Consider the following 68,122-nt stretch of genomic DNA (forward strand, 5'->3'; position numbering starts at 1 on the left):
CACAGACACCAATATGATGGATACAAAATGTCCGTCTATTTGGCTGCGTCACACGCTTATATAGCTCTTGCGGTTCCTGTTCCTGCCACGCCTATGGGGAGGAGTCTATCTTTCCGTCACATCCCGTAATCTTCCGGTCGCCGATCCCTGTCTATTCCCCTACATCTCCCCCTCCCCATGCTACTAAAATTCTACAAAGCTACTTGCGTAAGCGGATACATATTGCGCTCAGGTCTATATTCATGTAATGCTCGCAGGCGCTCTTTGATTTGTCTTATAACACAGCATAACAATGGTAGCCCACAAGTAACCATGGTTACTACACACAACAAGATCCCCCCAATTATTACTATCCAGTTCCAGTTCATATCTCTCTTTTGCCGCCCTTTCCCAGTGTCGCTCTCGTTGCAATATTGCTTGCGATCTTGTCAAGGAGCTCATTTCTTTTCCCAATGGTACGGCTAGCATGAGGATCCATGTCAGCAGACCCTGCAAAGAGACAACTCAGAGAGGGATTATTCATTGTACATCCTTGCACAGTTCTGCTTTCACACACTTTGCAGGCACCCATTCTATGCGCCCTTCATTCTCAACCGCGGCGTAGCCCCTCCCCAGGCATCTCAGTTTCCATCCTCTCTCCCATTGCTCACTGCCTGGGAACCTTACTCGTACCTGCGGATAGCGCTCGCCTGCTTGAGCCTTGCCAAAGTGCTTCTCCACTGCTGTAACTTGCTCCTGCCCGCGTATAAAATGATTAAGCGAATATAATGCACGCATTAAAATAGTTTGCTGAGCTGCTATGGGTATAGTTCCCTTATACCCCTCCCCCTCCCCAAGCTGTATTATTTTTGCTTTCAAGGTGCGATGAGCGCGTTCTACTATAGCCTGCCCTGTGCTATTGTAAGCAATGCCGTGTTTTAATACAATATTCCAAGCTTTACACCATTCTTGGGTACTTCGAGCCTGAAAGCATGGTCCATTATCTGTTTTTATCTCGGTAGGCTTTCCAAGCCACGCCATCACCGTGGTCCAATGCGCAGTCAAGTGCGTTGCGGTCTGCTTCCGATGTTGAGTGGCCATGATGACTCCACTACATGTATCAATTGTAATTGCCAGGTGCCTTCCGGGGGCCAACTGTGGACATTCAGTAAAGTCAGTCTGCCAGATGGCATTTGCTTCCAGTCCTCGAGGGTTGACTCCTGCCTCCCACAATGGCGAGTGCTGACAGTAAGGACAGGTGGCTACTACTTCTCTTGCTGCTCTTATTGAGATGCCACACTCCTTTGCCAAGGCTTTAGCACCCAGGTGCAGTTGTTCATGTAGTTTCTTTGCCTCCGCCAAGGTCCAGACTCCCGCGGCTGCCTCATCAGCCATGCGATTCCCCTCAATTAGTGGTCCAGGCCCCGTCTGATGACTGCGAATGTGAATTACTGTCACCGTTGCTCCTCGCTGCGATAAAGCAATCTCTAGCATCAAGGCAATTTCCGTGTGTGGTACACCCTGTCGTTTCATGGGCATGACTAATTTATACACATATAAGGAGTCTGTGCACACATTTATATGCCGATCTATATCCTTTCGCAGGGCCATCTCTAGCGCTTTCGCCTCCAGCCACTGCACACTTTTACCCTGCTCCTCATACGTCTGTCGCATCCAACTATTTTCTTCTTTCCACACTACCGCCGCTCTGTTCGTCTTTGAGGAAGCGTCTGTGAAATATGTTGGTCCTGGGTGAGGGGTATCCAAAACTCTACTATCCACACTCAAATCCACCACTTTGGCTGTTTCGGCCCACCTCTGTACCGTGCCTGTGACGATTTTCCCTGGGTATGAGTATACTGCCAATTGTCTATCCTCTTCACTCTCTACCACCTTCTGCCATTTCTCCCCATTCCACGGCATTGTCAGCTTATCTGGCTCTTTCCCAAAAATTACCTTGCTTTCCCGTCGCAGCCGCCAAATCATTCCCGCAGCTACCTTGACTTTTGTGGAGAATGCATCCTTGGGAACCTTCTGATATACCCATCGCAGTGGTTTTTCTTCCCCTGCTCGTATTTGATATAGCAATCCTAACCCTCCACTGGCGGTCAGAATCCAACCTTCAATTAATTCCTCCTGGGGGTCCCACCGCCATACTCCTTCCTTTTGCATTCGACGTTCTATCATCTGCAACTGCTGGACTGCCTCAGCGTCTAAACTCCTGGGCTCCCATGGGTCGGTCCCTTTCAGCAACGCATAGAAAGGTTGCATCTCCTCACTGGTGACGCGCACGAATGTCCGCAACCACTGCAGTGCTCCTACCAGCTTCTGGACATCGTGTAAATTTTTAACCTTAGGTGTAAGTTTAATAGGCTGAGCTTGTATGGAATCCCCTTGTATTCTAGCACCCAGAAATCCACACACTGGTCCTCGCTGTACCTTTGCCTCAGCTACCTTGAGGCCCTGTCCCGCAAGGCCCCTTTGGGTGTCTGAAAAGACCTGTTCACACAACGCCTCGGTGGGCGCAGCTATGAGGATGTCATCCATGTAGTAGTGGATCATGTAGATTCTCTCCTGATACTGCTGCCTTACTTGCCGCAATGCAGAAGCCACATACCTCTGGCAGATCGCTGGAGAATTTTTCATCCCCTGCGGAAGTACTGTCCACTGCCATCTACTACCTGGTTCTGTGCGGTTCACTGCAGGCAGAGTAAAGGCAAATCTCTTTCTATCATCTGGATGTAGCGGAATGCTGAAGAAGCAGTCTTTGATATCTAAAATAATGACTCGCCATCCTTTCGGGACAGCACTCAGATCTGGTAGGCCAGGTTGGAGAGGCCCCATGTCCTCCATTTGCTGATTTACTGCTCTAAGATCATGCAGCATCCTCCATTGGTTTTTATCTTTCTTTTTTATAGCAAATATAGGGGTGTTCCACGGGCTCATCGAGGGCTCTAGGTGCCCTGCTTCATGCTCTCGTTTTACTATAGCTCTTACAGCCTCTGTTTTCTCTGTTGTCAGGGGCCACTGCTCCACCCAGACGGGCTGTTCGGTTTTCCACACTAACTTGTGCTGATGAAGCCCCTCTGAGGCAGTGGCCCTTATGCTAAATTTTTCAAGCCGATCCCCATCTGGGCAAGGGCGTCTCGCCCTAACAAGGGGCTTGCTACCCCATCTGCTACTAGTATGGTCACTACGGCCGTGAGGAGCTTCCCTGCGTCCTTGTCCATGACTTTGAGTTTCACAGGGCAAGTACTTGTTCTCGTCTGTTGTTCTCCTCCTACCCCTATTATACGTTTTCCCATGGCAAGGGGCCAAGTTGGTGGCCACCGTTCGAGTGGCATTATTGTGACATCTGCCCCGGTATCCACTAACATTCCCAGGCATATCCGTGCCGGATAACTCGGTTCTTGCAGGGTAATCATCACTGCTGCCATGGGTCTCTCGTCACAGCCTATGACCAAGGCCACGCGGGGGCTGTAACCTGCAAATCTTGCCCCCCTGCATGACGGTTCACTCCCCCTTGGCTCGCTATGGTGGGCCAAGCTCCTGGCGTTGGCACCGTGATGGGGGTCATTTGACTCATAGGAGGCGCGAATCCCCCTCGCTTCGCCCTCCCTTGGCCGTTTCCCGGCCTCGTAGTTGGACAATCTCTTGCCAGGTGTCCTGGCTTCCCACACACCCAGCACCTCCCTACTGGGCGCGCTCCTCCTCCATTACATCCTCCCCTTTCCGCTAACGGGCACCCAGCTCTAAAGTGCCCTCGCCGGCCACACAAGTGACTCTCGGCCCCACCCCGGCCGCTTGCACCATCACCCTTTCTTCGCTTCCACAGTCAGTGTTCTGGCAGACGTGCGCTCCCGCATCGCCATGCTGGTTCAACGCCTCCTGGCGCAAGACATGCCTGATGGTTTCACCCAATGGCGCCCCTACCGCCAGGGTGCGGAGGATATCTTGTGTTTGCGGATTTGCTTGATTTCGGAGGCAATCCATAAGGACTGCCTCCTTGGCTGCTGGTGGCAATTCTGATTCTATAATAGCCTTTTGCAACCTATCACAAAACGTTGTAAATGGCTCTGCTAGGCCTTGCTGTATCTTTTACCAAGGTTCTGCTTTTTTCTCATACCTGCCCACTTCACTATACGCTTTGCGGGAACTCTCCGTTACCGCTTGCAGCTCCCTGCCCCTTAATTCTGCTGCTTGCAACTGCGGGGTTTCCAGTCCTTGACTTCTGCCAGTGAGCCGGTCAAGGGTGGTCCCCCTCAGCGGGTGGCCCGGAACTGCCGCCGCTTGCTGTACAAGGGCATGGCAAGCACTGTGCATTGCCTCCTTCCAAAGTATGTACATTGTGGGAGCCAATATTGCTTTCGCCAACTGCTTAGCATCAGAGGGGGTCAATGGCGCTGCATGCGCAGCGTCCAGCAGCAATCCTACTCCTTCGTCTTTCAGCCCCTTTTCTTTAATTTCTCGCCATAAACTTCGCACTAGCTTGGCATCTATCGGCGTCCACTCCACTCCTCCTCCTGGAGCTAATCGGACAGGGAAGATCCCGGGCATCTCTATCCTTACTCCATCGAGGCTACAATCTCTGGCTATCAGCCGCCAGTTAGGTAACTCGACTGACTGTCGCTGGGGTGCACCCTTCGTTAAGAGTCCTGTCTGCCGCCGAGTTACTTCCCCTAGTGCGCGCATAGCCTGCTGCAGCTGCCGCAGCACGTCCTCCGGAGACCCCTCCGGAGCTGCAGCGCCCCGGACCTCCCCTTTTGGCGGTCCCTCTCCTCCCTCCTGCTGACTGGTCCTCCGAGTCCCTGCTGTTTTGTGCCTCTTTTTTGCGCGCCGCAGGCAAGCTGCTCTCTCTTCCCACATACGGGCATCGGTTTCTCCCCCAACTTCTGGTTCGCTGCTACTCGAGGTTGTTCTATACTCCCCCTGCCCTCCCCTCCGGGCACCCCAATCCCCCTCCTCGTCCGACTCCCATCTCAAGGGTTGCCCCGGGAGCCAGTCTCGAGGGTCGGGCAGAGGGCGGTGCCGCTGCCGGCGCTGCTTCCGGCGCTGCTCATCTTCCTCCTTCCGCTCCGTCACTCCCGCTGCGTCCGCTGCCACGTCACTCTCCGCGCGCGGGCTCCCGCGCCCGTGCCAAATCGTCCCAGGGGTATGCGGGGGGGGGCACTCTAAAGGCCCCGCTGGCTCAACAGGGAGCACCGCCGCTTCCCGATCCACCTCCTTGGGAGCCTCAGACTGAGTCGCTGGCCAGGCTACTCCGTCCGAACTCTCCCCTTCTTTCCCACCCCCCGCGATGCTTGCCCCTGTCTGCGTCCCCACCGCCCCTCCTGGGTCTCTTTCCGGGCTACTGTCGCCTGTAGCACCGTGCAGGCACCGCCGCGCCTGCCGCCACGCCTCCTGATCATCCCGAGCTTTCAATAGTAATCGGTGTATCTTTCCCCAGAGCTGTATGTACTGGGTTTTTCCCATCATAGCCCTTTCGGCTAACTCCTCTTTAATTCTCACCCAATTATCTTTATTAAATATGTCTGCGGGACTCCGTATGAGCCCCTGCGTAATCATCCATCGGATGGCCTTTGAGGTAGGCGTCTTCGATATCGAAGTACCATATTCCTTCCCCAATCCCTTCAGTACCTTTACGACTGAATCCATGGCGCGCCCGCCGACCTGCGGCTCCCCGTCCCGCCCCTGCCTGCCCCAAGCTCTCTTTTCCCCCCGGCGAACCTGCCAAGCCTCCCCGCTAATCACGTCGGGGTCACCACTTGTAGCTGTACGCTTCTACGGGAGAACTTATCTTGGGCCGCATACCTCCGGGACACAGGGCTCTACCCACCCTGGGGACAGTGATGCACAGACATCAATATGACAGATGCAAAACGTCCGTCTATTTGGCTGCGTCACACGCTTATATAGCTCTTGCGGTTCCTGCTCCTGCCACTCCTATGGGGAGGAGTCTATCTTTCCGTCACATCCCGTAATCTTCCGGTCACCGATCCCTGTCTATTCCCCTACACTCCTGTTTGTTTCCTAGACTGTGTGCATTCGTGTAGATACACTTGAGGTGATTACTCTTCTGTCTCGCATCTTGGGAGACAGTGAAGGGACATTTGTCTCTGCACTGGTTGGCCTGACTTACCCCCCCATTGGACATGCTGCTATGAGCATTTCTGCAACGGATCCTGCCCCCCAAGTCCTTCAGTTTAAAGGCTACCTCACCAAGTTAGCCAGCCTACTGCTGGAGATTCCCTTACCCCTGTTGGGAAGGTGGGTTCCATCCCTCCCTAGCATGTTGTCGTCATTGAAGAACACCCCATTGTCATAAAAGCCAAACCCCCCACGGTGGCACCAGCCACGTAGCCAGGAGTTGATATACATTATGCGCCTGTTTCTGGCTGCTCCCTTCCCTCGAACTGGCAAAATGGAAGAGAAGATCACTTGGGCGCCAATGTTTTTCACTTGCTCCCCCAGGGCCCGAAAGTATTCCTTGATTTTAACCACGTAATGGCTCTTGGTGTCATTCATGCCTACATGAAATAGTAGCAGTGGACAGTAGTCCATTCTCTTGAGGAGTTGTGGCACCCTCTCGGCCAAATCTAGAACCTTGGCTCCTGGGAGGCAGCACACCTCTTGTGACTCCCTGTTGGGTCGGCAGGTGGGTGCCTCAGTACCCTTCAACTGAGAATCACCCACCACGAGCATGTGTTGTTTCTTTTTATGATGTCCACTCTATGTTGCTGGTACAGTTTCCCCTTGCAGGGGACTTTGCAGACCTTGCTCATGGGTGTTCTCCGTCCTTAAGGCTTCCTATCTGTTTCTGATTGTGATGGTGGAGGGTGCAGGCTGATGTGGAATCCTGCTTCTGAGAGTCACCAGGGCCCATGGTCCCTCATTCTCGGTGGTGTCTGCCACAGGAACAAGGTCAAGTGCTTCTGGGTAAGGATGAGGGGGAAGGCCAAGAAGGCAGTGTCACGATCCACTGTTGGGTTGAACAGTTTGGCAACGGTTCAACCCCCTTGCTTTCCAACCGACCTCAGATAATTCTGGGAGGTTGGGAGCCGGGCAGGACTCTCTTGTCCTTGTCTCCTTCTATGGTAAGGTGACCCGCTTAGCGGATGGGGGGGAAGGCTGTGGACGTTGTCTACTTTGACTTTAGTAAGGCCTTTGACACTGTCTCCCACAGCATTCTCCTGGAGAAGTTGGCCACTCACGGCTTGGACAAGTGCACTCTGTGCTGGGTTAAACACTGGCTGGCTGGCCGAGCCCGGAGAGTGGTGGTGAATGAGCTAAATCCAGTTGGCGGCCTACATGAGTGGTGTTCCCCAGAGCTCAGTGTTGGGGTCAGTCCTGTTCAATATCTTCTCTGATGATCTGGATGAGGGCATTGAGGACACCCTCAGTAAGTCTGCAGATGACACCAAGCTGGGCAGGAGTGTCGATCTGCTGGAGGGCAGGAAGGCTCTGCAGAGGGACCTGGGCAGGCTGGATCATGGGCCGAGGCCAGTTAGTTGTGTGAGGTTTAACGAGGCCCAGTGCCGGGTCCTGCCCTTGGGTCGCACCAACCCCAGGCAGCGCCCCAGGCCTGGGGCAGAGGGGCTGGGAAGGGCCCGGCGGAGAAGGCCCTGGGGGTGCTGGCTGACAGCCGGCTGGGCATGAGCCAGCAGTGCCCGGGTGGCCAAGGAGGCCACCAGCCCCCGGGCTTGTGTCAGCACTGGTGTGGCCAGCAGGAGCCGGGCAGGGATGGGGCCCCTGTGCTCGGCCCTGGGGAGGCCCCACCTCGAATGCTGGGCTCAGGTTTGGGCCCCTCGGGACAAGAAGGGCCTGGAGGGGCTGGAGCATGTCCAGAGAAGGGCAGCGGGGCTGGGGCAGGGTCTGGAGCACAAGTGTGCTGGGGGGCGGCTGGGGGAGCTGGGGGGGTTTAGCCTGGAGAAGGGGGGGCTGAGGGGAGCCCTTCTCGCTCTCTGCAGCTGTCTGAGAGGGGCTGGAGTGAGGGGGGGGCTGGTCTCTGCTCCCAAGTCACCAGTGACAGGGCGAGAGGGAACGGCCTCAAGCTGCGTCAGGGGAGGTTTAGGTTGGGTGTGAGGGAAAATGCCTTCCCTGCCAGAGGGGTCAGGCCCTGGCACAGGCTGCCCAGGGAGGTGGGGGAGTCACCGTCCCTGGGGATATTTAAAAGAAGGGCAGACGTGCTGCTGGAGGATATGGTTCAGCGGTGGACTTGGCAGTGATAGGTTAGCAGTTGGACTTGATGATCTTAAGGATCTTTTCCAACCTTAACGATTCTATGATTCTATGAAGAGGGGTCAGCAGAAACACTGCATCCGCTTCTGCAGGCCACCGTGATGGCAGCGCTGGTCCCCCAACAGCAATGGGTGCTGTCGCTACTGCAGGTCTGAGCAGTGCGGGGCCCAGAACCCCATGGGCAGCCACCCCATCTGAAATGTTAAAAATTAAATGTTTTCTTTATTCCTGGTGCTGTGGTTCATTCACCAATCCCACGGCTAGGGGTGCAAGATACATCCTGTAAAGGAGCCCCACAGGGGGCAAAATCCCAAGGGTTGTGGACCCCCAAAAGCCAGCAGGAGCCAAAGACCCAGCAGGGAGCAGAGAAGCCTGGGGCAGAGGGAATGTAGCATCTATCTGAGACAGCCATTGTGCCCCCATGTTCTCCTCCATGGGGGGTCCTGCTGCCTACCCTGTGGCCCCCACAGGTGGGCTGGCCATGGCCCAGGGGAGACTAACAAAAATTAGTGACTAACAACAAAGACTCTGATGAGTGGTTACTTCTTCAACCCTTAGGAAAAAACCATTGACCAAGTCTAAGACTAAGACTGGGCTTAGCCACGCCTAACTCCTCTTGGAGGAGTTTAGAAAGCAAAGGGGTCCTGTGTGAGCCTCGTGACTCAACGGTAGGGTCTCCCCCCAGCCACTCCTCAGACTCTTACTATTAACACAACACTGGGGTCACGCAGCCGGGGGCTGGGCCGAGCAGGGAGGGACCCGCGCTGGCTTCGGGCACCATCTGGGCTCAGCATCCAGGGGATCTTCTGCAACTTCAAAGCTCTGGCTGCTGCTGCTCTTGGCTGGAGGGCCAGCGGTGGCAGGCCTTCTCCTCCTCCTCTTCCTCCTTGTCCCCCCCGGGAAGGCCCCCCAGGGTCCCTCGTCCTGCAGAGCATGGGCTTCCACCAGCTGTCACCCCTGATCTGCAGGGGGACGTCCCGGCCCCTCCTGAGCCCCTCGCATCTGCCCACACCAGCCGAGGAAGGGTGCGGGGGGCAGCAGGTGTGGCAGATGATGCTCTGCCAGCCCATGCTGTCACAAAGGGGGCTCTGCCCACCTGCCGGACTATAAAAGGAGGGGGTCGGGGCCCCGCCGGAGCAGGCAGCAGGCGGTGGGCACCGCAGTCTGGCATCGTCTCGGCAGACTGCAGCCTCAGCCTCTACCACACCGGCAGTGTTGGGGTTCTGTCCCTGGGGCCCCAGGATGTCACACTGCGGATCTGCATCGCAGGCTTCTGCTGGTGACTCGCAGAGTCACAACTGCACCGGAGCCGGTGCCATGGGGCGCTCCAACGGCCCCATCCCGGCTGAGCTGCTCCCGATCCTGATGCTGGTGCTGCAGCTCAGCACGGTCGCGGCATTGCTGTGGGCCAAGTGGCAATGGGTAGGTGACCGCTGCGCTGTGCTGTGCTGTGCCGTGGCGTGGGGTGGGGTGGGGTGGGGTGGGGCGGCCTGTTGTGACCTCATGTGGCACGGAGAGGCATGGGGGGCTGCAGCGTGGGGCCGGGAGCTGCTCCCATCTCACCCAGCTTCTGCGTATCCTGCAGAGATCCTGGAAGAATTCGATGCGCCGGAGGAGCGCGGCAAGAGCGCGGCCGCAGGAAGAGAGCGGTGAGCGGCCCCGGCACCGAGCGCCCTGCAAACGGCCGACACCCCACGGCAGCCCTGACCCGCGGCTGTGCCGGGGGCTGCTGTCGCTCACTCCGTCTCCTCCTTTAGCAGGTGCATCGGTGGTGCATGGACGAGTGGAGAATCCCACATTGACCCTGGAGATGTGGTGAGTGCTGGGGGAGACCCTCAGACCCTGACCCACACCCCCACCCCATGCCCTGCCCCTGCCCGTGCTGGGGAGCCCTGCTCGCCGGCCGAGGAGGGGGTGATGCCCGTGGGTCCTGCGGGAGGGGCCGGGCTGCAGCAGGGTCTCTTCCCTCTCCTCCTCTGCAGGGCGAGAGCGGACGCCTGGAGCAGGGATCGCCTGTCCCCGTGTGCCCCGCTGGCCTCCATGGACTCCCTGGCCTCCCAGTCACGGAGCAGCTCCATTTCCACGGGCTCCCTCTGCTCCTTCCCGGAGCCCTGGCCCGGTGCGATGGCGGAGCTGGCAGCGCCCACCCGCTCAAGATCCCCGTCTCCGAAGGCTGTCAAGGGGCCGGTGAGGGAGCCGGGGCCAGCCCCTCGCCAGGAGCCTCCAGTGGAGGTGCCAGCGGTGACCGAGCAAGAGCAGGCTCCCAAGGACTGCAAGGACAAGGTGCCAACTTCCAGCAGCAGCCCAGTCACGGCCCTGGTCAGCGAAGAGCTCATCCTAGAACTTATCCGAGCCTTCCGGGACACCACGGCAAAGACCGAGCAGCGCTGTGAGCTGCTGCGGGCGCTCCTGACTCAGCCGCGATGGACGGCGGATGACAGCAGAGGCACCTCCCGCGGGACCCCTCCTGAGGAAACCTCCCACCCCCCCGCCAGTATGGAAGTGCAAGACCAGCCAGAGCTGCTGGAGGCCAGAGCGTGGCCCCAGTGCGCTGGGGAGGAGCTGCCAAGTGCAGACGTGGACACGAACGACTCTGTAGATGGGGACATGGACAAGGTCATGGAAGAAGATAGGAGCAGCCCCATGGACCTGGGGACCAGGACCGTGAGAGAAGTGAAGAGGATCTGCTCTATGGTGTTGGGCAAAAGCAGCCCCACAAGGCTGGGCAGGAGCATGGTGGAACTGGACAGGAGTAGCCCCAAGGGGCTGCATGTTGCCGGCTCCATGGGGCCAGGAAGGAGAAGCTCCATGGGGCTGCGCAGAAGGAGCCGCAGGGAGCCAGAAAGAGTGAGCCCACTGGAATGGAGGGGGAGCAGCTCCATGCGGCCAGGCAGGAGCAGCTCCACTGCTCGGGACAGGAGCCCCCCTGCGGAGCCCAGTCCCTGGCGGCAATGGGTGCCCACAGGCAGGGCGCACGGCCAAGCTTCCCCATGGCTGTGCCCGGTAGCGCAGTGCCTTCGGGAGGGCTGTACCCGGCTCTGGTGCTCCCTGAAGGCCTGGTGGAGATGCCACTTCGAGCCCCATTACACCCGCATCCGCAAGCCCTCGTGGTGGCAGAGCTGGTACTCCAGCAGCAGCGACAGCAGCGACTAATGAGGGTCCGAGCAGTGCGGGGCCCGGAAGCCCCGGGGCCGCCACCCCATCTGAAATATTAAAAATTAAATGTTTCCGCTACTCCTGGTGCTGTGGTTCATTCACCAGTCCTGCAGCTGCGGGTGCGAGATGCATGCTGCAAGGGAGCCCCCCCACAGGGGCAAAATCCCCGGAATGCAGACCCCCCAGAAGCCAGCAGGAGCCCCAAAGCCCCAGCAGGGAGCAGAGAAGCCTGGGGCAGAGGGGATGCGGTGTCTAAAATGGGGTGGCCATGGCACCCCCGTGTGAAGCTGGTGAAGCGTTTTGTCGTGGTTTAATCCTGGCCTGCAAGTGAGCACTACACAGCCACCCACTACCACAGGGTAGGGTAACAGTGAGAAAGAATATCTTGGGTTGAGATAAAAACAGTTTAATAATAAAAGGACAATTTAAAAAATTTTGGAAGGGAATAAAACTGAGAAGAAAATAATTGCTAAGAAATAAAAGTGATGCGAAAGAAAACAACTGCTCACCACCAACCTCCCAACCACTCCATGCCCACCAGTCCCCAGCACCGTCCACCCCCCACCCCACCAACTGCCCCCCAATTTTATTGCTGAACACAATGTGATATGGTCTGCCAGATCCCTTAGGTCAGTTGGGGTCAGCTGTCCCAGCTCTTGTCCCCTCCCAACTCCTTCTGACTGCCACGCTCAGCTGCCTCCAAAAGCCCTGGCTGCGGCTCATCCAGACTCCACTGGTGTCCCGGGGCTGCCGGCACGGCCCGGGGCCGGTGGCACCGTGGCAGGGCGAGCTGGGCACAGGCGGCCGCCACGCGGGGCCCTGCAGCGGGGCCGTGCCCATGGCCCCAGCCCCTCCTGCTGCCCCGTCCTATCCCGCCATCTCCATCAAGCTGCTGGCTCCCATTCCCGACCCCTTCTCCTCGCCGGCGTGCAGTGGCAGCAGTGGCGTCGCAGCTCAGGGGGCCCCGGCGGCCGCCAGGGCCGTGGCTGCCAGGAGGAGCCCCCAGAGGTGCGGGTGGTCCCCAGGGATGCTCCAGCCTGGGGGTGCTGGAGAGGGGGAGAGTCAGGGACAGCCGGGGGGCTCAGGGGGGCCCTGACTGGGGTGGTCCTCCCAGGCAGATCACCTGTGCTGAAGGCACAGGGCCAGCTCTTGAATCTCGTCTTTGGTGGTGTTGGGTTGGTGGTTGGACTTGATGATCTTAGAGGCCTTTTCCAATCCTAATGATTTAATGATTCTCTGCCAAAGAAACCAACTCTGTCTGCTCCTCGTCTGACCCAACCGTGCCGTGCCACGGTGTGCCAAGCTGTGCTGCGCCATGCCATGCCGTGCTGTGCTGTGCCACGCCGTGCCATGCTGCCAAGGGTCCCCATTGCAAACCCCAGGGCAGAGCGGCTGAGAGACCCCCAGGGACGCACGCCCAAAGGCAGGCTCCCCCCGTTGCCCTCCCCGCGATCAAGACCCCCCTTTCCCGGCAGAGCTGGTGGGATGGGGTCACCCCGGCCCCAGCCCCTGCACCCCACCAGTGGGGAGGGACCCCGTCCCGCAGGGACCCCACCTTTCACCAACTCGCAGTTGTAGGTGCTGAGCACGTCCTGGGAGCGGAGGTGGATGAGGGCTCTGTCCCCATCATGGGCGACGTCGGTGACCTCGAAGCGCTCGAAGGGTGGGATGAGGACCTCCTCCTCCTCGGGGAAGAAGGAGAAGTCCCTGATGGGGATGCCGTAGCAGGTCTCAACCGAGAAGAAGGTGTCCCGGCCAAAGGGGAGCGTGCTCTCGTTCCGGAGGGAGGCGGAGGTGAAGTGGCCGAAGCGCATGGACTGATGGCGCTGGGCAGTGAAGCGGATTCCCTGGACACCTCGGTAGACGTGGTGGCATTGGCGGGGCCGGGCATCCCGCAGGACACGCAGGGCCTCGCTCAGGAGGAAATGCAGCGCCTTGAAGCCGAAGGCACTGAGGTATTCCCTGCGGGAGCGCCCAGCCTCACGCACGGCTGCGTTGAACGCCCGGTGCAGGGGCCCCTGCTGGGTGTACGCCAGGAGGGCGACCGCCTGCTTTGGCCGCAGCACCAGCGGCTGGGGGACACGGTACTGCCGGCTCCTCCATTCGGCAGCAGCCTGGGTCCAAGCATTGGCATAGACGCTGTTGTTGGCGAACTCGGTGCGGTTGAGCTCCTCCAGCTCCTCCTCCATCATGCGGCTGCAGCCCCGGTACTGGTCGTCGAAGGAGGTGGGGGCCATGTCCAGCGCCAGCTCCTTGACAGGGTCGAGGTCTCGCCGGCGGTGGGATCCACTGACGGCCAGGGTCCCGGCCAGCAGCACCAAGCCCAGCGCCAGATGCTCCATGGTGGCCAGAGCCGCCCACGGGAGCCCCCGGGTGCTGCGGTGCCGTGGGCAGGGAAGCAGCCGGCTCCCCTGCAAGTAGCCAGGGAAGTGGGGGAGCAAGAGCAGGGTCAGCTCAGGGAGGGCAGCAGGGGCTGGGAGGGGGCTGCCAAGAGAAGCAGGGCAGGCTGGGAGAAAGCACTCAGTAATTGCCTCCCTGGCCAGGGGCACCCGCTTGGCACACGTCCCGGCACCAGCTGAGACCCCAACCCGGCACGGCCGAGACCCCGATCCCGTTACTTGCGTTAAACCCTGCCAAAAGGCGTCCGTCCCCGGAGCCTGGCAGCACGGTCCCGGCAGCCTGCAGGTCTGCGGCGTCACCCACTGGAGCAAACCCCTCCAGGAGTCCCAGTGAGAAGCGTTACCCGCCCCCCGCGGTGGGTGTGCGGTCGAGGTGCTGCTCCCCGCTCCTGCAGCACCCAGACCCTCGGGGCCCGCCTGCCACCGGCTGGGGAAGCGAGAAGGGGCCACTCGCTCTTGCTTTTTATAGCAGCCCTGGCCAGGATTGCTCGGGCACAGATCCAGCCCCCAGTTCTCTCCTCGTGGTTATTTTTACTGTCCCCTTTCCCGAGCGCCCAGAGCAGTCACTGCCCCCTCCAGCCTTGCAGCGGTCAGGAAACCCCCAAGAGATAAATTGCCTTTGCTTTAACATGGGTGCAGGCACCATCCTGCCGAGGGCTCTGTCTCATCCTGCAGGAGCCGATGCTGATCCTGCCCTGCTGACCCAGGACATGCTGCATGACTGACCCCCCTGTCACCCTCCTGAGGACGGGGCAGGTTGTGGCACAGGTGACACGGAGGCGTCGGTGGCACTGGCAGGGGCATTCCTGGTGGGTGAGCCCCTGCCTGCAGCCCCCAGGCTTTGGAGGGAGTTAGAGGCAGGAGGCAGGGCAGGGTGCAGGTAGCACGGCTGGGGACAGCCCAGTCCCTGTCCGCCCTGGCAGGAGCAGCTCTGGGCCGACGACCTGTCCCTGCCCAGTGCTTAAAGACACAGGGAGAGACAGAGGTAACAAAGTCTGGGGGAGATCGGAGCCGGTGCTGCAAAGGAGCCCTGAAACAAGCAAAATCCTAAGGGATGTGGACCCTCAAAGCCCTAGCAGGGAGCAGAGAAGCCTGAGGCAGTGGGGAAGTGGAAGATAAACCACAGAGCGGCCACAACAACCCCAGGTTCTCCACCATGGGGGGTCCTGCTGCCTCCCCCGGGGCCCCCTCAGGTGGGCTGGCCTGGCCAGGGATGGGGGGCACAGCTGACCGCGCCTGGCCCAGGGGACGCTGCAGCCCAACTGGCATCGCTCTGCCCGCTCAGATGGGGGGGCTTTTCCAACGCAGCCGTTGGTCAGGCCCTGCCTGGGCATCGCCTGGCTCCGCTGCTGGCGCCGGCCGCTCGGGCTCCTCATGGGCTTTGGTGCTTTAGTTCCCATCACTAATGAAACTCTCTTTGTCTCAAGCCAAGACGTTCCTTTATTGCTCGCATTTGCCCTCATGATTCTGCCCCCATCCCGCGGCGGGGTCGAGCGGCTGACAGGGGCTGGGCTGCTGCCCGGGGTCACGCAGCCGGGGGCTGGGCCGAGCAGGGAGGGACCCGCGCTGGGTTCGGGCACCATCTGGGCTCAGCATCCAGGGGATCTTCTGCGACTTCAAAGCTCTGGCCACTGCTGCTCTTGGCTGGAGGGCAGCACTCTGGGCACCCACCCCACCTGAAATGTTAAAAATTAGATTTGCTATATTTCTCGTGGTCTGGTTCATACATTAATCCCGCAGCTGAGGGTGTGGCCCTCTCAGTCATCTGTATGTATTAGGGCCGTGCTGCAGACCCTGCCCCAGCCCCGCTGCCCTTCTCTGGACACGCTCCAGCCCCTCAAGGCCCTTCTTGTCCCGAGGGGCCCAAACCTGAGCCCAGCACTCGAGGTGGGGCCTCCCCAGGGCCGAGCACAGGGGCCCCATCCCTGCCCGGCCCCTGCTGGCCACACCAGTGCTGACACAAGCCCGGGGGCTGGTGGCCTCCTTGGCCACCCGGGCACTGCTGGCTCATGCCCAGCCGGCTGTCAGCCAGCACCCCCAGGGCCTTCTCCGCCGGGCACTTCCCAGCCCCTCTGCCCCAGGCGTGGGGCGCTGCCTGGGGTTGGTGGGACCCAAGGGCAGGACCCGGCACTGGGCCTTGTTAAACCTCACACAACTGGCCTCGGCCCATCGATCCAGCCTGTGCAGGTCCCTCTGCAGAGCCTTCCTGCCCTCCAGCAGATCGACACTCCTGCCCAGCTTGGTGTCATCTGCAGACTTACTGAGGGTGTCCTCAATGCCCTCATCCAGATCATCAGAGAAGATATTGAACAGGACTGACCCCAACACTGAGCCCTGGGGAACACCACTCGTGACCGGCGGCCAACTGGATGTGACTCCATTCACCACCACTCTCTCGGCTCAGCCACCAGCCAGTTTTTACCCAGCGAAGAGTACACCCATCCAAGCCATGAGCCACCAGCTTCTCTGGGAGGATGCTGTGGGAGACAGTGTCAGAGGCTTTGCTAAAGCCCAGGTAAACAACATCCACAGCCTTTCCCTCACCCACCAGCCAGGTCACCTGGTCATAGGAGATCAGGCTGGTTAGGCAGGACCTGCCTTTCATGAAGCCATGCTGGCTGGGCCTGATCCCCTGGCTGTCCTGCACCTCCCTAGTGAGCTCACTCAAGATGAGCTGCTCCATGACCTTCCCCGGTACTGAGGTCAGGCTGACAGGTCTGTAGTTCCCCAGATCCTCCTTCTGGCCCTTCTTGTAGATGGGTGTCACATCCGCAAGCCTCCAGGCATCTGGGACCTCCCCTGTTAACCAGAGCTGCTGATAAATGATGGAGAGGCTTGGCGAGCTCCTCTGCCAGCTCCCTCAGTACTCCTGGGTGGGTCCCATCTGGCCTCATCGACTTGTGAGTGTCCAGGTGGAGCAGCAGGTTGTAAACTGCTTCCTCCTGGATTATGGGGGGTTTGTTCTGCTCCTCGTCCCTGCCTTCCAGCTCCGGGCGCTGAATACCTTGGGGATACTGGTCTGGCATTTAAAGACTGAATCAAAGAATGTATTTAGTACCTCAGACTTTTCCTCATCCTCTGCATCCAATAAAGGATGGAGATTCTCTTTGGTTCTCTTTTTGTTGTTAATAGATTTGTAAAAACATTTTTTGTTACCCCTTACAGCAGTGGTCAGGTGGAGCTCTACTGGGCTTTTGCCTTTCTCATTTTCTCTCTGCAAGACCTTACGAGGCCTCTGTACTCTTCTGGAGTTGCCTGACCCTTCTTCCAAAAGCGGTAGACTCTCCTTTTTTCCCTGAATGCCAGCAAAAGCTCTCTGTTCAGCCAGGGCGGTCAGCTTCCCTGTCGGTTCGTCTTGCAGCACTTGGGGACACCTGCTCCGGCACCTGCAAGACTTTCTTCTTGAAGAATGCCCAGCCTTCCTGGGCCCCTTTGCCCTTCAGTACCGCCTCCCAAGGGACTCTCCCAACCAATGCCCTCAATAGGCCAAAGCCTGCCCTCAGGAAGCCCATGGTAGTGGTTCTGCTGACGCCCCTTCTTACTTCACCAAGGATTCAGGACTCAATCAGATCATGGTCACTAAGCCCAAGACGGCCTCCAACCACCGCATTCTCCCACCAATCCATCTCTGTGTGCAGACAGCAGGGCAAGCAAGGCACCTCCACTGGTAGGCTCACTGACCACCCTGTGTCAGGAAGGTCTCTTGCACATACTCCAGGAACCTCCTGGACTGTTTCTTCTCTGCTGTGTTGTATTTCAAGACACTTGGTAACTTGAAGTCCCCCACTAGAACAAGGGCAACCGATTGTGATATTTCTGCCAGCTGCTTGTAGAACACTTCATCTACCTCTTCATCCTGGTTGGGTGGTCTATAACAGACTCCCAGCACCATGGCTGCCTTCTGGCCCTTCCCACTCATCCTTACCCAGAAGCACTCGACCTTATCATCACAATCGCTAAGCTCTATGCAACTGAAGCACTCCCTAACATACAGAGCCACCCAACCACCTCTCCTTTCTTGCCTATCCCTTCTGAAGAGCTAATAGCCATCCATTGCAGCACTGCGGTCGTAAGAGTCATGCCACCATGTCTCTGTGATGGCAACTAAGTCATCACTATCCCGCTGCACAATGGCTTCCAGCTCCTCCTGTTTGTTGCCCATGCTGCATGCATTGGTGTAGATGCACTTGAGCTGGGCTATCGGTTTCACCCCCAACCCTGGCATGCCACCTCTAGGCTCCTCTCTGGTAGGCCTGGTTGTATCCCCTTCCCCCTTTGAACCTAGTTTAAAGCCCTCTTGATGAGCCCCACCAACTCATGAGCAAGAATTGTTCTCCCCCTTTGAGACAGCTGAACTCCATCTGCCGCCAGCAGGCTCGGTGCCATGTAAACCTCGCCATGATCAGAAAAACCAGAATTCTACCGATGGCACCAGCCTCTGAGCCACGCGTTAATCAGATTAGTTTTCCTGTTCCTGTCAGTATTATTCTTCCCTGCCACTGATGGGATTGAGGAAAACAGTACCTGCGCCCCCAATCCTTCAACTAGTTGCCCCAGCGCCCTGAAGTCCCTTTTGAGTTCTCTTCAGCTTCTCTCCGCAACCTCATCACTGCCCACCTGCATAACCAGTACCGGGTAATAATCAGAGGGCCGAACCAGACCAGGGAGCTTCCTAGTAACATCTCTAATCCTGGTCCCAGGGAGGCAGCAGACTTCCCTGTGGGATGGGTCTGGTCAGCATGTTGGGCCCTCTGTCCCCCTCAGAAGGGAATCATCTACAACGATTACCCTCCTTTTCTTCTTAACATGGGCAGCCATAATGCACGGGGCTGACTGACTCTCCCTAGGAACCCCCAGGACGGACCTTCACCTACATCCTCATTTGCCTGGCCCTCAAGTTCCAGAGCCCCATATCTGTTGTGCAGGGGCAGCTGGGAAGGTGAGGGAGGCCAGGAGGGGATTCGCCTGCCGCCCCGAGCAGGGACCTCTTTCCATTCCTGATTTTTCCCTCCTGATGCTTGGTGGCAGGGTGGCAGGGGATTCTCTGCTTCCTGTGGAGCTTCTTGTGGAGCCTTAGCCCCAGGGATGGTACAGTGCGGCTCCACCAATCTATCTCCCTCTCACGCTCCCTGATGCTCCTTAACCTTTCCACTTCTTCCTTCAGCTCTGCCACCAGGCTGACCAGATCACCCCCCTGGTCACACTGCAAGCAGCTGCTGTCTCTGCTGCCCTCTGATGCGAATGCCAGGCTCAGGCACTGCCTTCAGCCAGACCCTGACAGCTGTGTGTTTGTGCGGGGGCTCCATCTGAGTCGCCACATTCCTTCTGGCAGCGGTTCTCAGGCGAGCGGAGACCATGGCCGGGGGCCTCTCCTGGGCGGGCGATGACCACTACCTGAGTGACTCGCCAGAGCCCTTAGAGCCGGGAAGGGGCCTGCGCCCCGCCCGCTCGAACCGCCGCGCCGCGGCCTACTCGCTCGCGCTCTCTGCGGGCCGTGCGGGGGCGTTTTCCCGCCTTCGCTCCTGTCCCCGCCCACGCTGAGGCAGAGCTGCCTCACCTCAGGCGTTCCCGCCTTCCCGCTCTGAGGGGGGGCTGCGCTACCCTCGCTCTCCTGCGCTTTTGGTTTTGCCTTCGCGCTTTTTGCTGCGGTTTTGCCGCTTTCGGAAGGATCCTCCGGCGCGACCCTCCGCTCCGGAACCCTTCGTCTCAGTACACTGGGTTTTAAACTGCCACCTTCACTCTTGTCCCCACACACGCTGAGGCAGAGCTGCCTCACCTCAGCCTTGGCACCGTGACTGCCTCCCTGGGGAGCCTGTGTCAGGTCTCCACCACCCTCTGGGGGAAGGACCTTCTCCTAATGCCCAGCCTCACCCTCCCCTGGCACATCTCCCTGCCATTCCCTCGGGGCCTGGCGTTGGTCACCAGAGAGCAGAGACCAGCCCTGCCCCTCCTCCTGCCCTCGGGAGGGGGCTGCAGAGCGCCATGAGGCTGCCCTCGGCCTCCTCTGCTCCAGCTGAACAAACCCAGGGACTCCAGCCGCTCCTCGTACCGTTTCCCCTCTAAACCCTTCCCCAGCTCCGTGGCCTCCTCGGGACACTCTCCAGTAGCTTTATACCCTCCATGTCCTGCGGCGCCCAACGCTGCCCACAGCACTCGGGGTGAGGCCGCCCCAGCGTGGGGCAGAGCGGGACAATCCCCCCCCTCGCCCGGCTGCGATGCAGGGCTCGGTGCCCCCCAGGGCACGGTTGGCCCTCTGGGCTGCCAGGGCATGCTGTTCCACCTGCCGTCGGCCAGAGCCCCCCAGGTCCCTCTGCAGAGCTGCTCCCCAGCCCCTCGTGCCCCCGTCTGTCTGTATCCCCAGGGCTGCCGCGCCCCAGGGGCAAAATCCAGCACTTGCCCTTGTTAAACTCCATACGGCTGGTGGTTGCCCAGCTCTCCAGCCTGCCCAGATCCCTCTGCAGGGCCTCCCTGCCCTTGAGAGCGTCAACAGCTCCTCCCAATTTTGTGCCATCGGAAAGTTAATTAATATTCCTTCCAGTCCCGTGTCCAAGTCATTTACAAACAGATTAATGAGTGCTGGCCCCAAGATGGATCCCTGTGGAACCCCACTAGTGACCGGCTGCCAGCCCGATGTAACCCCCATTTACTGTGACCCTTTGAGCCCGACCCATCAGCCAACTGCTCACCTGCTGCGTTACGTGCTTATCCAGCTGCGTGCTGGACATTTTGTCCAGGAGGAGACTGTGAGAGACAGTATCGAAAGCTTTACTGAAATCCAAAAAGGTCACATTGACTGGCTTCCCTTGGCCAGCTGAGTGGGTGACCTTGTCATAAAAGGAAATCAAGTTTGTTAAACAGGACTTTCCCATCGTGAACCCGTGCTGGCTGGGACCAATGACTTTTGTCTCTTAGTGCTTTTCAATAACTCCCAGAATAACCTCCATCATTTTGCCAAGCACAGCAGTGAGACTGACGGCCCTGTAGTTACCAGGCTCATCCCAGTTGCCCTTCTTGAAGACTGGGACAACATTTGCCAGCTTCCCGTCAACTGGGACCTCTCCAGATTCCCAAGAGCACTGAAAAGTCATTGAGAGAGGTCTTGCTATGACATCAGCCAGTTCTTTAAGTACCCTTGGATGAATCCCATCAGACTCCATCAATTTACAGGGATCCAGCTGGAGGAGCAAGTCCTGCACAAGTTCAGGGTTCGTTAGTTTATCATTCCCACAGTCATGGTTCTCTAGCCCAGGGCTCTGGGGCTCCCTGAGCCCACCATTGTGTTGAAGACCGAGGCGAAGAAAGCATTAAATGTTTCCCTTGTCTATGGCCCTGCTTGTGAGGTGACCGTTCTCATCAAGAAATGGGCCAATGTTATTTCTGGCCTGCCTTTTGCCATTAATGTATTTCAAAAAGCCCTTCTTATCGTCCCTCAGAGTACTGGCCACCTTCAACTCTAACAGAGCTTTGGCCGCACGTATTTCCTCCCTGCAGTGGAGAACAGCATCCCTAGAGTCCTCCCATGTTGCCTGACATTGCTTCAACTGGACATATAGTTTCTTTGTTCTCCTATTTCTAGAAGATCCTTGCTTAGCCAAGCAGCCTTCTGCCTTGCCTGCTTGACTCCATACACTTAGGGATTGCCTGCTCCTGTGCTTTTAGGAGGTGGTCATTAAAAAGCAACCAGTGCTGATGGACCCCAGCACCTTCAAAATATTTTCCCCAGGGGACCTTACTAAGTAGTTGCCAGAGTGACCTGAAGCCTGCTCGCCTCATGTCCAGAGCTGAGGTCTCCGTCACGTCCTGAGCAAGATGTGCCAGGGCTTGGGCAGCCTCACGAAGTCCAGTGTTCCCCAATGTGCACAGGACTCCTACTGTCTGGATACCTGCGGCTCCTTCTGCGCAGCCCCATGGAGCTTCTCCTTCCCGGCCCCATGGAGCCGGCAACATGCAGCCCCTTGGGGCTACTCCTGTCCAGTTCCACTGTGCTCCTGCCCAGAGCCTTGGCGCTGTGTCTGCCCGGTGTCATGGAGGCAGCAGGACCCCCCATGGAGGAGAACGTGGGAGCGAAGTGGCTGACTCGGATACACACCGCGTCCCCTCTGCCCCAGGCTTCTCTGCTCCCTGCTGGGGCTTTGGGGCTCCTGCTGGCTTCTGGGGGGTCTGCATTCCGGGGATTTTGCCCCTGTGGGGGGGCTCCCTTGCAGCATGCATCTCGCACCCGCAGCTGCAGGACTGGTGAATGAACCACAGCACCAGGAGTAGCGGAAACATTTAATTTTTAATATTTCAGATGGGGTGGCGGCCCCGGGGCTTCCGGGCCCCGCACTGCTCGGACCCTCATTAGTCGCTGCTGTCGCTGCTGCTGGAGTACCAGCTCTGCCACCACGAGGGCTTGCGGATGCGGGTGTAATGGGGCTCGAAGTGGCGTCTCCACCAGGCCTTCAGGGAGCACCAGAGCCGGGTACAGCCCTCCCGAAGGCACTGCACTACCGGGCACAGCCATGGGGAAGCTTGGCCATGCGCCCTGCCTGTGGGCACCCATTGCCGCCAGGGACTGGGCTCCGCAGGGGGGCTCCTGTCCCGAGCAGTGGGGGTGCTCCTGTCCAGGCCTGTGGAGCTGCTCCTGCCTGGCCGCATGGAGCTGCTCCCCCTCCATTCCAGTGGGCTCACTCTTTCTGGCTCCCTGTGGCTCCTTCTGCGCAGCCCCATGGAGCTTCTCCTTCCTGGCCCCATGGAGCCGGCAACATGCAGCCCCTTGGGGCTACTCCTGTCCAGTTCCACCATGCTCCTGCCCAGAGCCTTGGCGCTGTGTCTGCCCAGTGTCATGGAGCTGCTGCTCTTCACTTCTCCCGTGGTCCTGCTGCCCAGCCCCGTGGGGCTGCTCATGCCCAACTCTGTGGGGCTGCTCCTTTCCTGCTCCATAGAGTGGGTCCTTTTGAGTCCCGTGCAGATGCCACTGTCCATCTCCATGGAGCTGCTGCTCTTCACTTCTCCCGTGGTCCTGCTGCCCAGCCCCACACGGCTGCTCATGCCCGACTCTGTGGGGCTGCTCCTTTCCTGCTCCATAGAGTGGGTCCTTTTGAGTCCTGTGCAGATGCCACTGTCCATCTCCATGGAGCTGCTGCTCTTCACTTCTGCCGTGGTCCTGCTGCCCAGCCCCGTGGTCCTGCTGCTCATGCCCAACTCCGTGGGGCTGCTCCTTCCCAGCTCCGTGGGGCTGCTCCTCTCAGCCTTGTCCGTGTCCCCATCCACAGCGTTGTTCGTGGCCACGTCCACGTCCACCCCCGGCAGCTCCTCCGCAGCGCACTGGGGCCACGCTCTGGCCTCCAGCAGCCCCGGCTGGTCTTGCACCTCCATGCTGGCGTGGGGCTGGCAGGGCTCCCCGGGAGGGGTCCCGCCGCAGGACCCCCTGCTGTCCTCCGCCATCCCTTGCCGCTGGGTCAGTACTTTCCGCAGCAGCTCACAGCGCTGCTCGGTCGCTGCCGTGGTGTCCCGGATGGCTCGGATGAGCTCCAGGACAAGCTCTTCACTGAGCGGGGCCGTGGCTGGGGGGCTGCTGGGGGGCGGCTCCAAGTCACTCTGTGCCCTGTCCCCACTGTCCGCGGGAGCCTGCTCTTGCTCGGTCGCCGCTGGCACCTCCACTGGAGGCTCCTGGCGAGGGGCTGGCCCCGGCTCCCTCACCGGCCCCTTGACAGCCTTCGGAGACCAGGGGAATCTTGAGCGGGTGGGCGCTGCCAGCTCCGCCATCGCACCGGGCCAGGGCTCCGGGAAGGAGCAGAGGGAGCCCATGGAAATGGAGCTGCCCCACGACTCGGAGGCCAGGGAGCCCAGGGAGTCCATGGAGGCCAGCGGGGCACACGGGGACAGGCGATCCCTGCTCCAGGCGTCCGCTCTCGCCCTGCAGAGGAGGAGAGGGAAGAGACTCTGCTGCAGCCCGGCCCCTCCCGCAGGACCCACGGGCATCACCCCCTCCTCGGCCGGCGAGCAGGGCTCCCCAGCACGGGCAGGGGCAGGGCATGGGGTGGGGGTGTGGGTCAGGGTCTGAGGGTCTCTCCCAGCACTCACCACATCTCTGGGGTCAATGTGGGATTCCCCACTCCTCCATGTTCCCAAGAAGCACCTGCCGAGGGAGGAGATGGAGTGAGTGGCCGGCAGCCCCCGGCACAGCCGCGGGTCAGGGCTGCCGTGGGGTGTCGGCCGTTTGCAGGGCGCTCGGTGCCGGGGCCGCTCACCGCTCTCTTCCTGCGGCCGCGCTCTTGCCGCGCTCCTCCGGCGCATCGAATTCTTCCAGGATCTCTGCAGGATACGCAGAAGCTGGGTGAGATGGGAGCAGCTCCCGGCCCCACGCTGCAGCCCCCCATGCCTCTCCGTGCCACATGAGGTCACAACAGGCCGCCCCACCCCACCCCACCCCACCCCGCCCCACGGCACAGCACAGCACAGCGCAGCGGTCACCTACCCATTGCCACTTGGCCCACAGCAATGCCGCGACCGTGCTGAGCTGCAGCACCAGCATCAGGATCGGGAGCAGCTCAGCCGGGATGGGGCCGTTGGAGCGCCCCATGGCACCGGCTCCGGTGCAGTTGTGACTCTGCGAGTCACCAGCAGAAGCCTGCGATGCAGATCCCCAGTGACCTCCTGGGGCCCCAGGGACAGAACACCAACACTGCCGGTGTGGCAGAGGCTGAGGCTGCAGTCTGCCGAGACGATGCCAGACTGCGGTGCCCACCGCCTGCTGCCTGCTCCGGCGGGGCCCCGCCCTCCCCCTTTTATAGTCCGGCAGGTGGGCAAAGCCCCCTTTGTGACAGCATGGGCTGGCAGAGCATCATCTGCCACACCTGCTGCCCCCCGCACCCTTCCTCGGCTGGTGTGGGCAGATGCGAGGGGCTCAGGAGGGGCCGGGACGTCCCCCTGCAGATCAGGGGTGACAGCTGGTGGAAGCCCACGCTCTGCAGGACGAGGGACCCTGGGGGGCCTTCCCGGGGGGGACAAGGAGGAAGAGGAGGAGGAGAAGGCCTGCCACCGCTGGCCCTCCAGCCAAGAGCAGCAGCGGCCAGAGCTTTGAAGTTGCAGAAGATCCCCTGGATGCTGAGCCCAGATGGTGCCCGAAGCCAGCGCGGGTCCCTCCCTGCTCGGCCCAGCCCCCGGCTGCGTGACCCCAGTGTTGTGTTAATAGTAAGAGTCTGAGGAGTGGCTGGGGGGAGACCCTACCGTTGAGTCACGAGGTTCACACAGGACCCCTTTGCTTTCTAAACTCCTCCAAGAGGAGTTAGGCGTGGCTAAGCCCAGTCTTAGTCTTAGACTTGGTCAATGTTTTTTTCCTAAGGGTTGAAGAAGTATTTGTTGTTAGTCACTAATCTGGCAGATGCGCAGGCCAGTTGTGTTCAATGAGACCCATTAAGGCTAGATTAATGAATAGTGCAATTCATTAAAGCAACAAATACACAGGTTCTTTGTATTACTGGTGATAAATCTGATGGTTATAAAACACACATAAATACCAACCCCTTCCCTGGGGAGATTATTCCCATGGTGACTGTCCTCACTGTGAAAAATTTCCCTCTCATGTCCAACCGGAATCTCCCCAAGAACAACTTGTGTCCATCCCCCCTTGTCCTCTCCATGGGACTCTGTGTAAAAAGGGAGTCTCCATCTTCTCTGTAGCTGCCCCTTAAGTACTGGTACATGGGGATGAGATCCCCTCTGAGCCTCCTTTTCTCAAGGCTGAACAAACCCAGCTCTCCCAGCCCATCCTCATACGGCAGCTTCCCAGTCCTTTGGTCATCCTGGTGGCCCTTCTCTGGACCCCTTCCAGCCTGGCCACATCCTTTTTGTACAGCGGGGACCAGAACTGCACACAGCACTCCAGGTGTGGCCTGGCCAGCGCTGAGTAGAGCGGGATGATGACTTCTTTCTCTCTGCTGGCGATGCCCTTTTTGATGCAGCCCAGCGCCCTGTTGGCCTTCTTGGCCACAGCAGCCACTGTTGGCTCATGCTGAGCTTCCTGCACACCAGGACCCCCAGGTCCCTTCCCACAGAGCTGCTCTCCAGCCAGGTGGATCCCAGTCTGTGCTGCACTCCTGGATTGTATTTTCCCAGGTGCATGATCTTACACTTGTCCTTGTTGAACTTCATATGGTTCTTGCTGGCCCACTCCTCCAGCCTATCCAGATCTCCCTGCAGAGCAGCTCTCCCTTCTGGAGTGTCTACTTCCCTGCTCAGTTTGGTGTCATCAGCAAACTTCATCGGGCTATACCTGATCCCATTATACAGATCACTTATGAAGATGTTGAATAACATTGGGCCCGATATTGATCCCTGGGGGATCCCACTTCTGAGAGGTCACCACTTTGAGAAAGAGCTCTTTACCACCACCCTTTGGGTGCGGCCTGTCAGCCAGTTCCCCACCCACTGCACAGACCACCTGTCTAGGCCATAACACATCAATTTCTCCAGGAGGAGGCTGTGGGGGACCGTATCAAAGGCCTTGGAGATGTCCAGGTAGACAATGTCCACCGCCCGCCCCATGTCAACCAGGCAGGTCAATTTGTCATAGAAGGCCACCAGGTTTGTCAGGCACGATCTGCCCTTAGTGAAGCCATGTTGGCTTTTCCCAATCACGTGCTGCAATTGACTTGTGATGGCCCTCAGGAGGATTCGTTCCATAACTTTCCCAGGGATTGAAGTAAGGCTGATGGGCCTATAGTTACCCAGATCCTCCCTCGAGCCCTTCTTGTAGGTAGGGGTAACTTTTGCCTTCCTCCAGTCCTCAGGGACATCCCCCGTTCTCCATGATTTCTCAAAGATTATGGAGAGTGGCCTTGCAATGATGTCAGCCAGCTCTCTCAACGCCCTCGGGTGGAAGGCGTCAGGGCCCTTCGATTTGTAGGGGTCAAGCTCCTGTAATAATTCATGTGCTGACTCTTCCTTCACTGATGGTGGGTCAGTGTTTGGATCAACCGGGAATTTCATTCCCAAAGCCTGGGACCTGACAATGTTGGTAAAGACAGAGGTGAAGAAAGCGTTGAGGACCTCTGCCTTTTCAGCATCGTTGGTGATTGAGTCTCCTCTTCTCTTTAACAGTGGGCCTGTGTTCGTTTACCTTCTGTTTCTGCTTGTGGTTGACATACCTGAAGGAACCTTTCTTGTTATTTTTGACATCTACAGCCAGTTTCAATTTGAGCTGGGCTTTTGCTTTTCTAACTGCATCTCTGCACCCTCTGGCAATGCCCTTGTAGTTCTCGATGGATAATCCTCCACTTCTCCATCTCTGGTGTGCTTCCCTTTTGGATTTGAGTAGACCCAGGAGGTCATGGTTGAGCCAAGGGGGCCTCTGGCTCAGCTTACTTCCCTTTCCTTTGTAGGGGATAAACTGGTTTTGTGCTTCCAATAGAGAGTTCTTGAAGAACTCCCAGCACTCACTAGCTCCTTTGTCTTCCATGGAAGCGTCCCACGGGATCTGTCCCAGCTGAGCCCTGAGTGAACTGAAGTTTGCTCTTCTAAAATCCAGAACCCTTGTCTTATTACTGACCTTCAGCACGCTCAGCAGGATCCCAAACTCCACAGTATTGTGGTCGCTGCAGCCAAGGCTGTCACTAACCGAGACATTACAAAGCAGGTTTTCTCAGTTTGTGAACACCAAGTCCGGCAGCGCCTCCTTCCTGGTTGGCACTTCTGACATTTGTATCAGGAAACAGCCCTCTATGCATTCCAGGAACTTGGTGGATGACATGCGAGCTGCCGTATTGCTCTTCCAGCAGATGTCTGGGTGGTTGAAGTCCCCCATTCGGGACCAGGTTCTGTTGGCCGGAAGCTTGCTTTAGTGCCCCAGGCACCTCTTCATCGGCGTTGTCATCATGGTTAGAAGGTCGGTAGCAGATGCCCACCCTGAGGTCCTGCTTGGAGATGACCCCTCTGACCTCAACCGAGATGCATTCAATGGAGCAGTCGCACTCACCATAGTTGACTTCGATACATCTGAGGTTTTCTTTAAGGTAGAGCGTGACTCCTCCACCTCTTCTACCCAGCCTGTCCTTACAAAAGAGCCTATAACCATCCATTGCGATCTCCCAGTCGTTTGAGTTGTCCCACCGTGTTTCAGTTAGTCCTATGATGTCATAACCTTCTGAGTGGGCACGGAGCTACAGTTCCTCCTGTGTAGCTGTACGCTTCTACGGGAGAACTTATCTTGGGCCGCATATCTCCGGGACACAGGGCTCTACCCACCCTGGGGACAGTGATGCACAGACACCAATATGATGGATACAAAATGTCCGTCTATTTGGCTGCGTCACACGCTTATATAGCTCTTGCGGTTCCTGCTCCTGCCACTCCTATGGGGAGGAGTCTATCTTTCCGTCACATCCCGTAATCTTCCGGTCGCCGATCCCTGTCTATTCCCCTACATCTCCCCCTCCCCATGCTACTAAAATTCTACAAAGCTACTTGCGTAAGCGGATACATATTGCGGTCAGGTCGATATTCATGTAACGCTCACAGGCGCTCTTTGATTTGTCTTATAACACAGCATAACAATGGTAGCCCACAAGTAACCATGGTTACTACACACAACAAGATCCCCCCAATTATTACTATCCAGTTCCAGTTCATATCTCTCTTTTGCCGCCCTTTCCCAGTGTCGCTCTCGTTGCAATATTGCTTGCGATCTTGTCAAGGAGCTCATTTCTTTTCCCAATGGTACGGCTAGCATGAGGATCCATGTCAGCAGACCCTGCAAAGAGACAACTCAGAGAGGGATTATTCATTGTACATCCTTGCACAGTTCTGCTTTCACACACTTTGCAGGCACCCATTCTATGCGCCCTTCATTCTCAACCGCGGCGTAGCCCCTCCCCAGGCATCTCAGTTTCCATCCTCTCTCCCATTGCTCACTGCCTGGGAACCTTACTCGTACCTGCGGATAGCGCTCGCCTGCTTGAGCCTTGCCAAAGTGCTTCTCCACTGCTGTAACTTGCTCCTGCCCGCGTATAAAATGATTAAGCGAATATAATGCACGCATTAAAATAGTTTGCTGAGCTGCTATGGGTATAGTTCCCTTATACCCCTCCCCCTCCCCAAGCTGTATTATTTTTGCTTTCAAGGTGCGATGAGCGCATTCTACTATTGCCTGCCCTGTGCTATTGTAAGCAATGCCGTGTTTTAATACAATATTCCAAGCTTTACACCATTCTTGGGTACTTCGAGCCCGAAAGCATGGTCCATTATCTGTTTTTATCTCGGTAGGCTTTCCAAGCCACGCCATCACCGTGGTCCAATGCGCAGTCAAGTGCGTTGCGGTCTGCTTCCGATGTTGAGTGGCCATGATGACTCCACTACATGTATCAATTGTAATTGCCAGGTGCCTTCCGGGGGCCAACTGTGGGCATTCAGTAAAGTCAGTCTGCCAGATAGAATTTGCTTCCAGTCCTCGAGGGTTGACTCCTGCCTCCCACAATGGCGAGTGCTGACAGTAAGGACAGGTGGCTACTACTTCTCTTGCTGCTCTTATTGAGATGCCACACTCCTTTGCCAAGGCTTTAGCACCCAGGTGCAGTTGTTCATGTAGTTTCTTTGCCTCCGCCAAGGTCCAGACTCCCGCGGCTGCCTCATCAGCCATGCGATTCCCCTCAATTAGTGGTCCAGGCCCCGTCTGATGACTGCGAATGTGAATTACTGTCACCGTTGCTCCTCGCTGCGATAAAGCAATCTCTAGCATCAAGGCAATTTCCGTGTGTGGTACACCCTGTCGTTTCATGGGCATGACTAATTTATACACATATAAGGAGTCTGTGCACACATTTATATGCCGATCTATATCCTTTCGCAGGGCCATCTCTAGCGCTTTCGCCTCCAGCCACTGCACACTTTTACCCTGCTCCTCATACGTCTGTCGCATCCAACTATTTTCTTCTTTCCACACTACCGCCGCTCTGTTCGTCTTTGAGGAAGCGTCTGTGAAATATGTTGGTCCTGGGTGAGGGGTATCCAAAACTCTACTATCCACACTCAAATCCACCACTTTGGCTGTTTCGGCCCACCTCTGTACCGTGCCTGTGACGATTTTCCCTGGGTATGAGTATACTGCCAATTGTCTATCCTCTTCACTCTCTACCACCTTCTGCCATTTCTCCCCATTCCACGGCATTGTCAGCTTATCTGGCTCTTTCCCAAAAATTACCTTGCTTTCCCGTCGCAGCCGCCAAATCATTCCCGCAGCTACCTTGACTTTTGTGGAGAATGCATCCTTGGGAACCTTCTGATATACCCATCGCAGTGGTTTTTCTTCCCCTGCTCGTATTTGATATAGCAATCCTAACCCTCCACTGGCGGTCAGAATCCAACCTGCAATTAATTCCTCCTGGGGGTCCCACCGCCATACTCCTTCCTTTTGCATTCGACGTTCTATCATCTGCAACTGCTGGACTGCCTCAGCGTCTAAACTCCTGGGCTCCCATGGGTCGGTCCCTTTCAGCAACGCATAGAAAGGTTGCATCTCCTCACCGGTGACGCGCACAAATGTCCGCAACCACTGCAGTGCTCCTACCAGCTTCTGGACATCGTGTAAATTTTTAACCTTAGGTGTAAGTTTAATAGGCTGAGCTTGTATGGAATCCCCTTGTATTCTAGCACCCAGAAATCCACACACTGGTCCTCGCTGTACCTTTGCCTCAGCTACCTTGAGGCCCTGTCCCGCAAGGCCCCTTTGGGTGTCTGAAAAGACTTGTTCACACAACGCCTCGGTGGGCGCAGCTATGAGGACGTCATCCATGTAGTAGTGGATCATGTAGATTCTCTCCTGATACTGCTGCCTTACTTGCCGCAATGCAGAAGCCACATACCTCTGGCAGATCGCTGGAGAATTTTTCATCCCCTGCGGAAGTACTGTCCACTGCCATCTACTACCTGGTTCTGTGCGGTTCACTGCAGGCAGAGTAAAGGCAAATCTCTTTCTATCATCTGGATGTAGCGGAATGCTGAAGAAGCAGTCTTTGATATCTAAAATAATGACTCGCCATCCTTTCGGGACAGCACTCAGATCTGGTAGGCCAGGTTGGAGAGGCCCCATGTCCTCCATTTGCTGATTTACTGCTCTAAGATCATGCAGCATCCTCCATTGGTTTTTATCTTTCTTTTTTATAGCAAATATAGGGGTGTTCCACGGGCTCATCGAGGGCTCTAGGTGCCCTGCTTCATGCTCTCGTTTTACTATAGCTCTTACAGCCTCTGTTTTCTCTGTTGTCAGGGGCCACTGCTCCACCCAGACGGGCTGTTCGGTTTTCCACACTAACTTGTGCTGATGAAGCCCCTCTGAGGCAGTGGCCCTTATGCTAAATTTTTCAAGCCGATCCCCATCTGGGCAAGGGCGTCTCGCCCTAACAAGGGGCTTGCTACCCCATCTGCTACTAGTATGGTCACTACGGCCGTGAGGAGCTTCCCTGCGTCCTTGTCCATGACTTTGAGTTTCACAGGGCAAGTACTTGTTCTCGTCTGTTGTTCTCCTCCTACCCCTATTATACGTTTTCCCATGGCAAGGGGCCAAGTTGGTGGCCACCGTTCGAGTGGCATTATTGTGACATCTGCCCCGGTATCCACTAACATTCCCAGGCATATCCGTGCCGGGTAACTCGGTTCTTGCAGGGTAATCATCACTGCTGCCATGGGTCTCTCGTCACAGCCTATGACCAAGGCCACGCGGGGGCTGTAACCTGCAAATCTTGCCCCCCTGCATGACGGTTCACTCCCCCTTGGCTCGCTATGGTGGGCCAAGCTCCTGGCGTTGGCACCGTGATGGGGGTCATTTGACTCATAGGAGGCGCGAATCCCCCTCGCTTCGCCCTCCCTTGGCCGTTTCCCGGCCTCGTAGTTGGACAATCTCTTGCCAGGTGTCCTGGCTTCCCACACACCCAGCACCTCCCTACTGGGCGCGCTCCTCCTCCATTACATCCTCCCCTTTCCGCTAACGGGCACCCAGCTCTAAAGTGCCCTCGCCGGCCACACAAGTGACTCTCGGCCCCACCCCGGCCGCTTGCACCATCACCCTTTCTTCGCTTCCACAGTCAGTGTTCTGGCAGACGTGCGCTCCCGCACCGCCATGCTGGTTCAACGCCTCCTGGCGCAAGACATGCCTGATGGTTTCACCCAATGGCGCCCCTACCGCCAGGGTGCGGAGGATATCTTGTGTTTGCGGATTTGCTTGATTTCGGAGGCAATCCATAAGGACTGCCTCCTTGGCTGCTGGTGGCAATTCTGATTCTATAATAGCCTTTTGCAACCTATCACAAAACGTTGTAAATGGCTCTGCTAGGCCTTGCTGTATCTTTTACCAAGGTTCTGCTTTTTTCTCATACCTGCCCACTTCACTATACGCTTTGCGGGAACTCTCCGTTACCGCTTGCAGCTCCCTGCCCCTTAATTCTGCTGCTTGCAACTGCGGGGTTTCCAGTCCTTGACTTCTGCCAGTGAGCCGGTCAAGGGTGGTCCCCCTCAGCGGGTGGCCCGGAACTGCCGCCGCTTGCTGTACAAGGGCATGGCAAGCACTGTGCATTGCCTCCTTCCAAAGTATGTACATTGTGGGAGCCAATATTGCTTTCGCCAACTGCTTAGCATCAGAGGGGGTCAATGGCGCTGCATGCGCAGCGTCCAGCAGCAATCCTACTCCTTCGTCTTTCAGCCCCTTTTCTTTAATTTCTCGCCATAAACTTCGCACTAGCTTGGCATCTATCGGCGTCCACTCCACTCCTCCTCCTGGAGCTAATCGGACAGGGAAGATCCCGGGCATCTCTATCCTTACTCCATCGAGGCTACAATCTCTGGCTATCAGCCGCCAGTTAGGTAACTCGACTGACTGTCGCTGGGGTGCACCCTTCGTTAAGAGTCCTGTCTGCCGCCGAGTTACTTCCCCTAGTGCGCGCATAGCCTGCTGCAGCTGCCGCAGCACGTCCTCCGCGGACCCCTCCGGAGCTGCAGCGCCCCGGACCTCCCCTTTTGGCGGTCCCTCTCCTCCCTCCTGCTGACTGGTCCTCCGAGTCCCTGCTGTTTTGTGCCTCTTCTTTGCGCGCCGCAGGCAAGCTGCTCTCTCTTCCCACATACGGGCATCGGTTTCTCCCCCAACTTCTGGTTCGCTGCTACTCGAGGTTGTTCTATACTCCCCCTGCCCTCCCCTCCAGGCACCCCAATCCCCCTCCTCGTCCGACTCCCATCTCAAGGGTTGCCCCGGGAGCCAGTCTCGCGGGTCGGGCAGAGGGCGGTGCCGCTGCCGGCGCCGCTTCCGGCGCTGGTCATCTTCCTCCTTCCGCTCCGTCACTCCCGCTGCGTCCGCTGCCACGTCACTCTCCGCGCGCGCGGGCTCCCGCGCCCGTGCCAAATCGTCCCAGGGGTATGCGGGGGGGGGCACTCTAAAGGCCCTGCTGGCTCAACAGGGAGCACCGCCGCTTCCCGATCCACCTCCTTGGGAGCCTCAGACTGAGTCGCTGGCCAGGCTGCTCCGTCCGAACTCTCCCCTTCTTCCCCATCCCCCGCGATGCTTGCCCCTGTCTGCGTCCCCACTGCCCCTCCTGGGTCTCTTTCCGGGCTACTGTCGCCTGTAGCACCGTGCAGGCACCGCCGCGCCTGCCGCCACGCCTCCTGATCATCCCGAGCTTTCAATAGTAATCGGTGTATCTTTCCCCAGAGCTGTATGTACTGGGTTTTTCCCATCATAGCCCTTTCGGCTAACTCCTCTTTAATCCTCACCCACTTATCCGTATCAAATATGTCTGCGGGACCTCGTATGAGCCCCTGCGTAATCATCCATTGGATGGCCTTTGAGGTAGGCGTCTTCGATATCGAAGTACCATATTCCTTCCCCAATCCCTTCAGTACCTTTACGACTGAATCCATGGCGCGCCCGCCGACCTGCGGCTCCCCGTCCCGCCCCTGCCTGCCCCAAGCTCTCTTTTCCCCCCGGCGAACCTGCCAAGCCTCCCCGCTAATCACGTCGGGGTCACCACTTGTAGCTGTACGCTTCTACGGGAGAACTTATCTTGGGCCGCATACCTCCGGGACACAGGGCTCTGCCCACCCTGGGGACAGTGATGCACAGACATCAATATGACAGATGCAAAACGTCCGTCTATTTGGCTGCGTCACACGCTTATATAGCTCTTGCGGTTCCTGCTCCTGCCACTCCTATGGGGAGGAGTCTATCTTTCCGTCACATCCCGTAATCTTCCGGTCACCGATCCCTGTCTATTCCCCTACACTCCTGTTTGTTTCCTAGACTGTGTGCATTCGTGTAGATACACTTGAGGTGATTACTCTTCTGTCTCGCATCTTGGGAGACAGTGAAGGGACATTTGTCTCTGCACTGGTTGGCCTGACTTACCCCCCCATTGGACATGCTGCTATGAGCATTTCTGCAACGGATCCTGCCCCCCAAGTCCTTCAGTTTAAAGGCTACCTCACCAAGTTAGCCAGCCTACTGCTGGAGATTCCCTTACCCCTGTTGGGAAGGTGGGTTCCATCCCTCCCTAGCATGTTGTCGTCATTGAAGAACACCCCATTGTCATAAAAGCCAAACCCCCCACGGTGGCACCAGCCACGTAGCCAGGAGTTGATATACATTATGCGCCTGTTTCTGGCTGCTCCCTTCCCTCGAACTGGCAAAATGGAAGAGAAGATCACTTGGGCGCCAATGTTTTTCACTTGCTCCCCCAGGGCCCGAAAGTATTCCTTGATTTTAACCACGTAATGGCTCTTGGTGTCATTCATGCCTACATGAAATAGTAGCAGTGGACAGTAGTCCATTCTCTTGAGGAGTTGTGGCACTCTCTCGGCCAAATCTAGAACCTTGGCTCCTGGGAGGCAGCACACCTCTTGTGACTCCCTGTTGGGTCGGCAGGTGGGTGCCTCAGTACCCTTCAACTGAGAATCACCCACCACGAGCATGTGTTGTTTCTTTTTATGATGTCCACTCTATGTTGCTGGTACAGTTTCCCCTTGCAGGGGACTTTGCAGACCTTGCTCATGGGTGTTCTCCGTCCTTAAGGCTTCCTATCTGTTTCTGATTGTGATGGTGGAGGGTGCAGGCTGATGTGGAATCCTGCTTCTGAGAGTCACCAGGGCCCATGGTCCCTCATTCTCGGTGGTGTCTGCCACAGGAATAAGGTCAAGTGCTTCTGGGTAAGGATGAGGGGGAAGGCCAAGAAGGCAGTGTCACGATCCACTGTTGGGTTGAACAGTTTGGCAACGGTTCAACCCCCTTGCTTTCCAACCGACCTCAGATAATTCTGGGAGGTTGGGAGCCGGGCAGGACTCTCTTGTCCTTGTCTCCTTCTATGGTAAGGTGACCCGCTTAGCGGATGGGGGGGAAGGCTGTGGACGTTGTCTACTTTGACTTTAGTAAGGCCTTTGACACTGTCTCCCACAGCATTCTCCTGGAGAAGTTGGCCACTCACGGCTTGGACAAGTGCACTCTGTGCTGGGTTAAACACTGGCTGGCTGGCCGAGCCCGGAGAGTGGTGGTGAATGAGCTAAATCCAGTTGGCGGCCTATATGAGTGGTGTTCCCCAGAGCTCAGTGTTGGGGTCAGTCCTGTTCAATATCTTCTCTGATGATCTGGATGAGGGCATTGAGGACACCCTCAGTAAGTCTGCAGATGACACCAAGCTGGGCAGGAGTGTCGATCTGCTGGAGGGCAGGAAGGCTCTGCAGAGGGACCTGCACAGGCTGGATCGATGGGCCGAGGCCAGTTGTGTGAGGTTTAACGAGGCCCAGTGCCGGGTCCTGCCCTTGGGTCGCACCAACCCCAGGCAGCGCCCCAGGCCTGGGGCAGAGGGGCTGGGAAGTGCCCGGTGGAGAAGGCCCTGGGGGTGCTGGCTGACAGCCGGCTGGGCATGAGCCAGCAGTGCCCGGGTGGCCAAGGAGGCCACCAGCCCCCGGGCTTGTGTCAGCACTGGTGTGGCCAGCAGGAGCCGGGCAGGGATGGGGCCCCTGTGCTCGGCCCTGGGGAGGCCCCACCTCGAGTGCTGGGCTCAGGTTTGGGCCCCTCGGGACAAGAAGGGCCTGGAGGGGCTGGAGCATGTCCAGAGAAGGGCAGCGGGGCTGGGGCAGGGTCTGGAGCACAAGTGTGCTGGGGGGCGGCTGAGGGGGCTGGGGGGGTTTAGCCTGGAGAAGAGGGGGCTGAGGGGAGCCCTTCTCGCTCTCTGCAGCTGCCTGAGAGGGGCTGGAGTGAGAGGGGGGTTGGTCTCTGCTCCCAAGTCACCAGTGACAGGGCGAGAGGGAACGGCCCCAAGCTGCGTCAGGGGAGGTTTAGGTTGGATGTGAGGGAAAATGCCTTCCCTGCCAGAGGGGTCAGGCCCTGGCACAGGCTGCCCAGAGAGGTGGGGGAGTCACCGTCCCTGGGGATATTTAAAAGAAGGGCAGACGTGCTGCTGGAGGATATGGTTCAGCGGTGGACTTGGCAGTGATAGGTTAGCAGTTGGACTTGATGATCTTAAGGATCTTTTCCAACCTTAACGATTCTATGATTCTATGAAGAGGGGTCAGCAGAAACACTGCATCCGCTTCTGCAGGCCACCGTGATGGCAGCGCTGGTCCCCCAACAGCAATGGGTGCTGTCGCTACTGCAGGTCTGAGCAGTGCGGGGCCCAGAACCCCATGGGCAGCCACCCCATCTGAAATGTTAAAAATTAAATGTTTTCTTTATTCCTGGTGCTGTGGTTCATTCACCAATCCCACGGCTAGGGGTGCAAGATACATCCTGTAAAGGAGCCCCACAGGGGGCAAAATCCCAAGGGTTGTGGACCCCCAAAAGCCAGCAGGAGCCAAAGACCCAGCAGGGAGCAGAGAAGCCTGGGGCAGAGGGAATGTAGCATCTATCTGAGACAGCCATTGTGCCCCCATGTTCTCCTCCATGGGGGGTCCTGCTGCCTACCCTGTGGGCCCCACAGGTGGGCTGGCCACGGCCCAGGGGAGACTAACAAAAATTAGTGACTAACAACAAAGACTCTGATGAGTGGTTACTTCTTCAACCCTTAGGAAAAAAACATTGACCAAGTCTAAGACTAAGACTGGGCTTAGCCACGCCTAACTCCTCTTGGAGGAGTTTAGAAAGCAAAGGGGTCCTGTGTGAGCCTCGTGACTCAACGGTAGGGTCTCCCCCCAGCCACTCCTCAGACTCTTACTATTAACACAACACTGGGGTCACGCAGCCGGGGGCTGGGCCGAGCAGGGAGGGACCCGCGCTGGCTTCGGGCACCATCTGGGCTCAGCATCCAGGGGATCTTCTGCAACTTCAAAGCTCTGGCTGCTGCTGCTCTTGGCTGGAGGGCCAGCGGTGGCGGGCCTTCTCCTCCTCCTCTTCCTCCTTGTCCCCCCCGGGAAGGCCCCCCAGGGTCCCTCGTCCTGCAGAGTGTGGGCTTCCACCAGCTGTCACCCCTGATCTGCAGGGGGACATCCCGGCCCCTCCTGAGCCCCTCACATCTGCCCACACCAGCCGAGGAAGGGTGCGGGGGGCAGCAGGTGTGGCAGATGATGCTCTGCCAGCCCATGCTGTCACAAAGGGGTCTCTGCCTGCCCACGCTGTCACAAAGGGGGCTCTGTCCACCTGCCGGACTATAAAAGGAGGGGGTCGGGGCCCCGCCGGAGCAGGCAGCAGGCGGTGGGCACCGCAGTCTGGCATCGTCTCGGCAGACTGCAGCCTCAGCCTCTGCCACACCGGCAGTGTTGGCGTTCTGTCCCTGGGGCCCCAGGATGTCACACTGCGGATCTGCATCGCAGGCTTCTGCTGGTGACTCGCAGAGTCACAACTGCACCGGAGCCGGTGCCATGGGGCGCTCCAACGGCCCCATCCCGGCTGAGCTGCTCCCGATCCTGATGCTGGTGCTGCAGCTCAGCACGGTCGCGGCATTGCTGTGGGCCAAGCGGCAATGGGTAGGTGACCGCTGCGCTGTGCTGTGCTGTGCCGTGGGGCGGGGTGGAGTGGGGTGGGGTGGGGCGGCCTGTTGTGACCTCATGTGGCACGGAGAGGCATGGGGGGCTGCAGCGTGGGGCCGGGAGCTGCTCCCATCTCACCCAGCTTCTGCGTATCCTGCAGAGATCCTGGAAGAATTCGATGCGCCGGAGGAGCGCGGCAAGAGCGCGGCCGCAGGAAGAGAGCGGTGAGCGGCCCCGGCACCGAGCGCCCTGCAAACGGCCGACACCCCACGGCAGCCCTGACCCGCGGCTGTGCCGGGGGCTGCTGTCGCTCACTCCGTCTCCTCCTTTAGCAGGTGCATCGGTGGTGCATGGAGGAGTGGAGAATCCCACATTGACCCTGGAGATGTGGTGAGTGCTGGGGGAGACCCTCAGACCCTGACCCACACCCCCACCCCATGCCCTGCCCCTGCCCGTGCTGGGGAGCCCTGCTCGCCGGCCGAGGAGGGGGTGATGCCCGTGGGTCCTGCGGGAGGGCCGGGCTGCAGCAGGGTCTCTTCCCTCTCCTCCTCTGCAGGGCGAGAGCGGACGCCTGGAGCAGGGATCGCCTGTCCCCGTGTGCCCCGCTGGCCTCCATGGACTCCCTGGGCTCCCAGTCACGGAGCAGCTCCATTTCCATGGGCTCCCTCTACTCCTTCCCGGAGCCCTGGCCCGGTGCGATGGCGGAGCTGGCAGCGCCCACCCGCTCAAGATCCCCGTCTCCGAAGGCTGTCAAGGGGCCGGTGAGGGAGCCGGGGCCAGCCCCTCGCCAGGAGCCTCCAGTGGAGGTGCCAGCGGCGACCGAGCAAGAGCAGGCTCCCAAGGACTGCAAGGACAAGGTGCCAACTTCCAGCAGCAGCCCAGTCACGGCCCTGGTCAGCGAAGAGCTCATCCTAGAGCTTATCCGAGCCTTCCGGGACACCACGGCAAAGACCGAGCAGCGCTGTGAGCTGCTGCGGGCGCTCCTGACTCAGCCGCGATGGACGGCGGATGACAGCAGAGGCACCTCCCGCGGGACCCCTCCTGAGGAAACCTCCCACCCCCCCGCCAGTATGGAAGTGCAAGACCAGCCAGAGCTGCTGGAGGCCAGAGTGTGGCCCCAGTGCGCTGGGGAGGAGCTGCCAAGTGCAGACGTGGACACGAACGACTCTGTAGATGGGGACATGGACAAGGTCATGGAAGAAGATAGGAGCAGCCCCATGGACCTGGGGACCAGGACCGTGAGAGAAGTGAAGAGGATCTGCTCTATGGTGTTGGGCAAAAGCAGCCCCACAAGGCTGGGCAGGAGCATGGTGGAACTGGACAGGAGTAGCCCCAAGGGGCTGCATGTTGCCGGCTCCATGGGGCCAGGAAGGAGAAGCTCCATGGGGCTGCGCAGAAGGAGCCGCAGGGAGCCAGAAAGAGTGAGCCCACTGGAATGGAGGGGGAGCAGCTCCATGCGGCCAGGCAGGAGCAGCTCCACAGGCCTGGACAGGAGCACCCCCACTGCTCGGGACAGGAGCCCCCCTGCGGAGCCCAGTCCCTGGCGGCAATGGGTGCCCACAGGCAGGGCGCACGGCCAAGCTTCCCCATGGCTGTGCCCGGTAGCGCAGTGCCTTCGGGAGGGCTGTACCCGGCTCTGGTGCTCCCTGAAGGCCTGGTGGAGATGCCACTTCGAGCCCCATTACACCCGCATCCGCAAGCCCTCGTGGTGGCAGAGCTGGTACTCCAGCAGCAGCGACAGCAGCGACTAATGAGGGTCCGAGCAGTGCGGGGCCCGGAAGCCCCGGGGCCGCCACCCCATCTGAAATATTAAAAATTAAATGTTTCCGCTACTCCTGGTGCTGTGGTTCATTCACCAGTCCTGCAGCTGCGGGTGCGAGATGCATGCTGCAAGGGAGCCCCCCCACAGGGGCAAAATCCCCGGAATGCAGACCCCCCAGAAGCCAGCAGGAGCCCCAAAGCCCCAGCAGGGAGCAGAGAAGCCTGGGGCAGAGGGGATGCGGTGTCTAAAATGGGGTGGCCATGGCACCCCCGTTTGAAGCTGGTGAAGCGTTTTGTCGTGGTTTAATCCTGGCCTGCAAGTGAGCACTACACAGCCGCCCACTACCACAGGGTAGGGTAACAGTGAGAAAGAATATCTTGGGTTGAGATAAAAACAGTTTAATAATAAAAGGACAATTTAAAAAATTTTGGAAGGGAATAAAACTGAGAAGAAAATAATTGCTAAGAAATAAAAGTGATGCGAAAGAAAACAACTGCTCACCACCAACCTCCCAACCACTCCATGCCCACCAGTCCCCAGCACCGTCCACCCCCCACCCCACCAACTGCCCCCCAATTTTATTGCTGAACACAATGTGATATGGTCTGCCAGATCCCTTAGGTCAGTTGGGGTCAGCTGTCCCAGCTCTTGTCCCCTCCCAACTCCTTCTGACTGCCACGCTCAGCTGCCTCCAAAAGCCCCGGCTGCGGCTCATCCAGACTCCACTGGTGTCCCGGGGCTGCCGGCACGGCCCGGGGCCGGTGGCACCGTGGCAGGGCGAGCTGGGCACAGGCGGCCGCCACGCGGGGCCCTGCAGCGGGGCCGTGCCCATGGCCCCAGCCCCTCCTGCTGCCCCGTCCTATCCCGCCATCTCCATCAAGCTGCTGGCTCCCATTCCCGACCCCTTCTCCTCGCCGGCGTGCAGTGGCAGCGGTGGCGTCGCAGCTCAGGGGGCCCCGGCGGCCGCCAGGGCCGTGGCTGCCAGGAGGAGCCCCCAGAGGTGCGGGTGGTCCCCAGGGATGCTCCAGCCTGGGGGTGCTGGAGAGGGGGAGAGTCAGGGACAGCCGGGGGGCTCAGGGGGGCCCTGACTGGGGTGGTCCTCCCAGGCAGATCACCTGTGCTGAAGGCACAGGGCCAGCTCTTGAATCTCGTCTTTGGTGGTGTTGGGTTGGTGGTTGGACTTGATGATCTTAGAGGCCTTTTCCAATCCTAATGATTTAATGATTCTCTGCCAAAGAAACCAACTCTGTCTGCTCCTCGTCTGACCCAACCGTGCCGTGCCACGGTGTGCCAAGCTGTGCTGCGCCATGCCATGCCGTGCTGTGCTGTGCCACGCCGTGCCATGCTGCCAAGGGTCCCCATTGCAAACCCCAGGGCAGAGCGGCTGAGAGACCCCCAGGGACGCACGCCCAAAGGCAGGCTCCCCCCGTTGCCCTCCCCGCGATCAAGACCCCCCTTTCCCGGCAGAGCTGGTGGGATGGGGTCACCCCGGCCCCAGCCCCTGCACCCCACCAGTGGGGAGGGACCCCGTCCCGCAGGGACCCCACCTTTCACCAACTCGCAGTTGTAGGTGCTGAGCACGTCCTGGGAGCGGAGGTGGATGAGGGCTCTGTCCCCATCATGGGCGACATCGGTGACCTCGAAGCGCTCGAAGGGTGGGATGAGGACCTCCTCCTCCTCGGGGAAGAAGGAGAAGTCCCTGATGGGGACGCCGTAGCAGGTCTCAACCGAGAAGAAGGTGTCCCGGCCAAAGGGGAGCGTGCTCTCGTTCCGGAGGGAGGCGGAGGTGAAGTGGCCGAAGCGCATGGACTGATGGCGCTGGGCAGTGAAGCGGATTCCCTGGACACCTCGGTAGACGTGGTGGCATTGGCGGGGCCGGGCATCCCGCAGGACACGCAGGGCCTCGCTCAGGAGGAAATGCAGCGCCTTGAAGCCGAAGGCACTGAGGTATTCCCTGCGGGAGCGCCCAGCCTCACGCACGGCTGCGTTGAACGCCCGGTGCAGGGGCCCCTGCTGGGTGTACGCCAGGAGGGCGACCGCCTGCTTTGGCCGCAGCACCAGCGGCTGGGGGACACGGTACTGCCGGCTCCTCCATTCGGCAGCAGCCTGGGTCCAAGCATTGGCATAGACGCTGTTGTTGGCGAACTCGGTGCGGTTGAGCTCCTCCAGCTCCTCCTCCATCATGCGGCTGCAGCCCCGGTACTGGTCGTCGAAGGAGGTGGGGGCCATGTCCAGCGCCAGCTCCTTGACAGGGTCGAGGTCTCGCCGGCGGTGGGATCCACTGACGGCCAGGGTCCCGGCCAGCAGCACCAAGCCCAGCGCCAGATGCTCCATGGTGGCCAGAGCCGCCCACGGGAGCCCCCGGGTGCTGCGGTGCCGTGGGCAGGGAAGCAGCCGGCTCCCCTGCAAGTAGCCAGGGAAGTGGGGGAGCAAGAGCAGGGTCAGCTCAGGGAGGGCAGCAGGGGCTGGGAGGGGGCTGCCAAGAGAAGCAGGGCAGGCTGGGAGAAAGCACTCAGTAATTGCCTCCCTGGCCAGGGGCACCCGCTTGGCACACGTCCCGGCACCAGCTGAGACCCCAACCCGGCACGGCCGAGACCCCGATCCCGTTACTTGCGTTAAACCCTGCCAAAAGGCGTCCGTCCCCGGAGCCTGGCAGCACGGTCCCGGCAGCCTGCAGGTCTGCGGCGTCACCCACTGGAGCAAACCCCTCCAGGAGTCCCAGTGAGAAGCGTTACCCGCCCCCCGCGGTGGGTGTGCGGTCGAGGTGCTGCTCCCCGCTCCTGCAGCACCCAGACCCTCGGGGCCCGCCTGCCACCGGCTGGGGAAGCGAGAAGGGGCCACTCGCTCTTGCTTTTTATAGCAGCCCTGGCCAGGATTGCTCGGGCACAGATCCAGCCCCCAGTTCTCTCCTCGTGGTTATTTTTACTGTCCCCTTTCCCGAGCGCCCAGAGCAGTCACTGCCCCCTCCAGCCTTGCAGCGGTCAGGAAACCCCCAAGAGATAAATTGCCTTTGCTTTAACATGGGTGCAGGCACCATCCTGCCGAGGGCTCTGTCTCATCCTGCAGGAGCCGATGCTGATCCTGCCCTGCTGACCCAGGACATGCTGCATGACTGACCCCCCTGTCACCCTCCTGAGGACGGGGCAGGTTGTGGCACAGGTGACACGGAGGCGTCGGTGGCACTGGCAGGGGCATTCCTGGTGGGTGAGCCCCTGCCTGCAGCCCCCAGGCTTTGGAGGGAGTTAGAGGCAGGAGGCAGGGCAGGGTGCAGGTAGCACGGCTGGGGACAGCCCAGTCCCTGTCCGCCCTGGCAGGAGCAGCTCTGGGCCGACAACCTGTCCCTGCCCAGTGCTTAAAGACACAGGGAGAGACAGAGGTAACAAAGTCTGGGGGAGATCAGAGCCGGTGCTGCAAAGGAGCCCTGAAACAAGCAAAATCCTAAGGGATGTGGACCCTCAAAGCCCTAGCAGGGAGCAGAGAAGCCTGAGGCAGTGGGGAAGTGGAAGATAAACCACAGAGCGGCCACAACAACCCCAGGTTCTCCACCATGGGGGGTCCTGCTGCCTCCCCCGGGGCCCCCTCAGGTGGGCTGGCCTGGCCAGGGATGGGGGGCACAGCTGACCGCGCCTGGCCCAGGGGACGCTGCAGCCCAACTGGCATCGCTCTGCCCGCTCAGATGGGGGGGCTTTTCCAACGCAGCCGTTGGTCAGGCCCTGCCTGGGCATCGCCTGGCTCCGCTGCTGGCGCCGGCCGCTCGGGCTCCTCATGGGCTTTGGTGCTTTAGTTCCCATCACTAATGAAACTCTCTTTGTCTCAAGCCAAGACGTTCCTTTATTGCTCGCATTTGCCCTCCCGATTCTGCCCCCATCCCGCGGCGGGGTCGAGCGGCTGACAGGGGCTGGGCTGCTGCCCGGGGTCACGCAGCCGGGGGCTGGGCCGAGCAGGGAGGGACCCGCGCTGGGTTCGGGCACCATCTGGGCTCAGCATCCAGGGGATCTTCTGCAACTTCAAAGCTCTGGCCACTGCTGCTCTTGGCTGGAGGGCAGCACTCTGGGCACCCACCCCACCTGAAATGTTAAAAATTAGATTTGCTATATTTCTCGTGGTCTGGTTCATACATTAATCCCGCAGCTGAGGGTGTGGCCCTCTCAGTCATCTGTATGTATTAGGGTCATGCTGCAGACCCTGCCCCAGCCCCGCTGCCCTTCTCTGGACACGCTCCAGCCCCTCAAGGCCCTTCTTGTCCCGAGGGGCCCAAACCTGAGCCCAGCACTCGAGGTGGGGCCTCCCCAGGGCCGAGCACAGGGGCCCCATCCCTGCCCGGCCCCTGCTGGCCACCCCAGTGCTGACACAAGCCCGGGGGCTGGTGGCCTCCTTGGCCACCCGGGCACTGCTGGCTCATGCCCAGCCGGCTGTCAGCCAGCACCCCCAGGGCCTTCTCCGCCGGGCACTTCCCAGCCCCTCTGCCCCAGGCGTGGGGCGCTGCCTGGGGTTGGTGTGACCCAAGGGCAGGACCCGGCACTGGGCCTTGTTAAACCTCACACAACTGGCCTCGGCCCATGATCCAGCCTGTGCAGGTCCCTCTGCAGAGCCTTCCTGCCCTCCAGCAGATCGACACTCCTGCCCAGCTTGGTGTCATCTGCAGACTTACTGAGGGTGTCCTCAATGCCCTCATCCAGATCATCAGTGAAGATATTGAACAGGACTGACCCCAACACTGAGCCCTGGGGAACACCACTCGTGACCGGCGGCCAACTGGATGTGACTCCATTCACCACCACTCTCTCGGCTCAGCCACCAGCCAGTTTTTACCCAGCGAAGAGTACACCCATCCAAGCCATGAGCCACCAGCTTCTCTGGGAGGATGCTGTGGGAGACAGTGTCAGAGGTTTTGCTAAAGCCCAGGTAAACAACATCCACAGCCTTTCCCTCACCCACCAGCCAGGTCACCTGGTCATAGGAGATCAGGCTGGTTAGGCAGGACCTGCCTTTCATGAAGCCATGCTGGCTGGGCCTGATCCCCTGGCTGTCCTGCACCTCCCTAGTGAGCTCACTCAAGATGAGCTGCTCCATGACCTTCCCCGGTACTGAGGTCAGGCTGACAGGTCTGTAGTTCCCCAGATCCTCCTTCTGGCCCTTCTTGTAGATGGGTGTCACATCCGCAAGCCTCCAGGCATCTGGGACCTCCCCTGTTAACCAGAGCTGCTGATAAATGATGGAGAGGCTTGGCGAGCTCCTCTGCCAGCTCCCTCAGTACTCCTGGGTGGGTCCCATCTGGCCTCATCGACTTGTGAGTGTCCAGGTGGAGCAGCAGGTTGTAAACTGCTTCCTCCTGGATTATGGGGGGTTTGTTCTGCTCCTCGTCCCTGCCTTCCAGCTCCGGGCGCTGAATACCTTGGGGATACTGGTCTGGCATTTAAAGACTGAATCAAAGAATGTATTTAGTACCTCAGACTTTTCCTCATCCTCTGCATCCAATAAAGGATGGAGATTCTCTTTGGTTCTCTTTTTGTTGTTAATAGATTTGTAAAAACATTTTTTGTTACCCCTTACAGCAGTGGTCAGGTGGAGCTCTACTGGGCTTTTGCCTTTCTCATTTTCTCTCTGCAAGACCTTACGAGGCCTCTGTACTCTTCTGGAGTTGCCTGACCCTTCTTCCAAAAGCGGTAGACTCTCCTTTTTTCCCTGAATGCCAGCAAAAGCTCTCTGTTCAGCCAGGGCGGTCAGCTTCCCTGTCGGTTCGTCTTGCAGCACTTGGGGACACCTGCTCCGGCACCTGCAAGACTTTCTTCTTGAAGAATGCCCAGCCTTCCTGGGCCCCTTTGCCCTTCAGTACCGCCTCCCAAGGGACTCTCCCAACCAATGCCCTCAATAGGCCAAAGCCTGCCCTCAGGAAGCCCATGGTAGTGGTTCTGCTGACGCCCCTTCTTACTTCACCAAGGATTCAGGACTCAATCAGATCATGGTCACTAAGCCCAAGACGGCCTCCAACCACCGCATTCTCCCACCAATCCATCTCTGTGTGCAGACAGCAGGGCAAGCAAGGCACCTCCACTGGTAGGCTCACTGACCACCCTGTGTCAGGAAGGTCTCTTGCACATACTCCAGGAACCTCCTGGACTGTTTCTTCTCTGCTGTGTTGTATTTCAAGACACCTGGTAACTTGAAGTCCCCCACTAGAACAAGGGCAACCGATTGTGATATTTCTGCCAGCTGCTTGTAGAACACTTCATCTACCTCTTCATCCTGGTTGGGTGGTCTATAACAGACTCCCAGCACCATGGCTGCCTTCTGGCCCTTCCCACTCATCCTTACCCAGAAGCACTCGACCTTATCATCACAATCGCTAAGCTCTATGCAACTGAAGCACTCCCTAACATACAGAGCCACCCAACCACCTCTCCTTTCTTGCCTATCCCTTCTGAAGAGCTAATAGCCATCCATTGCAGCACTGCGGTCGTAAGAGTCATGCCACCATGTCTCTGTGATGGCAACTAAGTCATCACTATCCCGCTGCACAATGGCTTCCAGCTCCTCCTGTTTGTTGCCCATGCTGCATGCATTGGTGTAGATGCACTTGAGCTGGGCTATCGGTTTCACCCCCAACCCTGGCATGCCACCTCTAGGCTCCTCTCTGGTAGGCCTGGCTGTATCCCCTTCCCCCTTTGAACCTAGTTTAAAGCCCTCTTGATGAGCCCCACCAACTCATGAGCAAGAATTGTTCTCCCCCTTTGAGACAGCTGAACTCCATCTGCCGCCAGCAGGCTCGGTGCCATGTAAACCTCGCCATGATCAGAAAAACCAAAATTCTACCGATGGCACCAGCCTCTGAGCCACGCGTTAATCAGATTAGTTTTCCTGTTCCTGTCAGTATTATTCTTCCCTGCCACTGATGGGATTGAGGAAAACAGTACCTGCGCCCCCAATCCTTCAACTAGTTGCCCCAGCGCCCTGAAGTCCCTTTTGAGTTCTCTTCAGCTTCTCTCCGCAACCTCATCACTGCCCACCTGCATAACCAGTACTGGGTAATAATCAGAGGGCCGAACCAGACCAGGGAGCTTCCTAGTAACATCTCTAATCCTGGTCCCAGGGAGGCAGCAGACTTCCCTGTGGGATGGGTCTGGTCAGCATGTTGGGCCCTCTGTCCCCCTCAGAAGGGAATCATCTACAACAATTACCCTCCTTTTCTTCTTAACATGGGCAGCCATAATGCACGGGGCTGACTGACTCTCCCTAGGAACCCCCAGGACGGACCTTCACCTACATCCTCATTTGCCTGGCCCTCAAGTTCCAGAGCCCCATATCTGTTGTGCAGGGGCAGCTGGGAAGGTGAGGGAGGCCAGGAGGGGATTCGCCTGCCGCCCCGAGCAGGGACCTCTTTCCATTCCTGATTTTTCCCTCCTGATGCTTGGTGGCAGGATGGCAGGGGATTCTCTGCTTCCTGTGGAGCTTCTTGTGGAGCCTTAGCCCCAGGGATGGTACAGTGCGGCTCCACCAATCTATCTCCCTCTCACGCTCCCTGATGCTCCTTAACCTTTCCGCTTCTTCCTTCAGCTCTGCCACCAGGCTGACCAGATCACCCCCCTGGTCACACCGCAAGCAGCTGCTGTCTCTGCTGCCCTCTGATGCGAATGCCAGGCTCAGGCACTGCCTTCAGCCAGACCCTGACAGCTGTGTGTTTGTGCGGGGGCTCCATCTGAGTCGCCACATTCCTTCTGGCAGCGGTTCTCAGGCGAGCGGAGACCATGGCCGGGGGCCTCTCCTGGGCGGGCGATGACCACTACCTGAGTGACTCGCCAGAGCCCTTAGAGCCGGGAAGGGGCCTGCGCCCCGCCCGCTCGAACCGCCGCGCCGCGGCCTACTCGCTCGCGCTCTCTGCGGGCCGTGCGGGGGCGTTTTCCCGCCTTCGCTCCTGTCCCCGCCCACGCTGAGGCAGAGCTGCCTCACCTCAGGCGTTCCCGCCTTCCCGCTCTGAGGGGGGGCTGCGCTACCCTCGCTCTCCTGCGCTTTTGGTTTTGCCTTCGCGCTTTTTGCTGCGGTTTTGCCGCTTCCGGAAGGATCCTCCGGCGCGACCCTCCGCTCCGGAACCCTTCGTCTCAGTACACTGGGTTTTAAACTGCCACCTTCACTCTTGTCCCCACACACGCTGAGGCAGAGCTGCCTCACCTCAGCCTTGGCACCGTGACTGCCTCCCTGGGGAGCCTGTGTCAGGTCTCCACCACCCTCTGGGAGAAGGACCTTCTCCTAATGCCCAGCCTCACCCTCCCCTGGCACATCTCCCTGCCATTCCCTCGGGGCCTGGCGTTGGTCACCAGAGAGCAGAGACCAGCCCTGCCCCTCCTCCTGCCCTCGGGAGGGAGCTGCAGAGCGCCATGAGGCTGCCCTCGGCCTCCTCTGCTCCAGCTGAACAAACCCAGGGACACCAGCCGCTCCTCGTACCGTTTCCCCTCTAAACCCTTCCCCAGCTCCGTGGCCTCCTCGGGACACTCTCCAGTAGCTTTATACCCTCCATGTCCTGCGGCGCCCAACGCTGCCCACAGCACTCGGGGTGAGGCCGCCCCAGCGCGGGGCAGAGCGGGACAATCCCCCCCTTGCCTGGCTGCGACGCAGGGCTCGGTGCCCCCCAGGGCACGGCTGGCCCTCTGGGCTGCCAGGGCATGCTGTTCCACCTGCCGTCGGCCAGAGCCCCCCAGGTCCCTCTGCAGAGCTGCTCCCCAGCCCCTCGTGCCCCCGTCTGTCTGTATCCCCAGGGCTGCCGCGCCCCAGGGGCAAAATCCAGCACTTGCCCTTGTTAAACTCCATACGGCTGGTGGTTGCCCAGCTCTCCAGCCTGCCCAGATCCCTCTGCAGGGCCTCCCTGCCCTTGAGAGCGTCAACAGCTCCTCCCAATTTTGTGCCATTGGAAAGTTAATTAATATTCCTTCCAGTCCCGTGTCCAAGTCATTTACAAACAGATTAATGAGTGCTGGCCCCAAGATGGATCCTTGTGGAACCCCACTAGTGACCGGCTGCCAGCCCGATGTAACCCCCATTTACTGTGACCCTTTGAGCCCGACCCATCAGCCAACTGCTCACCTGCTGCGTTACGTGCTTATCCAGCTGCGTGCTGGACATTTCGTCCAGGAGGAGACTGTGAGAGACAGTATCGAAAGCTTTACTGAAATCCAAAAAGGTCACATTGACTGGCTTCCCTTGGCCAGCTGAGTGGGTGACCTTGTCATAAAAGGAAATCAAGTTTGTTAAACAGGACTTTCCCATCGTGAACCCGTGCTGGCTGGGACCAATGACTTTTGTCTCTTAGTGCTTTTCAATAACTCCCAGAATAACCTCCATCATTTTGCCAAGCACAGCAGTGAGACTGACGGCCCTGTAGTTACCAGGCTCATCCCAGTTGCCCTTCTTGAAGACTGGGACAACATTTGCCAGCTTCCCGTCAACTGGGACCTCTCCAGATTCCCAAGAGCACTGAAAAGTCATTGAGAGAGGTCTTGCTATGACATCAGCCAGTTCTTTAAGTACCCTTGGATGAATCCCATCAGACTCCATCAATTTACAGGGATCCAGCTGGAGGAGCAAGTCCTGCACAAGTTCAGCGTTCGTTAGTTTATCATTCCCACAGTCATGGTTCTCTAGCCCAGGGCTCTGGGGCTCCCTGAGCCCACCATTGTGTTGAAGACCGAGGCGAAGAAAGCATTAAATGTTTCCCTTGTCTATGGCCCTGCTTGTGAGGTGACCGTTCTCATCAAGAAATGGGCCAATGTTATTTCTGGCCTGCCTTTTGCCATTAATGTATTTCAAAAAGCCCTTCTTATCGTCCCTCAGAGTACTGGCCACCTTCAACTCTAACAGAGCTTTGGCCGCACGTATTTCCTCCCTGCAGTGGAGAACAGCATCCCTAGAGTCCTCCCATGTTGCCTGACATTGCTTCAACTGGACATATAGTTTCTTTGTTCTCCTATTTCTAGAAGATCCTTGCTTAGCCAAGCAGCCTTCTGCCTTGCCTGCTTGACTCCATACACTTAGGGATTGCCTGCTCCTGTGCTTTTAGGAGGTGGTCATTAAAAAGCAACCAGTGCTGATGGACCCCAGCACCTTCAAAATATTTTCCCCAGGGGACCTTACTAAGTAGTTGCCAGAGTGACCTGAAGCCTGCTCGCCTCATGTCCAGAGCTGAGGTCTCCGTCACCTCCTGAGCAAGATGTGCCAGGGCTTGGGCAGCCTCACGAAGTCCAGTGTTCCCCAATGTGCACAGGACTCCTACTGTCTGGATACCTGCGGCTCCTTCTGCACAGCCCCATGGAGCTTCTCCTTCCTGGCCCCATGGAGCCGGCAACATGCAGGCCCTTGGGGCTACTCCTGTCCAGTTCCACTGTGCTCCTGCCCAGAGCCTTGGGGCTGTGTCTGCCCAGTGTCATGGAGGCAGCAGGACCCCCCATGGAGGAGAACGTGGGAGCGAAGTGGCTGACTCGGATACACACCGCGTCCCCTCTGCCCCAGGCTTCTCTGCTCCCTGCTGGGGCTTTGGGGCTCCTGCTGGCTTCTGGGGGGTCTGCATTCCGGGGATTTTGCCCCTGTGGGGGGGCTCCCTTGCAGCATGCATCTCGCACCCGCAGCTGCAGGACTGGTGAATGAACCACAGCACCAGGAGTAGCGGAAACATTTAATTTTTAATATTTCAGATGGGGTGGCAGCCCCGGGGCTTCCGGGCCCCACACTGCTCGGACCCTCATTAGTCGCTGCTGTCGCTGCTGCTGGAGTACCAGCTCTGCCACCACGAGGGCTTGCAGATGCGGGTGTAATGGGGCTCAAAGTGGCGTCTCCACCAGGCCTTCAGGGAGCACCAGAGCCGGGTACAGCCCTCCCGAAGGCACTGCGCTACCGGGCACAGCCATGGGGAAGCTTGGCCGTGCGCCCTGCCTGTGGGCACCCATTGCCGCCAGGGACTGGGCTCCGCAGGGGGGCTCCTGTCCCGAGCAGTGGGGGTGCTCCTGTCCAGGCCTGTGGAGCTGCTCCTGCCTGGCCGCATGGAGCTGCTCCCCCTCCATTCCAGTGGGCTCACTCTTTCAGGCTCCCTGTGGCTCCTTCTGCGCAGCCCCATGGAGCTTCTCCTTCCTGGCCCCATGGAGCCGGCAACATGCAGCCCCTTGGGGCTACTCCTGTCCAGTTCCACCATGCTCCTGCCCAGAGCCTTGGCGCTGTGTCTGCCCAGTGTCATGGAGCTGCTGCTCTTCACTTCTCCCGTGGTCCTGCTGCCCAGCCCCACACGGCTGCTCATGCCCAACTCTGTGGGGCTGCTCCTTTCCTGCTCCATAGAGTGGGTCCTTTTGAGTCCCGTGCAGATGCCACTGTCCATCTCCATGGAGCTGCTGCTCTTCACTTCTCCCGTGGTCCTGCTGCCCAGCCCCGTGGTCCTGCTGCTCATGCCCGACTCTGTGGGGCTGCTCCTTCCCAGCTCCGTGGGGCTGCTCCTCTCAGCCTTGTCCGTGTCCCCATCCACAGCGTTGTTCGTGGCCACGTCCACGTCCACCCCCGGCAGCTCCTCCGCAGCACACTGGGGCCACGCTCTGGCCTCCAGCAGCCCCGGCTGGTCTTGCACCTCCATGCTGGCGTGGGGCTGGCAGGGCTCCCCGGGAGGGGTCCCACCGCAGGACCCCCTGCTGTCCTCCGCCATCCCTTGCCGCTGGGTCAGTACTTTCCGCAGCAGCTCACAGCGCTGCTCGGTCGCTGCCGTGGTGTCCCGGATGGCTCGGATGAGCTCCAGGACAAGCTCTTCACTGAGCGGGGCCGTGGCTGGGGGGCTGCTGGGGGGCGGCTCCAAGTCACTCTGTGCCCTGTCCCCACTGTCCGCGGGAGCCTGCTCTTGCTCGGTCGCCGCTGGCACCTCCACTGGAGGCTCCTGGCGAGGGGCTGGCCCCGGCTCCCTCACCGGCCCCTTGACAGCCTTCGGAGACCAGGGGAATCTTGAGCGGGTGGGCGCTGCCAGCTCCGCCATCGCACCGGGCCAGGGCTCCGGGAAGGAGTAGAGGGAGCCCATGGAAATGGAGCTGCCCCACGACTCGGAGGCCAGGGAGCCCAGGGAGTCCATGGAGGCCAGCGGGGCACACGGGGACAGGCGATCCCTGCTCCAGGCGTCCGCTCTCGCCCTGCAGAGGAGGAGAGGGAAGAGACCCTGCTGCAGCCCGGCCCCTCCCGCAGGACCCACGGGCATCACCCCCTCCTCAGCCGGCGAGCAGGGCTCCCCAGCACGGGCAGGGGCAGGGCATGGGGTGGGGGTGTGGGTCAGGTTCTGAGGGTCTCTCCCAGCACTCACCACATCTCTGGGGTCAATGTGGGATTCCCCACTCCTCCATGTTCCCAAGAAGCACCTGCCGAGGGAGGAGATGGAGTGAGTGGCCGGCAGCCCCCGGCACAGCCGCGGGTCAGGGCTGCTGTGGGGTGTCGGCCGTTTGCAGGGCGCTCGGTGCCGGGGCCGCTCACCGCTCTCTTCCTGCGGCCGCGCTCTTGCCGCGCTCCTCCGGCGCATCGAATTCTTCCAGGATCTCTGCAGGATACGCAGAAGCTGGGTGAGATGGGAGCAGCTCCCGGCCCCACGCTGCAGCCCCCCATGCCTCTCCGTGCCACATGAGGTCACAACAGGCCGCCCCACCCCACCCCACGGCACAGCACAGCGCAGTGGTCACCTACCCATTGCCGCTTGGCCCACAGCAATGCCGCGACCGTGCTGAGCTGCAGCACCAGCATCAGGATCGGGAGCAGCTCAGCCGGGATGGGGCCGTTGGAGCGCCCCATGGCACCGGCTCCGGTGCAGTTGTGACTCTGCGAGTCACCAGCAGAAGCCTGCGATGCAGATCCCCAGTGACCTCCTGGGGCCCCAGGGACAGAACGCCAACACTGCCGGTGTGGCAGAGGCTGAGGCTGCAGTCTGCCGAGACGATGCCAGACTGCGGTGCCCACCGCCTGCTGCCTGCTCCGGCGGGGCCCCGCCCTCCCCCTTTTATAGTCCGGCAGGTGGGCAGAGCCCCCTTTGTGACAGCATGGGCTGGCAGAGCATCATCTGCCACACCTGCTGCCCCCCGCACCCTTCCTCGGCTGGTGTGGGCAGATGCGAGGGGCTCAGGAGGGGCCGGGACGTCCCCCTGCAGATCAGGGGTGACAGCTGGTGGAAGCCCATGCTCTGCAGGACGAGGGACCCTGGGGGGCCTTCCCGGGGGGGACAAGGAGGAAGAGGAGGAGGAGAAGGCCTGCCACCGCTGGCCCTCCAGCCAAGAGCAGCAGCGGCCAGAGCTTTGAAGTTGCAGAAGATCCCCTGGATGCTGAGCCCAGATGGTGCCCGAAGCCAGCGCGGGTCCCTCCCTGCTCGGCCCAGCCCCCGGCTGCGTGACCCCAGTGTTGTGTTAATAGTAAGAGTCTGAGGAGTGGCTGGGGGGAGACCCTACCGTTGAGTCACGAGGTTCACACAGGACCCCTTTGCTTTCTAAACTCCTCCAAGAGGAGTTAGGCGTGGCTAAGCCCAGTCTTAGTCTTAGACTTGGTCAATGTTTTTTTCCTAAGGGTTGAAGAAGTATTTGTTGTTAGTCACTAATCTGGCAGATGCGCAGGCCAGTTGTGTTCAATGAGACCCATTAAGGCTAGATTAATGAATAGTGCAATTCATTAAAGCAACAAATACACAGGTTCTTTGTATTACTGGTGATAAATCTGATGGTTATAAAACACACATAAATACCAACCCCTTCCCTGGGGAGATTATTCCCATGGTGACTGTCCTCACTGTGAAAAATTTCCCTCTCATGTCCAACCGGAATCTCCCCAAGAGCAACTTGTGTCCATCCCCCTTGTCCTCTCCATGGGACTCCGTGTAAAAAGAGAGTCTCCATCTTCTCTGTAGCTGCCCCTTAAGTACTGGTACATGGGGATGAGATCCCCTCTGAGCCTCCTTTTCTCAAGGCTGAACAAACCCAGCTCTCCCAGCCCATCCTCATACGGCAGCTGCCCAGTCCTCTGATCATCCTGGTGGCCCTTCTCTGGACCCCTTCCAGCCTGGCCACATCCTTTTTGTACAGCGGGGACCAGAACTGCACACAGCACTCCAGGTGTGGCCTGGCCAGCGCTGAGTAGAGCGGGATGATGACTTCTTTCTCTCTGCTGGTGATGCCCTTTTTGATGCAACCCAGCACCCTGTTGGCCTGCTTGGCCGCAGCAGCCACTGTTGGCTCATGTTGAGCTTCCCCCCACCAGAACCCCCAGGTCCCTTCCCACAGAGCTGCTCCCCAGCCAGGTGGATCCCAGTCTGTGCTGCACTCCTGGATTGTATTTTCCCAGGTGCATGATCTTACACTTGTCCTTGTTGAACTTCATATGGTTCTTGCTGGCCCACTCCTCCAGCCTATCCAGATCTCCCTGCAGAGCAGCTCTCCCTTCTGGAGTGTCTACTTCCCTGCTCAGTTTGGTGTCATCAGCAAACTTCATCGGGCTATACCTGATCCCATTATACAGATCACTTATGAAGATGTTGAATAACATTGGGCCCGATATTGATCCCTGGGGGATCCCACTTCTGAGAGGTCACCACTTTGAGAAAGAGCTCTTTACCACCACCCTTTGGGTGCGGCCTGTCAGCCAGTTCCCCACCCACTGCACAGACCACTTGTCTAGGCCATAACACATCAATTTCTCCAGGAGGAGGCTGTGGGGGACCGTATCAAAGGCCTTGGAGATGTCCAGGTAGACAATGTCCACCGCCCGCCCCATGTCAACCAGGCAGGTCAATTTGTCATAGAAGGCCACCAGGTTTGTCAGGCACGATCTGCCCTTAGTGAAGCCATGTTGGCTTTTCCCAATCACGTGCTGCAATTGACTTGTGATGGCCCTCAGGAGGATTCGTTCCATAACTTTCCCAGGGATTGAAGTAAGGCTGATGGGCCTATAGTTACCCAGATCCTCCCTCGAGCCCTTCTTGTAGGTAGGGGTAACTTTTGCCTTCCTCCAGTCCTCAGGGACATCCCCCGTTCTCCATGATTTCTCAAAGATTATGGAGAGTGGCCTTGCAATGATGTCAGCCAGCTCTCTCAACGCCCTCGGGTGGAAGGCGTCAGGGCCCTTCGATTTGTAGGGGTCAAGCTCCTGTAATAATTCATGTGCTGACTCTTCCTTCACTGATGGTGGGTCAGTGTTTGGATCAACCGGGAATTTCATTCCCAAAGCCTGGGACCTGACAATGTTGGTAAAGACAGAGGTGAAGAAAGCGTTGAGGACCTCTGCCTTTTCAGCATCGTTGGTGATTGAGTCTCCTCTTCTCTTTAACAGTGGGCCTGTGTTTGTTTACCTTCTGTTTCTGCTTGTGGTTGACATACCTGAAGGAACCTTTCTTGTTATTTTTGACATCTACAGCCAGTTTCAATTTGAGCTGGGCTTTTGCTTTTCTAACTGCATCTCTGCACCCTCTGGCAATGCCCTTGTAGTTCTCGATGGATAATCCTCCACTTCTCCATCTCTGGTGTGCTTCCCTTTTGGATTTGAGTAGACCCAGGAGGTCATGGTTGAGCCAAGGGGGCCTCTGGCTCAGCTTACTTCCCTTTCCTTTGTAGGGGATAAACTGGTTTTGTGCTTCCAATAGAGAGTTCTTGAAGAACTCCCAGCACTCACTAGCTCCTTTGTCTTCCATGGAAGTGTCCCACGGGATCTGTCCCAGCTGAGCCCTGAGTGAACTGAAGTTTGCTCTTCTAAAATCCAGAACCCTTGTCTTATTACTGACCTTCAGCACACTCAGCAGGATCCCAAACTCCACAGTATTGTGGTCGCTGCAGCCAAGGCTGTCACTAACCGAGACATTACAAAGCAGGTTTTCTCAGTTTGTGAACACCAAGTCCGGCAGCGCCTCCTTCCTGGTTGGCACTTCTGACATTTGTATCAGGAAACAGCCCTCTATGCATTCCAGGAACTTGGTGGATGACATGCGAGCTGCCGTATTGCTCTTCCAGCAGATGTCTGGGTAGTTGAAGTCCCCCATTCGGGACCAGGTTCTGTTGGCCGGAAGCTTGCTTTAGTGCCACACGCACTTTAGTGCGTCACACGCTTATATAGCTCTTGCGGTTCCTGTTCCTGCCACGCCTATGGGGAGGAGTCTATCTTTCCGTCACATCCCGTAATCTTCCGGTCGCCGATCCCTGTCTATTCCCCTACATCTCCCCCTCCCCATGCTACTAAAATTCTACAAAGCTACTTGCGTAAGCGGATACATATTGCGCTCAGGTCTATATTCATGTAATGCTCGCAGGCGCTCTTTGATTTGTCTTATAACACAGCATAACAATGGTAGCCCACAAGTAACCATGGTTACTACACACAACAAGATCCCCCCAATTATTACTATCCAGTTCCAGTTCATATCTCTCTTTTGCCGCCCTTTCCCAGTGTCGCTCTCGTTGCAATATTGCTTGCGATCTTGTCAAGGAGCTCATTTCTTTTCCCAATGGTACGGCTAGCATGAGGATCCATGTCAGCAGACCCTGCAAAGAGACAACTCAGAGAGGGATTATTCATTGTACATCCTTGCACAGTTCTGCTTTCACACACTTTGCAGGCACCCATTCTATGCGCCCCTCATTCTCAACCGCGGCGTAGCCCCTCCCCAGGCATCTCAGTTTCCATCCTCTCTCCCATTGCTCACTGCCTGGGAACCTTACTCGTACCTGCGGATAGCGCTCGCCTGCTTGAGCCTTGCCAAAGTGCTTCTCCACTGCTGTAACTTGCTCCTGCCCGCGTATAAAATGATTAAGCGAATATAATGCACGCATTAAAATAGTTTGCTGAGCTGCTATGGGTATAGTTCCCTTATACCCCTCCCCCTCCCCAAGCTGCATTATTTTTGCTTTCAAGGTGCGATGAGCGCATTCTACTATTGCCTGCCCTGTGCTATTGTAAGCAATGCCGTGTTTTAATACAATATTCCAAGCTTTACACCATTCTTGGGTACTTCGAGCCCGAAAGCATGGTCCATTATCTGTTTTTATCTCGGTAGGCTTTCCAAGCCACGCCATCACCGTGGTCCAATGCGCAGTCAAGTGCGTTGCGGTCTGCTTCCGATGTTGAGTAGCCATGATGACTCCACTACATGTATCAATTGTAATTGCCAGGTGCCTTCCGGGGGCCAACTGTGGACATTCAGTAAAGTCAGTCTGCCAGATGGCATTTGCTTCCAGCCCTCGAGGGTTGACTCCTGCCTCCCACAATGGCGAGTGCTGACAGTAAGGACAGGTGGCTACTACTTCTCTTGCTGCTCTTATTGAGATGCCACACTCCTTTGCCAAGGCTTTAGCACCCAGGTGCAGTTGTTCATGTAGTTTCTTTGCCTCCGCCAAGGTCCAGACTCCCGCGGCTGCCTCATCAGCCATGCGATTCCCCTCAATCAGTGGTCCAGGCCCCGTCTGATGACTGCGAATGTGAATTACTGTCACCGTTGCTCCTCGCTGCGATAAAGCAATCTCTAGCATCAAGGCAATTTCCGTGTGTGGTACACCCTGTCGTTTCATGGGCATGACTAATTTATACACATATAAGGAGTCTGTGCACACATTTATATGCCGATCTATATCCTTTCGCAGGGCCATCTCTAGCGCTTTCGCCTCCAGCCACTGCACACTTTTACCCTGCTCCTCATACGTCTGTCGCATCCAACTATTTTCTTCTTTCCACACTACCGCCGCTCTGTTCGTCTTTGAGGAAGCGTCTGTGAAATATGTTGGTCCTGGGTGAGGGGTATCCAAAACTCTACTATCCACACTCAAATCCACCACTTTGGCTGTTTCGGCCCACCTCTGTACCGTGCCTGTGACGATTTTCCCTGGGTATGAGTATACTGCCAATTGTCTATCCTCTTCGCTCTCTACCACCTTCCGCCATTTCTCCCCATTCCACGGCACTGTCAGCTTATCTGGCTCTTTCCCAAAAATTACCTTGCTTTCCCGTCGCAGCCGCCAAATCATTCCCGCAGCTACCTTGACTTTTGTGGAGAATGCATCCTTGGGAACCTTCTGATATACCCATCGCAGTGGTTTTTCTTCCCCTGCTCGTATTTGATATAGCAATCCTAACCCTCCACTGGCGGTCAGAATCCAACCTGCAATTAATTCCTCCTGGGGGTCCCACCGCCATACTCCTTCCTTTTGCATTCGACGTTCTATCATCTGCAACTGCTGGACTGCCTCAGCGTCTAAACTCCTGGGCTCCCATGGGTTGGTCCCTTTCAGCAACGCATAGAAAGGTTGCATCTCCTCACCGGTGACGTGCACGAATGTCCGCAACCACTGCAGTGCTCCTACCAGCTTCTGGACATCGTGTAAATTTTTAACCTTAGGTGTAAGTTTAATAGGCTGAGCTTGTATGGAATCCCCTTGTATTCTAGCACCCAGAAATCCACACACTGGTCCTCGCTGTACCTTTGCCTCAGCTACCTTGAGGCCCTGTCCCGCAAGGCCCCTTTGGGTGTCTGAAAAGACTTGTTCACACAACGCCTCGGTGGGCGCAGCTATGAGGACGTCATCCATGTAGTAGTGGATCATGTAGATTCTCTCCTGATACTGCTGCCTTACTTGCCGCAATGCAGAAGCCACATACCTCTGGCAGATCGCTGGAGAATTTTTCATCCCCTGCGGAAGTACTGTCCACTGCCATCTACTACCTGGTTCTGTGCGGTTCACTGCAGGCAGAGTAAAGGCAAATCTCTTTCTATCATCTGGATGTAGCGGAATGCTGAAGAAGCAGTCTTTGATATCTAAAATAATGACTCGCCATCCTTTCGGGACAGCACTCAGATCTGGTAGGCCAGGTTGGAGAGGCCCCATGTCCTCCATTTGCTGATTTACTGCTCTAAGATCATGCAGCATCCTCCATTGGTTTTTATCTTTCTTTTTTATAGCAAATATAGGGGTGTTCCACGGGCTCATCGAGGGCTCTAGGTGCCCTGCTTCATGCTCTCGTTTTACTATAGCTCTTACAGCCTCTGTTTTCTCTGTTGTCAGGGGCCACTGCTCCACCCAGACGGGCTGTTCGGTTTTCCACACTAACTTGTGCTGATGAAGCCCCTCTGAGGCAGTGGCCCTTATGCTAAATTTTTCAAGCCGATCCCCATCTGGGCAAGGGTGTCTCGCCCTAACAAGGGGCTTGCTACCCCATCTGCTACTAGTATGGTCACTACGGCCGTGAGGAGCTTCCCTGCGTCCTTGTCCATGACTTTGAGTTTCACAGGGCAAGTACTTGTTCTCGTCTGTTGTTCTCCTCCTACCCCTATTATACGTTTTCCCATGGCAAGGGGCCAAGTTGGTGGCCACCGTTCGAGTGGCATTATTGTGACATCTGCCCCGGTATCCACTAACATTCCCAGGCATATCCGTGCCGGGTAACTCGGTTCTTGCGGGGTAATCATCACTGCTGCCATGGGTCTCTCGTCACAGCCTATGACCAAGGCCACGCGGGGGCTGTAACCTGCAAATCTTGCCCCCCTGCATGACGGTTCACTCCCCCTTGGCTCGCTATGGTGGGCCAAGCTCCTGGCGTTGGCACCGTGATGGGGGTCATTTGACTCATAGGAGGCGCGAATCCCCCTCGCTTCGCCCTCCCTTGGCCGTTTCCCGGCCTCGTAGTTGGACAATCTCTTGCCAGGTGTCCTGGCTTCCCACACACCCAGCACCTCCCTACTGGGCGCGCTCCTCCTCCATTACATCCTCCCCTTTCCGCTAACGGGCACCCAGCTCTAAAGTGCCCTCGCCGGCCACACAAGTGACATCTCGGCCCCACCCCGGCCGCTTGCACCATCACCCTTTCTTCGCTTCCACAGTCAGTGTTCTGGCAGACGTGCGCTCCCGCACCGCCATGCTGGTTCAACGCCTCCTGGCGCAAGACATGCCTGATGGTTTCAGCCAATGGCGCCCCTACCGCCAGGGTGCGGAGGATATCTTGTGTTTGCGGATTTGCTTGATTTCGGAGGCAATCCATAAGGACTGCCTCCTTGGCTGCTGGTGGCAATTCTGATTCTATAATAGCCTTTTGCAACCTATCACAAAACGTTGTAAATGGCTCTGCTAGGCCTTGCTGTATCTTTTACCAAGGTTCTGCTTTTTTCTCATACCTGCCCACTTCACTATACGCTTTGCGGGAACTCTCCGTTACCGCTTGCAGCTCCCTGCCCCTTAATTCTGCTGCTTGCAACTGCGGGGTTTCCAGTCCTTGACTTCTGCCAGTGAGCCGGTCAAGGGTGGTCCCCCTCAGCGGGTGGCCCGGAACTGCCGCCGCTTGCTGTACAAGGGCATGGCAAGCACTGTGCATTGCCTCCTTCCAAAGTATGTACATTGTGGGAGCCAATATTGCTTTCGCCAACTGCTTAGCATCAGAGGGGGTCAATGGCGCTGCATGCGCAGCGTCCAGCAGCAATCCTACTCCTTCGTCTTTCAGCCCCTTTTCTTTAATTTCTCGCCATAAACTTCGCACTAGCTTGGCATCTATCGGCGTCCACTCCACTCCTCCTCCTGGAGCTAATCGGACAGGGAAGATCCCGGGCATCTCTATCCTTACTCCATCGAGGCTACAATCTCTGGCTATCAGCCGCCAGTTAGGTAACTCGACTGACTGTCGCTGGGGTGCACCCTTCGTTAAAAGTCCTGTCTGCCGCCGAGTTACTTCCCCTAGTGCGCGCATAGCCTGCTGCAGCTGCCGCAGCACGTCCTCCGGAGACCCCTCCGGAGCTGCAGCGCCCCGGACCTCCCCTTTTGGCGGTCCCTCTCCTCCCTCCTGCTGACTGGTCCTCCGAGTCTCTGCTGTTTTGTGCCTCTTCTTTGCGCGCCGCAGGCAAGCTGCTCTCTCTTCCCACATACGGGCATCGGTTTCTCCCCCAACTTCTGGTTCGCTGCTACTCGAGGTTGTTCTATACTCCCCCTGCCCTCCCCTCCGGGCACCCCAATCCCCCTCCTCGTCCGACTCCCATCTCAAGGGTTGCCCCGGGAGCCAGTCTCGAGGGTCGGGCAGAGGGCGGTGCCGCTGCCGGCGCTGCTTCCGGCGCTGCTCATCTTCCTCCTTCCGCTCCGTCACTCCCGCTGCGTCCGCTGCCACGTCACTCTCCGCGCGCGGGCTCCCGCGCCCGTGCCAAATCGTCCCAGGGGTATGCGGGGGGGGACACTCTAAAGGCCCCGCTGGCTCAACAGGGAACACCGCCGCTTCCCGATCCACCTCCTTGGGAGCCTCAGACTGAGTCGCTGGCCAGGCTGCTCCGTCCGAACTCTCCCCTTCTTCCCCATCCCCCGCGATGCTTGCCCCTGTCTGCGTCCCCACCGCCCCTCCTGGGTCTCTTTCCGGGCTACTGTCGCCTGTAGCACCGTGCAGGCACCGCCGCGCCTGCCGCCACGTCTCCTGATCATCCCGAGCTTTCAATAGTAATCGGTGTATCTTTCCCCAGAGCTGTATGTACTGGGTTTTTCCCATCATAGCCCTTTCGGCTAACTCCTCTTTAATTCTCACCCAATTATCTTTATTAAATATGTCTGCGGGACTCCGTATGAGCCCCTGCGTAATCATCCATTGGATGGCCTTTGAGGTAGGCGTCTTCGATATCGAGGTACCATATTCCTTCCCCAATCCCTTCAGTACCTTTACGACTGAATCCATGGCGCGCCCGCCGACCTGCGGCTCCCCGTCCCGCCCCTGCCTGCCCCAAGCTCTCTTTTCCCCCCGGCGAACCTGCCAAGCCTCCCCGCTAATCACGTCGGGGTCACCACTTGTAGCTGTACGCTTCTACGGGAGAACTTATCTTGGGCCGCATACCTCCGGGACACAGGGCTCTACCCACCCTGGGGACAGTGATGCACAGACATCAATATGACAGATGCAAAACGTCCGTCTATTTGGCTGCGTCACACGCTTATATAGCTCTTGCGGTTCCTGCTCCTGCCACTCCTATGGGGAGGAGTCTATCTTTCCGTCACATCCCGTAATCTTCCGGTCACCGATCCCTGTCTATTCCCCTACACTCCTGTTTGTTTCCTAGACTGTGTGCATTCGTGTAGATACACTTGAGGTGATTACTCTTCTGTCTCGCATCTTGGGAGACAGTGAAGGGACATTTGTCTCTGCACTGGTTGGCCTGACTTACCCCCCCATTGGACATGCTGCTATGAGCATTTCTGCAACGGATCCTGCCCCCCAAGTCCTTCAGTTTAAAGGCTACCTCACCAAGTTAGCCAGCCTACTGCTGGAGATTCCCTTACCCCTGTTGGGAAGGTGGGTTCCATCCCTCCCTAGCATGTTGTCGTCATTGAAGAACACCCCATTGTCATAAAAGCCAAACCCCCCACGGTGGCACCAGCCACATAGCCAGGAGTTGATATACATTATGCGCCTGTTTCTGGCTGCTCCCTTCCCTCGAACTGGCAAAATGGAAGAGAAGATCACTTGGGCGCCAATGTTTTTCACTTGCTCCCCCAGGGCCCGAAAGTATTCCTTGATTTTAACCACGTAATGGCTCTTGGTGTCATTCATGCCTACATGAAATAGTAGCAGTGGACAGTAGTCCATTCTCTTGAGGAGTTGTGGCACCCTCTCGGCCAAATCTAGAACCTTGGCTCCTGGGAGGCAGCACACCTCTTGTGACTCCCTGTTGGGTCGGCAGGTGGGTGCCTCAGTACCCTTCAACTGAGAATCACCCACCACGAGCATGTGTTGTTTCTTTTTATGATGTCCACTCTATGTTGCTGGTACAGTTTCCCCTTGCAGGGGACTTTGCAGACCTTGCTCATGGGTGTTCTCCGTCCTTAAGGCTTCCTATCTGTTTCTGATTGTGATGGTGGAGGGTGCAGGCTGATGTGGAATCCTGCTTCTGAGAGTCACCAGGGCCCATGGTCCCTCATTCTCGGTGGTGTCTGCCACAGGAATAAGGTCAAGTGCTTCTGGGTAAGGATGAGGGGGAAGGCCAAGAAGGCAGTGTCACGATCCACTGTTGGGTTGAACAGTTTGGCAACGGTTCAACCCCCTTGCTTTCCAACCGACCTCAGATAATTCTGGGAGGTTGGGAGCCGGGCAGGACTCTCTTGTCCGTGTCTCCTTCTATGGTAAGGTGACCCACTTAGCGGATGGGGGGGAAGGCTGTGGACGTTGTCTACTTTGACTTTAGTAAGGCCTTTGACACTGTCTCCCACAGCATTCTCCTGGAGAAGTTGGCCACTCACGGCTTGGACAAGTGCACTCTGTGCTGGGTTAAACACTGGCTGGCTGGCCGAGCCCGGAGAGTGGTGGTGAATGAGCTAAATCCAGTTGGCGGCCTATATGAGTGGTGATCCCCAGAGCTCAGTGTTGGGGTCAGTCCTGTTCAATATCTTCTCTGATGATCTGGATGAGGGCATTGAGGACACCCTCAGTAAGTCTGCAGCTGACACCAAGCTGGGCGGGAGTGTCGATCTGCTGGAGGGCAGGAAGGCTCTGCAGAGGGACCTGGGCAGGCTGGATCATGGGCCGAGGCCAGTTAGTTGTGTGAGGTTTAACGAGGCCCAGTGCCGGGTCCTGCCCTTGGGTCGCACCAACCCCAGGCAGCGCCCCAGGCCTGGGGCAGAGGGGCTGGGAAGTGCCCGGCGGAGAAGGCCCTGGGGGTGCTGGCTGACAGCCGGCTGGGCATGAGCCAGCAGTGCCCGGGTGGCCAAGGAGGCCACCAGCCCCCGGGCTTGTGTCAGCACTGGGGTGGCCAGCAGGGGCCGGGCAGGGATGGGGCCCCTGTGCTCGGCCCTGGGGAGGCCCCACCTCGAGTGCTGGGCTCAGGTTTGGGCCCCTCGGGACAAGAAGGGCCTGGAGGGGCTGGAGCGTGTCCAGAGAAGGGCAGCGGGGCTGGGGCAGGGTCTGGAGCACAAGTGTGCTGGGGGGCGGCTGGGGGAGCTGGGGGGGTTTAGCCTGGAGAAGAGGAGGCTGAGGGGAGCCCTTCTCGCTCTCTGCAGCTGCCTGAGAGGGGCTGGAGTGAGGGGGGGGCTGGTCTCTGCTCCCAAGTCACCAGTGACAGGGCGAGAGGGAACGGCCTCAAGCTGCGTCAGGGGAGGTTTAGGTTGGATGTGAGGGAAAATGCCTTCCCTGCCAGAGCGGTCAGGCCCTGGCACAGGCTGCCCAGGGAGGTGGGGGAGTCACCGTCCCTGGGGATATTTAAAAGAAGGGCAGACGTGCTGCTGGAGGATATGGTTCAGCGGTGGACTTGGCAGTGATAGGTTAGCAGTTGGACTTGATGATCTTAAGGATCTTTTCCAACCTTAACGATTCTATGATTCTATGAAGAGGGGTCAGCAGAAACACTGCATCCGCTTCTGCAGGCCACCGTGATGGCAGCGCTGGTCCCCCAACAGCAATGGGTGCTGTCGCTACTGCAGGTCTGAGCAGTGCGGGGCCCAGAACCCCATGGGCAGCCACCCCATCTGAAATGTTAAAAATTAAATGTTTTCTTTATTCCTGGTGCTGTGGTTCATTCACCAATCCCACGGCTAGGGGTGCAAGATACATCCTGTAAAGGAGCCCCACAGGGGGCAAAATCCCAAGGGTTGTGGACCCCCAAAAGCCAGCAGGAGCCAAAGACCCAGCAGGGAGCAGAGAAGCCTGGGGCAGAGGGAATGTAGCATCTATCTGAGACAGCCATTGTGCCCCCATGTTCTCCTCCATGGGGGGTCCTGCTGCCTACCCTGTGGCCCCCACAGGTGGGATGGCCATGGCCCAGGGGAGACTAACAAAAATTAGTGACTAACAACAAAGACTCTGATGAGTGGTTACTTCTTCAACCCTTAGGAAAAAACCATTGACCAAGTCTAAGACTAAGACTGGGCTTAGCCACGCCTAACTCCTCTTGGAGGAGTTTAGAAAGCAAAGGGGTCCTGTGTGAGCCTCGTGACTCAACGGTAGGGTCTCCCCCCAGCCACTCCTCAGACTCTTACTATTAACACAACACTGGGGTCACGCAGCCGGGAGCTGGGCCGAGCAGGGAGGGACCCGCGCTGGCTTCGGGCACCATCTGGGCTCAGCATCCAGGGGATCTTCTGCAACTTCAAAGCTCTGGCTGCTGCTGCTCTTGGCTGGAGGGCCAGCGGTGGCGGGCCTTCTCCTCCTCCTCTTCCTCCTTGTCCCCCCCGGGAAGGCCCCCCAGGGTCCCTCGTCCTGCAGAGCATGGGCTTCCACCAGCTGTCACCCCTGATCTGCAGGGGGACGTCCCGGCCCCTCCTGAGCCCCTCGCATCTGCCCACACCAGCCGAGGAAGGGTGCGGGGGGCAGCAGGTGTGGCAGATGATGCTCTGCCAGCCCATGCTGTCACAAAGGGGGCTCTGCCCACCTGCCGGACTATAAAAGGAGGGGGTCGGGGCCCCGCCGGAGCAGGCAGCAGGCGGTGGGCACCGCAGTCTGGCATCGTCTCGGCAGACTGCAGCCTCAGCCTCTACCACACCGGCAGTGTTGGGGTTCTGTCCCTGGGGCCCCAGGATGTCACACTGCGGATCTGCATCGCAGGCTTCTGCTGGTGACTCGCAGAGTCACAACTGCACCGGAGCCGGTGCCATGGGGCGCTCCAACGGCCCCATCCCGGCTGAGCTGCTCCCGATCCTGATGCTGGTGCTGCAGCTCAGCACGGTCGCGGCATTGCTGTGGGCCAAGTGGCAATGGGTAGGTGACCGCTGCGCTGTGCTGTGCTGTGCCGTGGCGTGGGGTGGGGTGGGGTGGGGTGGGGTGGGGCGGCCTGTTGTGACCTCATGTGGCACGGAGAGGCATGGGGGGCTGCAGCGTGGGGCCGGGAGCTGCTCCCATCTCACCCAGCTTCTGCGTATCCTGCAGAGATCCTGGAAGAATTCGATGCGCCGGAGGAGCGCGGCAAGAGCGCGGCCGCAGGAAGAGAGCGGTGAGCGGCCCCGGCACCGAGCGCCCTGCAAACGGCCGACACCCCACGGCAGCCCTGACCCGCGGCTGTGCCGGGGGCTGCTGTCGCTCACTCCGTCTCCTCCTTTAGCAGGTGCATCGGTGGTGCATGGACGAGTGGAGAATCCCACATTGACCCTGGAGATGTGGTGAGTGCTGGGGGAGACCCTCAGACCCTGACCCACACCCCCACCCCATGCCCTGCCCCTGCCCGTGCTGGGGAGCCCTGCTCGCCGGCCGAGGAGGGGGTGATGCCCGTGGGTCCTGCGGGAGGGGCCGGGCTGCAGCAGGGTCTCTTCCCTCTCCTCCTCTGCAGGGCGAGAGCGGACGCCTGGAGCAGGGATCGCCTGTCCCCGTGTGCCCCGCTGGCCTCCATGGACTCCCTGGCCTCCCAGTCACGGAGCAGCTCCATTTCCACGGGCTCCCTCTGCTCCTTCCCGGAGCCCTGGCCCGGTGCGATGGCGGAGCTGGCAGCGCCCACCCGCTCAAGATTCCCGTCTCCGAAGGCTGTCAAGGGGCCGGTGAGGGAGCCGGGGCCAGCCCCTCGCCAGGAGCCTCCAGTGGAGGTGCCAGCGGTGACCGAGCAAGAGCAGGCTCCCAAGGACTGCAAGGACAAGGTGCCAACTTCCAGCAGCAGCCCAGTCACGGCCCTGGTCAGCGAAGAGCTCATCCTAGAACTTATCCGAGCCTTCCGGGACACCACGGCAAAGACCGAGCAGCGCTGTGAGCTGCTGCGGGCGCTCCTGACTCAGCCGCGATGGACGGCGGATGACAGCAGAGGCACCTCCCGCGGGACCCCTCCTGAGGAAACCTCCCACCCCCCCGCCAGTATGGAAGTGCAAGACCAGCCAGAGCTGCTGGAGGCCAGAGTGTGGCCCCAGTGCGCTGGGGAGGAGCTGCCAAGTGCAGACGTGGACACGAACGACTCTGTAGATGGGGACATGGACAAGGTCATGGAAGAAGATAGGAGCAGCCCCATGGACCTGGGGACCAGGACCGTGAGAGAAGTGAAGAGGATCTGCTCTATGGTGTTGGGCAAAAGCAGCCCCACAAGGCTGGGCAGGAGCATGGTGGAACTGGACAGGAGTAGCCCCAAGGGGCTGCATGTTGCCGGCTCCATGGGGCCAGGAAGGAGAAGCTCCATGGGGCTGCGCAGAAGGAGCCACAGGGAGCCAGAAAGAGTGAGCCCACTGGAATGGAGGGGGAGCAGCTCCATGCGGCCAGGCAGGAGCAGCTCCACAGGCCTGGACAGGAGCACCCCCACTGCTCGGGACAGGAGCCCCCCTGCGGAGCCCAGTCCCTGGCGGCAATGGGTGCCCACAGGCAGGGCGCACGGCCAAGCTTCCCCATGGCTGTGCCCGGTAGCGCAGTGCCTTCGGGAGGGCTGTACCCGGCTCTGGTGCTCCCTGAAGGCCTGGTGGAGATGCCACTTCGAGCCCCATTACACCCGCATCCGCAAGCCCTCGTGGTGGCAGAGCTGGTACTCCAGCAGCAGCGACAGCAGCGACTAATGAGGGTCCGAGCAGTGCGGGGCCCGGAAGCCCCGGGGCCGCCACCCCATCTGAAATATTAAAAATTAAATGTTTCCGCTACTCCTGGTGCTGTGGTTCATTCACCAGTCCTGCAGCTGCGGGTGCGAGATGCATGCTGCAAGGGAGCCCCCCCACAGGGGCAAAATCCCCGGAATGCAGACCCCCCAGAAGCCAGCAGGAGCCCCAAAGCCCCAGCAGGGAGCAGAGAAGCCTGGGGCAGAGGGGATGCGGTGTCTAAAATGGGGTGGCCATGGCACCCCCGTTTGAAGCTGGTGAAGCGTTTTGTCGTGGTTTAATCCTGGCCTGCAAGTGAGCACTACACAGCCGCCCACTACCACAGGGTAGGGTAACAGTGAGAAAGAATATCTTGGGTTGAGATAAAAACAGTTTAATAATAAAAGGACAATTTAAAAAATTTTGGAAGGGAATAAAACTGAGAAGAAAATAATTGCTAAGAAATAAAAGTGATGCGAAAGAAAACAACTGCTCACCACCAACCTCCCAACCACTCCATGCCCACCAGTCCCCAGCACCGTCCACCCCCCACCCCACCAACTGCCCCCCAATTTTATTGCTGAACACAATGTGATATGGTCTGCCAGATCCCTTAGGTCAGTTGGGGTCAGCTGTCCCAGCTCTTGTCCCCTCCCAACTCCTTCTGACTGCCACGCTCAGCTGCCTCCAAAAGCCCCGGCTGCGGCTCATCCAGACTCCACTGGTGTCCCGGGGCTGCCGGCACGGCCCGGGGCCGGTGGCACCGTGGCAGGGCGAGCTGGGCACAGGCGGCCGCCACGCGGGGCCCTGCAGCGGGGCCGTGCCCATGGCCCCAGCCCCTCCTGCTGCCCCGTCCTATCCCGCCATCTCCATCAAGCTGCTGGCTCCCATTCCCGACCCCTTCTCCTCGCCGGCGTGCAGTGGCAGCGGTGGCGTCGCAGCTCAGGGGGCCCCGGCGGCCGCCAGGGCCGTGGCTGCCAGGAGGAGCCCCCAGAGGTGCGGGTGGTCCCCAGGGATGCTCCAGCCTGGGGGTGCTGGAGAGGGGGAGAGTCAGGGACAGCCGGGGGGCTCAGGGGGGCCCTGACTGGGGTGGTCCTCCCAGGCAGATCACCTGTGCTGAAGGCACAGGGCCAGCTCTTGAATCTCGTCTTTGGTGGTGTTGGGTTGGTGGTTGGACTTGATGATCTTAGAGGCCTTTTCCAATCCTAATGATTTAATGATTCTCTGCCAAAGAAACCAAC

General features: G+C 58.5%; 3 protein-coding genes across 6 annotated transcripts in view; all 3 read right to left on the reverse strand.

The window, feature by feature from the left end:
• Positions 1-12,327: 12,327 nt before the first annotated feature.
• LOC135311500 (erythroblast NAD(P)(+)--arginine ADP-ribosyltransferase-like) lies at positions 12,328-13,715 on the reverse strand. Of its 2 annotated transcripts, XM_064440763.1 has the most exons (3): positions 12,924-13,715; positions 12,497-12,533; positions 12,328-12,410 (listed from the first exon to the last, which is right to left on the reverse strand). In XM_064440763.1, exons 1-3 carry the CDS (start codon positions 13,713-13,715, stop codon positions 12,328-12,330), a joined length of 912 nt encoding a protein of 303 aa, XP_064296833.1. The 2 variants fall into 2 exon arrangements, with proteins under 2 accessions (XP_064296833.1, XP_064296842.1); XM_064440772.1 differs by lacking the exon at positions 12,497-12,533 and having other exon boundaries at positions 12,929-13,715.
• A 26,678-nt stretch (positions 13,716-40,393) lies between these two features.
• LOC135311505 (erythroblast NAD(P)(+)--arginine ADP-ribosyltransferase-like) lies at positions 40,394-41,781 on the reverse strand. Of its 2 annotated transcripts, XM_064440782.1 has the most exons (3): positions 40,990-41,781; positions 40,563-40,599; positions 40,394-40,476 (listed from the first exon to the last, which is right to left on the reverse strand). In XM_064440782.1, exons 1-3 carry the CDS (start codon positions 41,779-41,781, stop codon positions 40,394-40,396), a joined length of 912 nt encoding a protein of 303 aa, XP_064296852.1. The 2 variants fall into 2 exon arrangements, with proteins under 2 accessions (XP_064296852.1, XP_064296860.1); XM_064440790.1 differs by lacking the exon at positions 40,563-40,599 and having other exon boundaries at positions 40,995-41,781.
• Positions 41,782-67,823: 26,042 nt separating this feature from the next.
• The window catches only part of LOC135311507 (erythroblast NAD(P)(+)--arginine ADP-ribosyltransferase-like), a 1,388-nt gene continuing 1,089 nt past the window's right edge, over positions 67,824-68,122 (reverse strand). Inside the window, exons 2-3 of one of the 2 annotated variants that reach the window (XM_064440804.1) lie at positions 67,993-68,029; positions 67,824-67,906 (exon numbers count right to left, since the gene is read on the reverse strand). In XM_064440804.1, coding sequence (XP_064296874.1) covers positions 67,824-67,906; positions 67,993-68,029 — 120 coding nt within the window. The remainder of the gene's footprint in view (positions 67,907-67,992; positions 68,030-68,122) is intronic. The other variant, XM_064440813.1, reaches the window with a different exon arrangement.

The sequence above is a fragment of the Phalacrocorax carbo genome, chromosome 1, assembly GCF_963921805.1.
Source record: "Phalacrocorax carbo chromosome 1, bPhaCar2.1, whole genome shotgun sequence".
Lineage (NCBI taxonomy): Eukaryota > Metazoa > Chordata > Aves > Suliformes > Phalacrocoracidae > Phalacrocorax > Phalacrocorax carbo.

Excerpts from the sequence above, each read along its gene's own strand:
- LOC135311500 (XM_064440763.1), bottom strand. The coding sequence starts at position 13,715 with ATGGAGCATCTGGCGCTGGGCTTGGTGCTGCTGGCCGGGACCCTGGCC. Across the intron at positions 12,534-12,923 it reads GCGAGTTGGTGAAAGGTGGG|ACGAGATTCAAGAGCTGGCC; the intron begins GTCCCTGCGGGA and ends ACACCACCAAAG. Across the intron at positions 12,411-12,496 it reads GCCCTGTGCCTTCAGCACAG|GCTGGAGCATCCCTGGGGAC; the intron begins GTGATCTGCCTG and ends CAGCACCCCCAG.
- LOC135311505 (XM_064440782.1), bottom strand. The coding sequence starts at position 41,781 with ATGGAGCATCTGGCGCTGGGCTTGGTGCTGCTGGCCGGGACCCTGGCC. Across the intron at positions 40,600-40,989 it reads GCGAGTTGGTGAAAGGTGGG|ACGAGATTCAAGAGCTGGCC; the intron begins GTCCCTGCGGGA and ends ACACCACCAAAG. Across the intron at positions 40,477-40,562 it reads GCCCTGTGCCTTCAGCACAG|GCTGGAGCATCCCTGGGGAC; the intron begins GTGATCTGCCTG and ends CAGCACCCCCAG.